We start from the raw sequence: 72,089 nt of genomic DNA on the forward strand, positions 1-72,089 counted from the left end.
AATCCAGCAATTCCACTCTGGTGTATACACCCAAAGGAATGGAAATCATCATGTCAAAGGGATACCTGTACCCTCATGTTTATCACAGCTCTATTTATAATAGCCAAGAGTTAGAGCCAACCTAAATGTCCATCATTGGACTACTGGATAAGGAAAATAATGTGGTATATATATACAATAAAATACTACTCTGCCATGAAAAAGGATGAAATACTGCCATTTGTGGCAACATGGACAAACTAAGAGAAAATCATGTTAAGTGAAATAAGCCAGTCACAGAAAGAGAAATAACACATCCTCACTCATAAGTGGGAGCTAAAAAATAAACAAATTAAATAAAAAAGAATGAAAGAAAGATATAGCAATCACAATAATATACTGCACTTTCAAAAGGACAGAATAAACTGAGGTTACCAGAGGTGGAAAAGAGGAAGGGAGGGTAAGGAAGGAATTGGTAAAGGGACATGAAAAATGATTACGTCATACAATATTGAATATATTAATTATCCTAGTTTGAGCATCACATATTGCACACAGATATTGATATCCAACTCTATAACCCACAAGTATGTACAATCAACTACATTACAATTAAAAAAAAACCCTAGAAAAATAATATACCCAAAGCAAGTAGAAGGAAGAAAAAGATAGTAGAAATTCAGAGTATAAATTCCAAAACTTGACTGCCTGATCTTGATTGTTCCCAGATCCACTATCTATAATCTCTAAGAACTTGGACAGACTGCTGTGATTTCAATGTTTTTGTCCCCTCCAAAATTTATTTTGATAGTTAATCCCCAATGCAATAGTATAGTATTGAGAAGTGTGACCTTTAGGAGGTGATTGAGTCATAAGGGCACCAAGGAATTAAGTGCCCATATAAAAGGGCTTGATGGGGATTGGGGGTGGAGAGTTAGCCTTTTCACCCTTTCCTTCTCTTCTGCTTGTGGGGACAAAATGTTCCTTTCCTCTGGGGGATGCAGCCATAAGTCACCCTCTTGGAAACAGAGAGCAGCCCTCACCAGACACCAATCCTGCCAGCTCCTTGATCTAGGATTTCCCAGCCTCCAGAACTGTGAAAAAATAAATATCTGTTTATAAACTACCCAGTCTCAGGGATTTTGTTATAGCAGCACTAACTAAGATACCTTCCATGTATTAAATACACAAAATATAAAAAAAAAATCTGCAAAATAGAGTAACTAGTAGTGCCTACCTCACAGGGTTGTTAGGAGAATTAAGTGAAAAGTTCTTAGAAACATAAAAAACCTAGCAAATAAATGAAAAGGGCTGAGAACAGTGGCTGGTGCTTGATAAGTTGGATCAAAATAGGGTGATCATATATTCCAGTTTTTCCAAGACAGTTCCAGCTTAGAGTGTATTGTGATTTTTTTTTTCAAGTAAGCTGAAGTGGCCTCACCTGCAAGTCTAAAAGACTTGTAGTGAATAGAACTTTGCTTTTACATATGCAGGAATACCAATGATACATCTCTTGTTTCATCTTTAGTGAAAAGTAGCTAGTATCTTTTCTTTGAAGACAAAATATGGTATGCTCTGCGATAAAACAAGGTATTCAATAATGCTACATTTGCCAGCCACTTGGTATAATGGTGAGGTACGCCATGGACCATAAAAAACATTGTAAAATATAGTAAACTGCTAGACTGCAAGTTGGAGGGATCAGTGCTAACATTAAAATTATAGGTTAGGTATAATAAAATATGTGTGAGAAATAAAGGCTAGGCCATCCCATCTTAAACCATGTAAAATATAGTATAAAGCCTCTTGCTGGCACAATATTATCGTGAACATAGATTGAAAATTTCTTGGTATTAGTAACATTAATAATATTATAATAATATTATTATAAATGCAAACATTATATAAAGGATAATAAAATTATGTTCAAGGCTTAAAAATTAGGTTTAACATATCAGTTAGTCATTGTCTTAATGATGGTGGAAAATATTTATCAATATTCAACCAATCATAATAAAATGAATTATCAATCTAGTAATAGAAGGAAATTCCTTAGTGTTATAAAAGTATTTACGAAAATATATATAGCTCACATATTTATAACATAAAAGCACTGAAAGCATTTAGACAAAGCTGTTGGATCTCATCATTATGTTCAACATTATACTAGATGTCTAAGCCAGCTTAATAAAGGCAAAAAAATAAAAGCAAACAGAACTAAAATAAAATATTGTAATTATGGGAAGTTATGATTATCTATGCAAGAAAACAAAATAAACTACAGATAAATTATTAAAAGTAATTAAAAAATTTTAGCAAAATTTTCACAGCTGTAGGATATAAAATTATAGAACAAAAATCAACTGCATCTATGTACTCCTGCCTCAATCAAGTGGAAAACATAATTGTGAAAATTATACATAACAAGATAATGAGTGTAGCTCTCATTTCTACCCTAAGTTATTTATTGATCCAAATGATTTCCAATTAAAGTCTCCACAGAATTATTTTTCTTTCTCTCTTTTTCTCTGCTCTTTTTTGTGAGTGAAATTTGTGATGAATCTAAATTGATATGGAAGAGCAGCCAAACACTCCTAAGGAAGAATAACATGGGAATGGGAGGTGAAATTTGCCCTGCTAGTTATCAAGAATTATTATAATATTATAATTAATAACACAATATGGTATTGATACAGAAAGAAAAATTGAACACGGGACAAAACTACACATAAATTGACACTTGATTTATAAAAGTTTCACTCAAGATCAGTTAAAAAGAGTAGACTTTCAACACATTCTGCTGATACGATTGGTTCTCTATATGAAAAAAATATGAAGTTAGTCCCCCGACTCACTATATTCATATTTATGTCTGAAAGTTAGAAATAGCAATGGTAGATGACAAGTTAATATAAAAGTTTTGAGTTTAATGAATCCATTAAACCCAATATCACTGATGATTTTAACTAAAGTAGAAACCACTGTAGAATGAAAAGAAAAGCTATAAACTAGGAGAAAATATATGCAACACATGGAGGTGATCAGTGTAAGTTTGCAGAATTTTACATGACACACCTGTTAAAAATAAGAAAATGTATATAGAGCACTTCACATGATAGGAAACCCAAATATTCAATAAGCACGTGAGAAGATGTCCAATTTGACTTGTAATAAGGAACATGCAAATTCATCGTGGGATATGCCATTTTGTGCGTACTAAACTGGCAAACACAAAGAGTCTGGTGAGGATATGGAATAAAGAGAGCACAGGCACATGGCTGTTGGAAGATCTGTGAAACACTTTGAAAACACTTGGCATTATACAGTACATTTGAAGATGCTCTTACTCTATGATCCGAGAATCCCACTCCTTGTACATGTCTACCAGGAGACGAGTGGAATAATCTTCCCAGCAGCATGCATAATAGCAAACATTTACAAATAATCAAAGTTCTCATCAACGTTAGAATAAAAAATATTCTATGACAAAATAATAAATTAGAAAAATAGATATACATGCGTGCAGGGTTGTAGATGAATATTGCAAACACAAGGATTAAGGAAAAAAGCAAATTGTGGCAGAATATATACTGTATAATTTCTTTCATTGCAGTTTAAAACAAAGTGGCATTTTGCTTAGAATCACAAATTTTTGTGGTAAAAGCATGCAAAACAAGAGAAGGATATGGTAAATGTAACAGTTGGGTTACTGGGTAAGCGAAGGGACAAGGGTGGTAAGGGCGCACAGGAACTACAGGGCCGAGGCTTATCACTTTTTTCTTCTTTTACCTCACTACCATTTTACATAGATGTTCACTCTATCATTATTCTTTATACCTGACAACGCATAGTTTATAAATATTACTTTGAATCTACTCACTATTTAACACATTTTAAAAATATTTATTCTTCAAAATCTATTTTAAGCATTAAAAGAAAATAAAATGCCTTTCCATGGTCTTCCATAGAGAGATGAAAGCTCTTGCAATTTTTAGTCTGTTCAAGTTTCTTGGATGTGTGAATCCCATTTGACTTTTGCATACCCTTGATGGAGCTCAGAGCATATCCAAGGCATTGTGTTTACTTTAGCAATGTCAAACAATTAAAAAATCTTCACAGATAAAGTTGTTATTTTATTTAGCAATTTATTAAACTGTCAAGTATGTACTATTTTTAAGTCCCTTCTGTATGCTAAGCATGAAGAAGGTAATTGCCCTCTCTGTGTTTACAATTTTAGTAGCAGTGATAAGACTAGTCCAAAGACAGCTCTTTTGCAAGGCAGTCTGAGAGGAGTGCTGCCTGAGGAGCAAAAACGCAGGGACTTTAACAGTTGAAAGGTAGAGGAATGATTGCTAGAGCAATCATACAGCTGTTTCAATACTATAGCTGCTTGGAGAATTTTACATGCAAATATCTAGGGGTGGGATCAAGAACTTGGAAGGAAGTCTCAGGAAGGAAATTGGAATGTCATAATAAGGAAATGAGTGCAAGTGAGGTTTCTTTTAAACAACAGCTGCCAGATGCCTTCTGGTGAAGCAAAATGCTGCCTGAGACAGACAGGGTGATGTCCATCATCTCATCTGTGAGTTTAATTTAGATTAACATTCTGACCCCATCTAATTATGCAGTCTTTGGTAATGTGTCATAAGTTCAAGCATGCAACATGCCACATATTGTACTAACAGAAATAAGGTGGTGAAATAGTGCATACTTGTGTGTGTGTGCACGTGTGTTTGCGTGCACCTGCATGTATGTGTGCATGTGCACGTTTGTGTGGTGAGCAAAGGTATGGAAGTAGGTAGGAGTATGGAATGGAATGGGGCTCTCTCTACAGGAAGCTCTTAGTAAATAAAGAAATGAACCAAATACACTGAGCTAATCAATATTCTATTGGTCTAGTCATTTTTGGTGGGAAGGTCAAGAACTACCCCATCTTCAAGAATCATGTCTAATAATTGGTTTCCTGGTATAGTGTTCAAACCCTAAGTATTTGCCTGACCTCTAGATCTTCATTTCTAATTTTCTTCTGGATGATATGTCCACTTGGTTTGCCAATAGGCATTTCACACTCAACATGTTCTAAAAGAAATTTCTTACCTGTCCTTTTATTCGACTCTACCCACCTTTTTAAAATTAATGCTAATGTCACTAATTTAAAACTGTCTTTAAATGCCAGTGTTATTAATTTTCTCAGCTGCTCATCCTTAAAACCTACAGGGACATTTGCAGCAACTTTTGCTTTACTCACCACGTAGGGCAAGTTGCCAAATTATGCTGTTTGCTTCTGTAATGTCATTTTTATTTATCTCGTCCTTGGCATTTTCATTGACATTGAATGGGGTTATGTTCTCATGGCTTTTCTTGTTTTATATATAGTTTCCTATTTTCCTATCTCTCTGTCTTCCCATCTAATCTCCTTTATATTTCCCCAAGATATTTTGTGTAAAAGGTAAAACCCAACTATATTTTGCTCCTGCAGAAAATCCCTCAATGAAATCAATTGTTCTCAAATTGAATGCCCTGCCCTTCCCCTCACACTCAAGGCCATCGAGTAGAGTCCACTCCAAGTTTCTTTGTCAGGTTTTCTATTCTGTATCCAACTGCTCAATCTAGTAATACACAGAATAGTTCATATGTTGCCTTTTCTGATTTTGTTCCTGTTCCTGAAATCACTCATTCCATACTTACCTGTCAAAATCCCATCCAGACCTCAACCCTTCTTTTTCTAAAGGCTTCTCAGCTCTCTGAGCTGTAAATTTTCTATCTCTTTAAAATGATTTTTGTAGGTCTTGTTAGTCACTTAGCAATTCTCAACCTCTACCTATACACAGCAGAAAATGAGACAGAGATTGAAAAGACAGAGAATCTCATGCATATACATACGTCTTCAGTATTGTATGTATTACCTCAGTATAGAGTCTTAGATGTTATACGTATACATCAATCATTTGATTATTTTGCATTTATAGTGGTATCAGTGAGGCTGTGATACTTTTAGTCTAGAAAGTTAAAGTTTCTTTAACTTTCTCCAAAGAATATTCCAATATTTTGATTTATATTTAACCTCTCTCGTTCTCTGTCTCTTTGTCTTTGTCTCTTTCTCTGCCTCTCTGTATGCCTCTCTCTCTCATACACACACCTGTTCAGGTTCTTCATTATTATTAGATATGGTGCCTAATTTTACATATGTAGCAAAGCTTCATTAATAGGTAATTTATTAAAGCTTCATTCCTGAAAGCTTCATTAATAGGTAATTTATTTGTGCTATTTAAAGAGATAAAATCATCTAGCAAAAGATACTGAATTAAATGGACAGTACCCAGAAGAAATTCTTTATTTACCATTTCTAGAGTAGGATGTAGTTTCTGTGTTTTGAAGTTTTATAATGCATGTGGCAAAGGGAATGAAAGCCATGAGAAAAGAGGACTCAACTTCCTTCCTGCTCTGGTCTAGACAAAGCAGTTTATTATGGCATCTCAGAAGGGCTGGGGAACACATGAGTTTTCCACTGACTTCATGCCCTGGAGCAGGTTTCCATCACAAGTGAGGGCATATATCTCTTATCTTGGTTTGTTCATCTCTTAGTTTCAGTAACACATATGACTTGCTTGCTGAACTTCTACTGATACCACTTGTCCTACCAACTGGGTTTCCTTAAACCTCTTGCAAAGGAAGAAAGTATTATTCACTCTGTTTTTCTCTGATATTCTTGAAATGAATATACACATGTGTTAAAAATGTTTATGATCTTTTATTGCTACTAATTATTAAAATAAAAAGGAGACAGCAGGTAACAAAAAATATCAAACTCTTGTCTACATTAAAAGCAAACATTTTAGAATATTCCCAGTGATTTTTCAATTTAATTAGTCTATGGACCCTTTCCAGATTGAAAAAAATCCAAAGCCAAAAACTCCTTACTTAGAAGTATTATTAATTTTCATACTACCTAAATATATACAAACAAAACTAGGTATAAACATATTTTACTTGTAGCTCTGAAACTTTATTAAACTACATTTTTAAATAAAATATTAAACTTCTCATCACCCAATAAAATTCAAGTTAGCAGCATTAATTTAATATAAAGTAGCTTTTAGGTTTTTTTTTTTTAAAGTCATAATTACCGGGCCGGCCCGTGGCTCACTCGGGAGAGTGTGGTGCTGATAACACCAAGGCCACGGGTTCGGATCCCATATAGGGATGACCGGTTTGCTCACTGGGTGAGTGTGGTGCTGACACCACCAAGTCAAGGGTTAAGATCCCCTTACCGGTCATCTTTAAAAAAAAAAAGTCATAATTACCGGGCCGGCCCGTGGCTCACTCGGGAGAGTGTGGTGCTGATAACACCAAGGCCACGGGTTCGGATCCCATATAGGGATGACCTGTTTGCTCACTGGGTGAGTGTGGTGCTGACACCACCAAGTCAAGGGTTAAGATCCCCTTACCGGTCATCTTTAAAAAAAAAAAGTCATAATTACCAAGAATTTCGAAGTATAAAGTGGTACTCTTTCACTTTCATCACTCTTATTTTGATTATTGTGGGTTTTTTTACCTTTAAAAAAATGTAATAATTTATCCACCAGGGAATTATTCCACAGATCCAATCAATTCAATCATATTCTTAAAATACAATAAAAATAATTTAGAACATGAAGTCCTTCATTATATATTTAGCATCATAATGATTTGACAAAAATTAAATCTACACAACACATCTGCTAGTGAAATAATTATGATATTGACTGCTACAGTAAAGGTTCTGTTGAGTTCTGCAGAGTTCAAAGACCATGTGTTATTTGATGACTTAATTTCCCCACTACTCTGCCTTATGTAAATGGCTGTAAAAGCTTTATTTGTACAGCTTGCCATGAGGTAATTTGTCCTTTACATGGGGCCAATGCAAATGCAAACTCCAGAACTGCAATAAAGCAGCAGAACATGGTTATAAATTGGTCATGCACACACACTACAATATGCTTATGTATATATTTTAAGATTACCAAAATAAAAATAGAAAATTCAATAAGGCCATTAAAACTAACAAGTAAGACTCTTGGAATAGTAAGAATGATAATTCTTTTTTTTTTTAATATCCACTCCTTGGCACTTTCTCATTTTCTAGTCCTATTAAGATTTTTTTTTTAAAGTATAAAATGCTAAGTCATTGAAGATTTCTCCAGATTTGAATGTCATTTATGGCTCAAAGTGATCCAAATAAAAATGAGAGCTTTACTGTTTTACACAGGAAATATCTACTTAGGTCATTTCCTAACAGTTACACAATCCAAAGTAAATTGAATATATCTTAAATATTTTAAAGAAAGATTGGTTTGGGGAAGAAAAATGAAGCATAAGACTTGTAGAAGACCCGATTTATATGTTAATTAACAAACAATTCATTTTCCCATGAAAATTTACTAGAATACTTATATGAGATGCAATGGGACAATTTTATCACTGTGTAATTCTATCTACTTTCATTTCAGCTTCCAGAAGTATTACCACAAAAAATGAGCAAATGGAGTTAGATTAAACCTAAGCTCTTTTTAAAACTCTATATTATATAATGCTATTATGTTGTATTTGAATTGTTTTCCCCCTCTTCTCAAGAAAATGTAAAGTATTTGAATCTTATAAGCACATATATGTATACATGAGTGTATATGTGTGTATACATCTATACATACAATCACAACCATAAGAAGTCTAAAACAGATAAGTTCTATAAATTCTAGATTAAACTATGAGTGACATTCACTTTATGATTACCCAATTAATATTTTGTTAATAAAAGTGTATTAATGATAGACCATGGGCTTTCCAATCAAAATTAATGCAGAGAAAAATGTTTCATTTTTATTTTACTTATAATCCCATTTGAACTTAGATTCCCTATTGGCTAAAAAGATATAATAGTTGTCCATCATAGTAATCCAATGGATTATGGAAAAGATTACTTGAACAAAAAGAAAAGTACTTAGTTTTTTTCTGAAGAACTTTTACATTCGTTTTGTCATATACCATATATAAGGCTACATGACTACGCCAATTGTCAGGTTATAGCAATAGCTACACTAAAGCCAAAATGTTTCATTATTTTAGTTATACTAAGTTTTCATTTGTATTGTCAGGGCTAGTGCTCAGACCCTTCAAACCCATCGTACAGACTGGGTCACAGACCCGTCACGTGCAGGTCCATGCTAGGTAATTGGGAAAGATCCCGGGAGCCGTTGGCGGATGACATGATCTTAGTCCTCAGCCTCTTCAGCAGCAGCAGCAGCAGCAGCTTACAGCAGATCCAGCAGCAGTGGTGGCAGCCTCTCGGAGGGTCTCTGGGACCCTGGCAGCAACAGCCTCCAGCAGCAGTGGGGGCCTCCCCGTGGACCCCTGGAGCATCTTGGGGGTGAGGCGCTCTATAGATCAGAGCTGCTCTTCTTTTATACTTAAGTACATAATGCAGGACACCTGGGCGCACATATGCAATTACATTAGTCAATAGCCAAAGAACACCTGGGCGCACGTGCATATTTACTTCAAATACTCAGATTCTGAACATCTGAGGGGCCCTGACCATTTTCCTATATTTTCCCAACACCATAGCATGTACAACCATCCTTTGTTATATCAACATTTATTTAACAAATCAGAGATCTGATTATCATCTACTACCTTTGTTTTCAAAATTATTCATTTCTGCTCAAACTATATCATATATCAAGCTATAATTCTTATTGTTGCCAAAAAGTGGTTCAATATGGTATTTTTTTAATGTTTTAACATTTTTATTTTTATTTATACATATTTATGGGGTACAGAGTTGACTATCAGTATTTGTGTACAGTATGTGATGATCAGATCAACATTATTATCATGTTTATCATTACAAATCATAATTATTTTTTGTGTCCCTTGTCTAATTACTCCCTATTGCCCTCCGCCTCCTTTCCCACCTCTAGTAGTTACTAGGTCTATTTTCTCCTTCTGAAAGTTCATATTTTATTGTGGTCTTCATTTCCTTCTTTTTTTCTTAGCTTCCACTTATGACTGAGGACATGTAGTATTTCTCTTTTTGTACCAGGCTTATTTCACTTAACATAATTCTCTCCAAGCTCATCCACATTGAGGTGAGTGGCAGAATTTCATTCTTTTTTTATGGATGAGTAATATTCCTTTGTGTATATAGACCATATTTCCCTTACCCAGTCATCCAGCAATGGACATTTTCACAATGTTAATTCTTCCAATCTATGAAGAAGGAGTATTTTTGCATCTTTTGGTGTCCTCTTTGATTTCTTTCAGCAGAATTTCATACTCTACACATTTCCTAGGAAGAATGAGAGGTAATGCATTATCAAACATTACAGAAATTCTTAAGGTCTGAAGCTACACATGAAGATGTGTGTGAAATAGGCAACAATCCCAGAATTCAGTACAAGGTAAAAGAACAGAAATTGGTAACGTTAATAGGAAAGTAAATTCTTATTGCTGTTATTCCTATTGCATAATTCTTGCAAGCAAGACTTTTTTTAACTAACATTGGAAAGGATGACCACAATTCATATTATTCTCTCCCGATCTTCTTTAATTCAGGCTGTTTAAAGTCTTCTGTTTCGGGAAAATGAGCTTCTGATTTAAAAATCTGGCAAAAAAGAAGAAACAGTATTCACTGTATTATTATTTTATCTCCACCTTTATAAAGCAAAAGGCACTAAAAGTACGATTTTACTAGGATATGTCAACATTTAGCAAAAACATGAAAGCAAGATATTTATTTAATTCAAAACCAGAATCAACTGTGAGATGATAAGAGTAAATTTATTCTTGGAAACCAAATAATTTAGGCTGCTTATGTAGCCTACTTTAGTTTAGCTGTATGTTGGTTTTTTGTTTTGTTTTTACCTATTAAAATGATGTGAAAAAGAAAACACATAATTGGTGTTTATAAACTTGGTTGCTGACAAAGGATTTACTATAAGGTATAGATTAAGTTCTTTAGCAAATGGCTTCTTAAAAGCAAGGTATTATTTTAACATTATTTTGAAAGTCTATCTTTGGCAAAGGAGGTGAGAGAAAGGACATAGCTTAGTAATAAGACCAGGTGAGTTTAATTCTTAATGCTTTATTACAACCACTTTACACCTTGCTGTTCTCTCCCACAGCTTTTTAAAGGTTAGGTCATTATCTTAAAATTTGCTTGCCACCCTTCCTCAGGCATTTGTCATTTTTACTACATTGGCCTACTGAAACTAGTTCTGAGAATTAAATATGGCCAGTAAACTTTGCTGGGCATATGAAAATTCATTTGCTCTGTAAAGATAGAGGTGAAATATATTTTCACTGGTTATATGAAATTTTTAAAAATATCTTTAAGTCATAATTTAATAATCTTTAATGGAAATTGGATCTATTCTTTCCCCATTGCTCCAAAACAACTTTACTTCAAGGAAATAACTTGATGTTCAGACATTTGTCAGATTTACGCACTGTTTGACATAGTCAATAGTATTTCCCTCCTCCTTAAATGGACACTACTCATGCCTCTAAGAAATAATATCGAGATAGTCTTATAATAGTTGTAGTTACAGAAGTAAAGGACAATTTAAAAATGTCCAGATTAATTTGGTCAAGTAGTGAAATCAAACATTATAAGTCATGCCAATATCTGCTTTATCTCAGATTGAGTTTTTTATTTGTCTATATGCCTAAAATTATACAGATAGTGACAAACTCTGGTCTTTTTCATGCTGCAAAAACCATAGTCCAAATGAAGTTAATCAATACAATTAACTTTAAAGTAAGGTTTGTTGTTGTGTAGATGATCAGCATTCAGGGCATAGATACATTACTGACAAACTTCAATGCATCATAAGAATTTTCATTTTCCTGTTGCTAGTTCAAAAGCAACAAGTTTTGTCCTCAGTAGCAATCATGTTATTAATAATTTGCAGACCAATTTGTTACTAAAACTGCAAATATAGTTGATCACATTATTTTTTACCCAAAACAAGTTCACTTTACTCTTAGCCAGAATATTTGAATAAGCTAATTGTGTTTCCTCTTTAGCAATGATGAATTTTGTGTACATAATACCCAAATCACCTGATTTTTATACAGATCATTGCTTTCAAAAGATCAAACGAGTATTAAATGCAATTTGAGTAAAGTTTGTAAAACCACTAAACTTTGTAGTAACCTTTTATATTCTAGTTTGAAGGATAGGAAATGCCTCTCTAATGAGCATAACTTAATCACCTCTTACTTTGTTTAGTTAACTTTTTAGCACTCTGCATTACCCTGTGTAAATATGAAATCTGGGATATTTTTTTGAGAAAAATAAAATAATATAAATACAATTCAATTTTTTTAATGTTATTGAAAGCCACTCCAGGGACCTTTATGAGTCCAGGATGCAGATGTTGCGAGCTGCTGCTGCCTGCAGTTTCAGGTCTTGGGGCAATCTCATCTCTGGCTCGTAAGAGACGCTGAAAGAGGATGAGCAGTTGGAGGGAAAAACCACTTCTCTGTCAAAATAATGTTATGCATTTCTATTTTAAAATATGTCTCCTGTCCCTTTCAGAATGATGAGTCTTTTTTTCCTCCTATCCTTGAAATTAATTTCCAAAAAAGCAACACTTCGGGGAACAGTTGTATGAAAATCATCAATAAGACAAATTTCTTTCATCATAAGTTGAACAACTAAGGAAAATGAGAAACATGTCACTTCTAAAATTTGATTGCAAATAACTGACTGTTTTATTAATTTGATCATTTTAACTTTAAGACATTCTATTCTTTGAAAAGTCAGATGAATATTCAAATTTGTTTTACATTTTAATTATATAGTATGGAATCAGATTCTAGCTCCGTTAGTTACCAGCTGTGTAACTATGGTTAAGTTATGTAATTGCAGTCTCAGTTTTATGATTTGTAAGCTTGGAGGTCAAAATACTTCTTAGTTCGTAAGGATGTTGTAGGAATGAAATGCAACTATATGAGAAAATGTTAGCAGAGTAGCTGGCACCTAGTCAATGCCAGGTAAATTGTAGGATATTATTACTAACGGAACACATATTTGCTAGGCTATTTCACAGTTTAGAAATTTAGTCATCTCAAATACCATTTATTATATAGATTTTTTTAAATGAATTTAATCTTGGTGAAAAGTGTTGGGAACTACTGTGCAAATGTGACTTTTATTTAACCCATGTGTTGAAATCATAGAGGAAGCTATCTTTAAAGTACATTTTATTTGCCGTTTAATAAAAGTAGAAAAGTAAATGTCACCACTAGGCTGGGGGCATCAAAAAGGGGAAGAGAGAGAGAGAGCAAGCAAGGGAGTCAAACAGGTGTATAGGTCCCTGCCCTTCCAATATGCTTTGCTCTGTGCTGGTGGCCACTTGGAAGCTTGAACCCCAACACTTTATTCTAAAAAGAGTTTTTTAAATGTGCCTAACCAATAGATTGTTTAAGCACTTCAATTTGCTGCACAATCCACTTAACAAAAGCCTGAAGAGAAACTAGTTAGAAGTAGTCTTTTATTAAAACTAAAAATAGCAACTAATGAAATATAAACGGGAACAAATCTATATGAAATGCAAACAATACTCTTTCAGTCACACAGTCAGCTTTCCATGAAAAAGGAAATTGAACAGAAAAGGAAAATTCATGAAAATCAACAGTAGTTACTCGTGAGACTCTTTATATCAATATTTTTTAAATTAAAAGGTTTTTTCTTTTCCAAAGTGTAAATTTATGACATATTGAGTTCATGTATGCAGTTTAGCAACAAATTAAAAGCCAAATATTTTATGAAGTTATCTTCCTTACTTTTAAAGACAATTAAATATTGGAATTTGAGTATTTTTAAAGTTTTTATTCCTTAATGTAGATGGATAGATGATATATAAAGTAAAAGTTGGTCTCTCTTTTACTCCTCTTATGAATGAGGCCTTTTATCTAGGTCATCTTCAGTCCCCCTACCCCAGAAATCAACTATTTTAACCACATTTTATAGCTGAGTAATCTGAGGCTCATAGAGATTAGGAAATTTGCCTCAGAATATTTTAATGAATACAATATATAGTATTAGAACATACTATTTGTATCATTGAAATGTATATTAATTCATGAAAAAATGCTCAACATCACTCAGCATCCGGGAAATGCAAATCATAACTACACTGAGATACCATCTCACCCCAGTTAGGATGGCTAAAATCCAAGACTCTGAACAATAAAAGCTGGCGAGGTTGCAGAGAAAAAGGAACTCTCGTACATTGTTGGTGGGACTGCAAAATGGTGCAGCCTCTATGGAAAATGATATGGAGTTTCCTCAAACAATTGCAGATAGATCTACCATATGACGCAGCTATCCCACTACTGGGAATATACCCAGAGGAATGGAAATCATCAAGTCGAAGGTACACCGGTTCCCCAATGTTCATAGCAGCACTCTTTACAATAGCCCAGAGTTGGAACCAGCCCCAAATGTCAATCATCAGATGAGTGGATATGGAAAATGTAGTATATCTACACAATGGAATACTACTCAGCTACAAAAAAGAATGAAATACTGCCATTTGCAATGACATGGATGGACCTAGAGAAAATTATATTAAGTGAAATGAGTCAGGCACAGAAAGAGAAATATCAGATGTTCTCACTTATTTGTGGGAGCTAAAAATAAATAAACAGAAAGGACATTTTTGGCAGGGAGGGAGGAGAGGGAGGAGGGAGGGAGGTTTTGGGAATGGGCCACAATAATCAACCACATTGTATATTGACTAAATAAAATTTTTAAAAAATGAAATGTATATTAATTCTAATATGTACTGCTGTTTTTACTAAAGAGTTATAAAGTTATCTTATTTGCTTTTGCCCATTACTCAACATAAAAACAAATTAAAAATTTTTGTAAATCCTTGATGGTGATATTGAGTAATTATCCCACATCATTGTAAAAGAAAGATGAAATCAGTTTCTTGATATTTTCACTGAATGTTTCTCTTTTCTATTACTTTATAAAAATCTCACGATATCTTATTCATATAATAACACTCATCACAGATTACACAACGACCAAAAAGGAGAAAATAATGACCCTAAATTAATCAACCAGTCACGGTGTCTATTTTCTGTATGAAAAACAGGTATTAAAATGTTTTGGAATCTATCTTTAAAACCTAACAATATATCATAATTCAATTCATTATTTTATGATACTAACTTTTGATTTAAAATGGATATGCATTATTATATTAGAGCTTTATTTTTTACTAACTGCATACTAAGGATTTATTGGGACCTACTACGGTAACTAAAATAATTTTCTTCTTTGATCTATGTATATGATGCTAAACTTCCATAACATTAAGTCATAATGGAAACCCTGAAACAAATTGCATTGGTTCATTGGGTATTATTCTTTAACATATTGCTGGAATCAACTTGACACTAATTTATCTAAGATCATTGAATTCTTATTCATATATATAATACTGAGCTCTGATATATTCTTGTGCTGTGGTTTTTGGCTTTGGCAGTGTTGTGCAAACCTTGTAAAATAAATTGGAGAGATTTCCACTTTTGACCATGATGAGGTAACTGGTACTATATTTTTCCTCCCAGTGTATCCAAGCAGAAAAAAAACAAAACCAAATGACAAATAAGCAAGCATTTTCCCACATTGAACTACAGGCAGTGAAGAATTGTAATCCAGGAGAGGAGGGAAAAAGCCTGACATTTGTCTGGGGAAACTTTCTGTACCTTTACACATGAAGGGGAAGCTCATATGTAACTCCCTAAAGTTTTTCTTTAATCATTACACCAACATCAAAAGCTTTGTCTGCCAACAGGACACAGTATAGGCCTGTGATCTCTATGTGATTATTTATATCTTCATATTACTAATTTTATTACATAATCTAACCATTTTCATAAACAGGCCACCATAAAGTGTTCCTCGAATTGATGGTGAGTCAAGGATGATGCCAAATGTCACTGGAAAGGTATTTTCTCTAATTTTTTCTTCAAAGCAACAACTTTAATTTGTTACTTTCATGATATTTGTTACTAATAGCCTCCATAACATAAAATGCTAGCTAAAATTTATGTTTATTTCACCATAATTTTTTTCTGATTCTATCTCATATATAATGAAGGTTGTTTATTCTTTTCTGAGAAAATCACTTACTTTAGATTACAAAATATATAAATAAATAAATAAAGCTTTAGAGAAGAAGCATGAATATTCATAATCTCAAACATTTAAAGAAGAACCAATACTAATCCTTCTCAAAATCTTCCAAAACTTAACCAGGAGGTAGAATTACCAAGCTCTTTTTAAGAGGCTGGCATTACCCGAATACCAAAACCAGACAAAGACACACAATAAAAGAAAATTGCAGGTCAATATCTGATGGAGTTTGGATGTGTTGTCCCCTCCAAAACGCATGTGGAAATTTGATCCCCAGTGTGGCAGTGTTGGAAACTGATTGAGTCATGGGGGCTGATCCCTCATTAATGGATTAATGCTCTCGCTGGGACAGGGGGGATTAATGAGTGAGTTCTTGATCTATTAGTTCTCACGAGAGCTGGTGTTTAATAGACTCTGGCACCTTGCCTCTCTCTCTCTGTTGCTTCCTCTTGCCATGTGATCTGCTTGAACCTGCTGGCTGCCTGCTGCTTTCTGCCACTTTCTGTGATGAATAGAAGCAGCCTGAGGCCTTCACCAGATGCAGCTGTCCCAGAATCGTAAGCCAAATAAACCTCTGTTCTTTATAAATTACCCAGTCTCAGGTATTTCTGTTATAGCAACACAAAACGAACTAACACAATATCCTTGAACATAGATGCAATAATCTTCAACAAATACCAGCAAACTGAATTCAATAGCACATTAAAAGAATCACCATGATCAGGTAGAGTTTATCACTGGTATGCAAGGATGGTTCAACATACAAAAATCGATAAATTTGATGCATCACATTAACAGAACGGACAAAAACTATATAATCATCTCATTAGATGCAGCAAAATCACTTGCCAAAATTTAATATCCTTTCAACATAAAAACTCATCACAAATTAGGTATAGAAGGAATGTACCTCAACACATCAAAGTCATGTATGATAAACCCACAGCTAACACACTCAATGGAGAAAAGTTGAAAGATTTTTCTCTAAGATCAGGAACAAGATGAGGATGCACACTTTAGCCACTTCTATTCAACATAATAGTGGAAGTCCTTGCCAGAGCGATTAGGCAAGAGGGAGAAATAAAAAGCATCAAAATAAGAAAGGAAATGAAATTGTTGCTGTTTGCTGATGACATAATCTTATATATAGAAAACCCCAAAGACTCCACCAAAAAGCTGTTAGAACTAATCAACAAATACAGTACAGTTACAGGATACAAAATCAACACAGAAAAATTAGTAGCATTTCTATACACAAACAATGATCTATCCAAAATAAAAATAAAAAAAGCAAGGTCATGTATAACATATATAAAAACATAGGAATAAATTTAATCAAGGAAGTGAAAGATCTGTATACTGAAAATTACAAAACATTGATGAAATCTTGGTTATTTTTAAATGAATGAATAATACAGTAAAGATGGTTACAATTGGGCAGGCAACATTGTCCTGTAAAAAGTTACAATGGGGCAGTGGACAGGTAGTGGCAGACAGGTAGTGTTCCATTAGAAAAAAAATTATAAACAAAGACTAACATAAGGAAAGCAGCTTGCTTGAGTGTCTATATGATTTTATATATACATATATATGACACAAACATGTTCCCCTTATACAGCTTATTCAGTTAAGCATTTTAAAAAAGGTCAGTGATAGAAGGATATATTTAAGCCAGAATGAGAGGAGAAACAGAAGAGAAGATTTAAAGCAAATACAGAGAGAAAAGACCTGGACTTTTCCTTAGGGATGACCTCGTATTAATTCCCTTCTATGACACAGGTTCCTTATACCTTTTATAAGGTTTTTAGATGAAGTAATCTGATGGAGTTTGGATGTGTTGTCCCCTCCAAAACTAATGTGGAAATTTGCTCTCCAATGTGGCAGTGTTGGAAACTGATTGAGTCATGGGGGCAGATCCCTCATGAAAGGATTAATGCTCTCCCTGGGGGAGGAGGGGAGTAATGAGTGAGTTCTCGCTCTATTAGTTCCCATGAGAGCTTGTTGTTTAAAAAGACCCTGGCACTTTCTCTCTCTCTCTCTCACCATTCTCTCTCTTGCTTCCTCTTGCCATGTGATCTGCTTATACCCTCCAGCTGCCTGCTGCTTTTCCACCATGAGTAGAAGCAGCCTGAGGCCCACACCAGATGCAGCTGTCCCAGAATTGTAAGCCAAATAAACCTCTTTTCCTTAAAAATTACCCAGTCTCAAGTAATTCTGTTATAGCAACACAAAATGGACTAAAACAGAAAATTGGTACTGAGGAGTGGGGTGTTGCAAACCAGATACCTGAAAATGTGGATGCAGCTTTGGAACTGGGTAATGGGCAAAGGTTGGAGGAGTTTGGAGGACTTAGAAGAATAGAAAAAGATGAGGGAAAGTTTGGAATGTCTTAGAGACTTATGTGGTATTGAGCAGAATGCTGATAGAGATGTGGACAGTAAAGACCATGCGGATGATGAGGTCTCAGATAGATTGGAAATTGGACAAAAGATCACCCTTGCTACAACCATAGCAAGGAACCTGGCTGCATTGTGCCCTTGGACTTTGTAGGAACTTAACAGTTGTGAACCAGAGCATTTGGCCAAAGAAATTTCTAAGCAGCAAAGCGTTAAGGACGCTGCATGGCTACTTCTAGCAGCCTACTCTGAGTTATGGCAGCAAAGGCATGATGTAAAGCCAGAATTTAAAATGGAAGCAGAGCATAAAGATTTGGAAACTTTGCAGCCTGGCCATGTGGTAAAGAAGCATAGAAGTGCAGAACAATGCAAGGGTGAAGCAGATAAACTGGTTGCTAAAGACATTATCTTGGTGGTGAGGCAGCCAGATGCTAATAACCAGGACAATGGAAAAAATGCCCTAAAGGCATTTGAGAAGTCTGGAAGGGTGCCCCACCCATCACAGACCCTGAAGCCTGGGAGGACTGCGTTATCCTTGAGGACAGACCTGGGGCGCAGCTGCCCTCAGGATCCTGTTCCCTACATCCCAGCTCCTCCAGCTGGAGCGGACCCAAGTGTGGTTCATGCAGCAGCCCTAGAGAGTAGAGGCCCGAAACCTCGGTGGTGTCTACTTTGTGTTAAGTCTGCAGGCCGGCAGGATGGGAGAGGAGTGGAGGAGTGGCAGCCTCCACCCAGATTCCAGAGAATGTATGGAAAAGTCTCAGGGTCCAGGCAGAGATCTGTCGCAGGGGTGGAGTCACTGCAGGCAACCTTCGTGAGAACAATGCTGAGCAGAGATGTGGGGTCAGAGTTGCATCAGAGAAACCCCAATAGTACCATGCCTAGTGGAGCCATGAGAGCGGGACTGCCATGGAGACTCCAGACCTGTGGAGCTACCAGAGTGGAACTCCAGCCTGGGAGAGCTGAAGTGTGGTCTGAGACCAGGAAAGCCGTAGGAGAGGAGCTGCCCAAGGACTTGGGGACCCAACCCCCACACCAGTGTGCAGAAGTAGTTGAACATGGAATCAAGGTACCTGATTCTCCAGCCTTGAGATTTAATGCCTGCCCTTCTGGGTTTCAGACTTGTTTGGGACCTGTTTTTCCTTTCTTCTGGCCTATTCCTTCCTTTTGGAATGGGAATGTATATCCAATGTCTGTTCCACCATTGTATCTTGGCAGTAGATAAATCTGGTTTTGTTTTTCAGGAAGGACTTTTGCTTTTGGTCTCAGATGAGACTTTGGACTTCGGACTTTTAAATTGGTGCTGGAGTAAGCTAAGACTTTTGGGATTGTTGGGATAGAACAATTGTATTTTGTATGTGAGAGTGACATGAGTTTTGGGGGGCCAGGGGCGAAATACTGGAGTTTGGATGTGTTTTCCCCTCCAAAACTCATGTGGAGATTTGATCTCCAATGTGGCGGTGTTGGAAACTTAGTGAGTCATGGCGGTGGATCCCTCATGAATGGATTAATGCTCTCCCTGGGGGAGGGGGGATTAATGAGTGAGTTCTCGCTCTATTGGTTCCCGTGAGAGCTCGTTGCTTAAAAAGACCTTGGCACCTTGTCTCTCTCTCTCCCCCCCCTCCCTCTCCCCCTCTCCCTCTCCCTCTCCCTTGCTTCCTCTTGAACACAGAATGGACTAAAACAGCATCAGAAAGGAATAAGATATTGTAGCAACTCTGAGTACTACCCTCTTTTTCTCCCTCCAGACCCTTAATGGTTATTTTTATTTATTTATTTATATAGCGTCTGGTTAGATTACTACAGTAAAGTCTATTTCTCTCTTTCATTATTAAGCCTTTGATGTTGCTCCTAAGGGGTATCCAGAGCCACCTTTGGTTGGCAATCGTTTTTACAGGGCTTTCTTTTACTGTCTCTTTCCCTGACCACACCCCACTATTGAGATCCACTAATCGCTGGCTGATTGTTTCATTCTTTCCAACAATACCATGGAACATAATCTGTTCTGTACATTAATCCAGTCAAATTTGTTTCTTTGAAGAAATAGTTATGGTGATTAGTATTTGAGAGTTGGTTTGACTCTGGAAAGGCTTCTCCTCACTATCTCTTTCTTTTCTCTGAAAAATAGTCCAGCCAACAGTTCAGCCTTTAACAAATCCGTGAATTTCCTAACAATTTTTATTCATCACACCTCCACTGTTTCTGAAAGCACACTTTGGCTTCAATTTCTCCATATACAATTGTAAATGTAGTTAATTACTTTTAAAAGAGATCATGACCTATTTATTACTTTCTTCTCTCTTCCACCCTCTAATCCCCTGCCCCCAGGAAAATTTTTGATCCATGCCTCTGGAGCTGGGGTAGGAGCAATGGTGCATTTCTCTCTGAGTAACGTCCCTGCTCTAGAAACTGAGCACTCAGTGTGACAGTGGTGAATGGGGGTTCAGGGGAGTAGCATCAGACCTTCTCAGCTTGCCTCTGCAGAATGAAACCACCACCTATGAGCCTGGGAGATGGTGATTAGGGCTCCAGTACTATCAGCAATACCACACTCAAGATAGAGCTTCCTCCCACCAGTAGGAGCTAGACAGGAGAAGGGAGCCATACTTCTTGCCCAGAACTAGGACTCAGGTACGTGTAGGGCAGAATGGGAAATGCTGAGAAATGCTGACATTCTGGCCCTCCTGGGAAGGAGCCCTCCAACTGAAATGTGGGAGTAGAGGGAGCCCCAAGTTCTTGGCTGCACCTGTCTGTAGTGGAGTTTCAGACTGGCTGAGCTGGGAGTGGGTAGGGAAGAAGCAATCTTGGTTCAAATATCACAGACTCTTACTGTTATTAGTGAATGTTAGTAGATTTTCTTGAACAGATATTTCTTCATTGGCTAAATGGCCTTAGCACCATTTGTAAAGACTATGAATGGTTGAGCTTTTCGTTGTTTATAATAATTTCCATCTCTTTCACTGGGAAGTAGATCCAAAGAGCTTCTTATGCTGCCATACCAGAGACTCTTTAATAGATGAATTTTCCTCTCTTCCTTTTACTTTTTTTGAATAATTTCACTTTTTGAGAAATTGCCTCAAATGTCTCTTTAACTTGGCCTTTTACGAAATGTGGCTCAAGTTATTCATCATTGCTTATACAGACTAAGTAATTAATTCCATCTACTTTATTTATTTTGAATAATACATTAAATGAGTATATGAATTAAGAGAATCAAATAGCTTTATAAGCACAAACAAATTAATGTCAGCATTATCACTAAGAAATAAATGGTTAAAATGTAGTAATATCTTTGTTTTAGAGGTTCATAGTGGCAAATATGTTTCTAATAAATGTTTAACGGTCTTCATTAAGCTTTCTTAGCACATTAAAATAATCTAATATTGCTATGATAATTAGTCCTCTAAACAGCAGAGTGAGCACAAGTAGAATTGATCGCTTGCCCAGATTTAACAATGCTGCCCCCAACATTTTGATGACGTTCACTAAAAACAGAAGGCACCATCATGAATCCTGTGTGTTGAGAACAATAATGTCAAGGGAATATAAATTTTTGTATACTCTCATTATTTCAGACAATCATATCAAGCATTAGATGAAATATTTCAGCCCTAGTTCACATAGAGAATCAACACACTACCAAAAATATATGTGTGTTTCTTTTCTGTAGCTAACCTAGCATGAAAAGCACAGAAATAAAATAACAATCTGAGCTGGCATTGTTTGTGCTTCAGTCACTTGGATGATTATGGGCTTTTGAAAGATGGACATATTTTGATCATTTCAATCATAGAAGATACGGTCAATTGACTTGTAGAAGGGATAGAAATGGAGTTTCAGATTTCACCGTTCCATTTTTACCAAACTATAGGACAACAAAGCCATTTATGTCTCATCTTCACGGTTTTGAGATTATGTTATGAGCATTTGAGTTTCAAATAGTCCATTATCGTGGAACTTGACTGAGACTACTTTTGCAAAAATGGTTTAGAATTTCACATAAAAAAGAGATAAAGTTGCAATCAAAATAAATTTCTTAATATTGGTCACCTATTTCCTAAAGCAAAATGAATTTTAAAATCTCTCCTTGCTTAAACTGAACCAATGCCAATTAGTCCCAGTGGTTATAATGTAAGTTCCTATTAGCTCCAAAGCTGAGGTAATTTAGAAGAAACATCAAAAGTCCAGTGGATGCTGATAATATTCCTTCCCTAATGACTTAGATGTGCACCAATGACTCTCAGGGAAATGATGCAGAGCAGTTTTCTGAGTCTACAATATATCATACAGAATATTCTTCAGTATCACCCAACCTTATTTTCTATTGGTTTTTTCCTGAGTCTTTGCATTTTTTTTTTTTTTGTATATTAAAATTTTATTCATCTGAAAAAAAACTTAGCATACTTTCTACAAGATGTTTGAGTCCTTTTCAGAAATGTTTTGTTATTCATAGCATCTTACAACCTTAAAAGATTGGAATAATTATCTTGAGAAATTATTCTCTTTAGTGGCTAAAAGTACTAGATTTTACCCCCTATTATGCACAAATTAACCATCTCTTTGAAAACCAGGTAATGATTTTTTAAATGTGCAATTTAAAATTTCAAACCATATTACCATTTTCCTCCCAGAAGCTTCACTGTCAGTGACTTAGTAAAACCATCATTAATCACAAGATAAGCTACAGTCATGTGGTGATTGTAATTTGGTCCCACGGAACCAAAGACAAATGATATGGAATACTATTAGCAATGATAGCTTTAATGTAGACATTTATCATGAACTCAGGTTCACTTGATGTGACTTTAGGATAAAAACAGGAGTAAATTGCCTAGCTGTTGAAAATTCTATTACTATTAAATCATAATTTTGGCAAAATTGTACAAAATAAGAGTGATAGGTTTTATGTTTCCCATTTTTTGCTTTTTAAAGACAAAATTGCAGGGGGCTTTGAAGAACCCAGATGCAGTGCAATTAGAATAGTGAATGCTGATTAGTTGTTATCTATCTAATTACTGTTAATAGAATCTGGAGGTTTTGGCAACCTATTTTTAAGAGTTGCAAGGCTGCTCCAACTCATCCGAATAGGTAGACTGCTAACAGAGACTGAGAAAGGAGGTGCACACACACAGACACAAACATACAGATTCTTTTTTCAGTGACATATTTTATTGGTCATAAACTTCTTTAATATACTGCATTATAATTTCCTAAAGCAACAGAATATAATTTTTAGGAAGAAATCTTGTTATCTTACTTAAGTACTATTCAGTGGTCACATTAAAGAAGTTATTTGGATTTGCAAGGACCTAAACAATTATTAAATGCTTCTCCTATAGTAAATCCCTGATGTGAGCTGAATGCAGCATCGAAAGTATGATTGCAATTCACACCTGGAAATAAGTATTGACCATGGCCTGCAGCTTTCTCCTCAAGAATATATGAGTTGGGCTTTAATTCTTCATGTGGAAAAAAAAAAAAAAAAAAATCAGATCTACTGCTTTAGAAACAAACTCAGACAATGCCACTGTGTACTTTCTTACGGTATTTTATTTCATTTATGTCGAATGCTTCTTCCCTTGACCCTACCTCCACAGCTTCTGCAACTACACCTGGCTCTGCCCCTATAAATTAATTTTTTTCCCCAGTGTTCTTTAGTTGAGTTATTCCACCACACTCTGTACTCCTGAAATTAAATGTAATCCTGTGGCCCATATGGAGTAGATCTGTTTTTGAACCATGAAAGATATCTGTAATATCTGCAGAATCACATTTGAGATCTGGCCCACCAAATCTTCTGGTCTTTGAGATGTGTACTCAGTGAGAGGAATGAAAATGATGCTAAAACTTTATTTACTTGAATATTTTAAAATATGTATATTTTTATGATTCAGAAGGTGTCTCAACATTTCATCTATATTGATGCTCCATGTATATATGCATATATAAAATATCTCTTTAATTTTCTGTGGATCTATTTATATTGCATTTAATTTAATTTTATCTATATTTTGCCTGCTGATTTATTTGGTTGGAGAGAATATACTTTAACTTCTTGGGAGTCCTGAAGAATAAGTGCTACATTTGCTTCAACATATGTCTTGGAATTGGCTCTATCATCAAATTCTCAACATCATAAAAAGGTTGTTTGAAACATCTAGATACAAGAAACATGTCTTCTATAAATTGTTGAAAATTCCTATAGCAAAAAATAATTTGGAATTGAATCTACCTAATTTAGAATTATCTTAAAGAATCTGTCTGTCACAGTAACATAAAAGATTAGCTCCTATAAGCCGGAAGTTTCTCTCGATAAGGACACCAGCTTGGAGTCTGACTGCAGACTGATTACAGACGTGCTAGATTTCAGATTTTGTAAATTTGGACAAAATATTTACTTTGTACAACAGATATTTGTGAGCACTGTATTAGTTTTATAGGACTGTCATAACAAAATACCACAGATTGAGTGGCTTAAACAACAGAAATTATTTCTCACTGTCCTGGAGGATAAAACTCTGAAATCAAGGTGTAGACAGGGATGGTTTATTCTGAGGGTCTCTCTCCTAGGCTTGCAGATGGCTGCCTTCTCTCTGCATCCTCCATGTTATTTCCTCTTTGTGTACATCCTGGTGGCTCCCTCTGTGCACGTACATCCTTGGGTCCGTGTGTCCAAATTTCCTCTTCTCATAAGGATAACAGTCACTTTGAATTAAGGTCCACCCTAATGGCCTTCTTTCAACCTAATCACCCCTTTAAAGGCCCTATCTCCAAAAACAGTCATATTCTGAGGAACTGGGGGATAGGGCTTCAACATATGAATATATAAATATTTAAAATATTCAAAAATATGTATTTTGGGGGAACACGATTCAGCCCATAACAGCCACCTAACAATGTACCAGTGGGAATTTAGCACTCAGTGAAATAGATGAAATTCCTGCTATCCTGGAGTTTACATCCTTCTACTTAATGTATCTAAATCCTCAATTTCCTCCTCTGTACAACAGCTCACAGATCTTTGCTGAGATGATGTTTGATAATGTGGAGAGCAATTAAGAGAGTTACTGGCCCATAACAAGGATCAACAAATCATGATGAGAATAGTAACAATAAAACATGCTGATAAGCAGGGACAGGTGAGAGTTGGGAAATATTCACATACTCTCTCCCTGAATTTGAAATGAGTCAGTTGCCTTCAGACTATAACGAGATTGCTCCCCAAGTGCTTTCCTCACAGGGCGTTATACATGGTTTCACAAAGATTTCCTACATTATTTGCCTTCAACACTATGACAATTATAGATGGCACTGCATTTCTATAAATGATCTGAGGATATGTCATCTGATTAGATGCTTAAATTCTTCCCAGTTTGCTTTTAAAGAGAGGGGTGTAACTTTCTAGTTGTTTATGTGTAGTTCTTTTTGTTTGGGTCCAGGGTAAAATGAAGCAGACCTCTTCTAGTTAGCTCTATTACACATTCCTGGGAAATATATTTTTAATATTGCTCAGTTGAAAAAATTCTTTATACATTGATACCTTTTGTGACAAACAACTTTTTTTCTTAAGAGGCTTTCCTCTGCCTCCTTGTGTATATCCATTTATTTAACACATATATATTTGTTCGTACTAAGTACAGGCGACGTTCTCAGTGCTGGAGATACAGAAGTTAACAAAACAGACAAAAATTTCTAACTTCATATAGATCTCATTTAAGTGTTGATTAGTAGAAGTTTTTCTGTGAAAGATACACCGTTCATACCCACCTCTCCAATTCTAGGCAACATCAACTCTCCTTGTAATTTAGAAGGTATTGTGGTCTCAAGTGCAAAAAAGTCTAACAGCATATTTACACTTTTTGTAGAACTTTGTTCTTTGAATCATAATCTAAAAATAAGCATTATTGCATATATACCTTTTTACAGAATTATCTTGCTTTAAACATTTGAACGTGATAAAATTCCTTGAATTTACTATTAGGTAATTATCAGGTCACTTTATGCTAAATCTCACTAAGTGCATCTTTTAAATATCGCTGAATTCCTAATGCTGTTTAGAGTATTCCCGGCCATTATCTTAGTTCAGTTAATTGTCATCTTGCATATGCATTACTGAAAGTTTTCAGTCCTGATCTGTTACAATAGATTCTATACACTAGAGAAAAAATATCTTTCTGTTTCAAAATTGTCAATTGACTTTTTCTACTCAAAACCCCCTATATTACACTACAGTTTTCAACAAGACGAAACTTTTCTCTTCCTCAAACATGAAAATCTGCAACGCCAATACTCAACTTTGTTTCAAACAGAAGATCCCATTGGTATCCACTGGTGGATTCTTTTTTTTTTTTTTTTTTTTTTTTTTTTTTTTTTTTTTTTTTTTTTTTTTCCTATTGTTTGTTGGTGCAGGAGAGTGGTTTCTGGCTGTCTCACTAGACTCACTCAAGAGTCATCTAATAGAGGCAGGGATTGTGTTGTGTTCATCTTCATATGCCCAGTTTCTAGCATTGTTTCTTCCTCCTCTCCCTTGTTTTATTTAAATAACTTCATTGAGTTATGTCTTGCAAACCGTATATTGTACACTTTTCTCAAGTGTACAATTCAATGAACTTTTCTCAAGTGTACAATTCAATGATTTTTAGTAAATGTATCAAATTATGAAATCATCACAACAAATCCACTTTAGAATATTATATCACCCCAGTATAATCCCTTATGCACATGAGCTATTTATTCTTCTTCCCTGCCCCAACTCTGTGCAAACTTTAATCTACTTGCTATTTTTACAGCTTTGTCTTTTGCAGACATTTTATAAAAAATGAATCATACATATGTGGTGTCTTTCGTTTGGGTTGTTTCACTGAACATGTTTAGAGTCCATGAAATATTTTTGAAGTCCATTCTTGGCATAGCACGTATTAATTGTTCTTTTTTTCACCAAATAATGTTGCATCATATATAGTGGAATATATATGTATATATTCACTTCTCTCAGTCTCTCCTTATCTGGGAATGACTTAATTTCTCCTTTACTTATGAAGGGGAGTTTCACAGGATATTGAATTCTTGGTTGACAGACTTCTTTCAGAACTTTGAATATATTTTCCCACTGCCTCCTGGCCTTCATGGTTTGGTTTCAGATGAGTCAGCTGTTGATCTTACTGGTGTATTAGTCCATTTCTGTTGCTTATAACAAAAAACACAGGACTGGGTAATTTGTAAGAAAAGAAATTTATTGCTTACAGTTTCAGAGGCTAGGAGGTCCAAAGTCTCGGGAACATATCTGACGAGTGTCTTGGTGGTGGTGATAGTGACACAGGGGTCTCAAACTGCAAGGTGGTGGAGGCACAGAGAGAGACTAACCTCCTTGTTCACTCTCCTTTTAAAGCCCTCCAAATCATGCCCATGACCACCAATTTTAATCCATTCACTACAGCATGGTCCTACAACCTAATCACTTCTTCAAGGTCCTGCCTTTCAATAGCCATAGATTCCCCACCCTCTTAACACTGTCGGAGTGAGGGTCAAGTTTTGGGGGAACACTCAATCCAAGGCACAGGGGATCCTTGTACATGACAAGTCATTTTTTTCTTGATGCCTTCAAGCTTCTCTCTTCATCTTCAACTTTTATCAGGTTAAGATGTATCCAAACAGGGATTTCTTGGAAGTTATTCTACTTGGCTTTTTTTTTTTTAACTTTTTAAATGTGTAAATTAAAATTAATCATTAAATTTGGGGGCATTTCAGCCATTATTTCTTCATATGCTTGGCTTCATGATTTCTGTCTTAATCTGTATTGTACCACTGTAATGGAATATCGGAGACTGGGTAATTTCTAATCAACAGAAACTAATTGACTCAGTTCTGGAGGCTGGGAAATTCAGATCAATGTGTTGTCATCTGATGTGGGCCTTCTTGCTGCATCATAACATGGTAGAAGGCATCACATGGCTGAAGGCAAAAACAGAGAGAGAGAAGGGGGCTGAATTCACCCTTTTCTAATGAACCCACTCCTATGATAAAGGCATTAATCCATTCATGAGGGCAGAGCCCTCATGGCCTAATCACCTTTTAAAAGTCCCATCTCTTAATACTGTTACAATGGCAATTAAATTTCAACATGAGTTTGAGAGGGGACAAACATTCAAGTATACTGTAAGTGGAAGAAAGGAAATAATAAAAATTAGAGCTGAAGTTAGTGAATTCAAAATAAGAAAACAATAGAGAAAACCAACAAAATCAAAAGCTGGTTATTTGGAAAGATCAATAAAATTGGTAAACATGTAGAAGACACAAATTATCAACAACAAAAATGAAAAAGGGGTCATTCTAACTGATCACATACAAGTGAGATTTATTCTATGATCTATTACACAACCAAGTGAGATTTATTTCATATATGTAAAGCTGTCTCAACATTCAAAAAACTCAATAAATATAATCTACTACATACACAAACTAAAGGAGAAATATAATTACTTCAATTAACGTACAAAAAACCCACTTTTGACAAAAATCCAATTCTCATTTAAGAAAAGAATTTTCAGCAAACTAGTAATAGAGTGAATCTCTGACCTAATTAAAAAAATCTATAAACATCCGGTCAAGATGGCAGAATGGATGGTCCCCAGCATCACTCTTTCCCACTAATTTACAACTAATAAAAAGCAATGACAGCCAAGCTGGGGATACTAGAGCTCAAGGGAAGAGGAGGAGAGACCTGGAGTTCATGAAGGCAGGAGAAGCCACGATGAGAGAAAGAAAGGATCAATCCCACCATTTTGGGCCCCAGCCACTTCAAGGCTTGAGCTGAGGAGCACACTGAGCAGGAGCTGGCAAAAGCTGCAGCCGTGCCCTTCCTATGAAGTTGCTTGAAGGCGGCAGGGGAGAAGAGGGCCTTGGTGGACCCCAGGCCAGCAAGACTATTAGCAGGGTTCCCATGGACCCACACAGGAGTGACGAGCCACAACAACTGAAAAAAAGGAGCCACTCAAAAGCTCGTGGGTCATCTCAAGGGAACAGCACATGGCCCATCCCATGGGAGGTGTTTGGAGTGTGGGCAGTGGGTGAGACAGGCTCATTGGGCAACATTGAGGTATAGCAAGGACAGCTGATCTGCCCCCCAATCAGTACAGGACCACTCAGTGGAAACTGGTCAGGAATACAGAACTTCATGGGTGTAGTTTGCTGAAAATACTTAGGCCCGGACCAGAGTTTCCATACAATTTAGATGTACCAGAACTCAACCCACGTGTACCAGACCTGGAATTATATACAAGGTCAAGAATTAAAATCTGAGCTGCACAAAAAGCCTTCCCCAGAGAATTAGCAGCAAAGCCAGCTATTAAGCTCAGCCACAGGGCTCCAGTTGTGGTCCCCACAGGAAGTTCCCCCATTCTAGAAGTAAGCAAAGGACAACAAATTAGTTCCATTGCAGAGTTTAAGTGGTAGATATAGCAAAGAATCTAACATGGAACTGAAAGTAAAAACCAAATACCCACACACTACAGACAAAGTTTGATATTAACTAGTAAAGCTCTCACATCAGTAGAGAACACCTATGAAATGTAGAAGGACCAGAAGGTCCCTGGGATCCCAACCCAGGAAGGGAGAGGACTGGGGGCTTCAGCCATGCCCTCCAGCACCCACAATCAGCTCAGCGATGACTACCAAGCCACTGCAGGAAGTACCCCAGGCTCCCGAGCTGGGTTGGCAGAGGGCCTTGGGCCTCAGCCATGCCTTCCCCAACACCTGCAACAAGCCCAGCAATGACCACTGAGCCTCCACAGAAAGTGCTCCAGGCTCCCGAGCCAAGGTGTTAGATGGCTGAGGGCTTTGGCCACACACCCCCGACATTGGCAACCAGTCCAGTGACAACCACTAAACCACTGTTGAGGACCCCTTGTCTCCCAAGCTTGGGCATTGGGGGCCAAACACTTCATCTACACCCCCCTGACATTTGTTCCCAGACCAGCAATGACTAAGCCACCACCACATGCCCCGTGGTCTCCCGTAAAAGAATGAGGGGGGTGCAAGCAGGCCTCAACCACACCCCTCTTCCTTCCTCCTTCTCCCACCCTACTTTCTTCCCCCTTTCCCTTTTCCCCTTCCTCCCCAAATACTCCACAACACCTTAGAATGTAAAAAATAATATTAATAAATAAACAAAATCTCTGTAAACAAGTACAGCTAACATTATATTTAATGGCGTGAGACTAGACACTTTCCTTCTAAAATCAGAAACAAGTCAAGGATGTCCTCTTATCACTACAATTTAACATCATACTACAAGTCTTAGCTAGTGCAATAAGAACATGAAATTAAATTTACATAGGTTGGTGATATTGTCTGAATATTTGTGTTTTCCCAAAATTCGTATGTTGAAGTCATCACTCTCAAGGTGATGGTATTTGAAGGTGAGACCTTTGGGGGGTCATGGGGCCAGAGCCCTCATTAGTGCCCTCATTAATTCCCTTATGAAAGAGGCCTCTAGGGAGACTTCTTGCCTTTTTGTCATGTGAGGCTAGAGTTAGCAAAGGCTGTCTATGAGGACACAAGCACTCATCAGATATGAAATATACTGGTGCTTTGATCTTCGACTTCCCACCATCCAACTGTGAGAAGTACACTTCCTTTGTTTATAAGTCACCCAGCCTGTGATATTTTGTTGTAGTGGTTCAAACAAACTAAGACATTGGAAAGGAAGAAATTAAACTGTCGTTATAGACAGATGACATGATTGTCTATGAAAACAACACCAAGTAGTCTACATAAAACCTCCTAGAACTAATCGGCAAATTTGTGAAGTTTGCAGGATACAAAGACAATTTTTAAAGACCAAAAATTTTCCTGTATCTGATAGTTATCAGTAAACTATCAGAATTTTTAATTAAAAAAAATACTTATAATAGCATCCTCAAAAAGGAAGTATTTAGGTATAAGTTTAATAAGTTATTGTCAAAGGTCTCTATGCACCAGACTACAAAACTGATAAAACAAATCAAAGATGTAAATAAGTAGAGCAATGCTCTGTTTATAATCAGTATCATTAAAATGTTGATTCTTCCCAAATTGATATATGAACTTGATACACTCTATTAAAATCCCAGCAACCCACTTCATTAATATTGATAAATTAATTCTAAAAGTTATATAGAGAGGCACAGGACCCATCATAATACTGAAGAAGAATAAAGTTGAAGGACTCACACTGCCCTATGTCAAGATTTACTACAAAGCTATGGTAATTAAGACAGCATTGTATTAGTAAAAAACAGACACATAGATCAATGAACAGAACAGAGAGCCCAGAAATAGACCCACGAAAATGTAGTCAACTGATTTTTTGATGAAAGTATGAAAGCAATTCAAAGCAGAAAGTTTTTTTGCTAATGGTGCTGGAACAATTAAATGTCCACATCCAAAAATATAAACCTAAGCCGAAACCTGTAATAGTCTGTTTCTGTTATGTATAACAAAATACTTGGAACTGAATACTTTGTAAGAAAAAAAAATTATTGTTTACAGTTTCTGAGGCTGGGAAGTTCAAAGTCCAGAGTATACAACTGATGAAGGCCTTCCCTGGTGGTGGCTTCAGCAACACAGGGTATCACACTGAGAGATGGTCGAAGCAGAGAGAGAGACTCTCATATGCTCTCCTTCTAAAGCCCTCAGAACCGTACCCTTTAATCCTATTATTAATCCACTCATTAGGGCCTGGTCCTCAGAATCTAATCACTTCTTCAAGGCCCCGCCTCTCAATTGCCATAATTGGATTTCCCACCCTCAACAGTTGCAGTGGGGATTAAGCTTCTAATACTTAAAACTTGAGGAACATAATTCAATCAATACCTTACATGTTACACAAATATATTTTAAGTCAAAATGGATTACAGACTTAAATAAAATGCAAAGATATAAAAATTCTAGAAGAAAAATAGAAAAAAAAAAAAAAACTACATGATTTTTTTGGTAAAGAGTTTTCAAATAAAATACTGTAATCAGGATCCTTGAAAAAATAGTCAAGTTGCACTTTACTAAAATTAAAAAGCTACTCTTAAGAGAATGAGGAGTTGAAAATATTTTCCAAATTCATACCTAATGAAGATATGAAGAAATCTTAAAACCTTTCAATTAGACAATAAATAACCTGTGCTAGTTTCCTATTTCTGATCGCATTTATTTATTGTTTTAAGTCACTGTAAATTTAGAGACTTAAAACAATAAAAATGTATTATCTTACAGTCATGGAGGTCACAGTTTAAAAATGATCAGCAGGTATGCAATCCTTCTGGAAGCTCTAGACGAGAATCTATTTTCTTGCCTTTTCCAGTTTCTATAGGCACCTGCTGGTCCTGCATCACTCAAACCTTAGTTTCAATTATAGCATCTCCTTCTCTGACTCTGGTTTACTTAGCTCCTCTATTAAGGTAGCTTGTGTTTTCATTGGGCCAACCCAGATAATCTAGGTCAATCTACCTATCCTGAAATACTCAATTATATTTACATAGTTATTTAATGCACCATAGTCATATGTCCTATGGATTCAGGAGTCAACATATTTGGAGGGCCTTTATTCTGTTTAAATAACCCAACTGAGAATGGCAAAGGATCTGAAAAGATGCTTAACGTAATTTGTCATTAGGGAAATGCAAATAAAAACAACAATAAAATACTACTATAGACCCATTAGAATGACTGAGATTCAAAAAGGAAAAAGAAAGAAGAAAAATGACAATAACTGCTGGTGAGGTTGTGTAGCAACAGGATGTGGGGATATAGCATTCATTGATGGTGGGGTGCAAAATGGTACAGCTATTTTGAAGACAGTTTGGCAGTTTCTTAGAAGGCTAAACTTAGTCTTACCATAGCAATCATACTCTTACATGTTTACCCAACTGATCTGAAAATACATTTTCATATAAACCTGCACGTGAGTGTTTACAGAAGCTTTATTCATAATTGCTAAACCTCGAAGCACCCAAGACATTCTTCAATAGAATTAAAACAAACTGAGGCAAGCCAGACAATGGAATACTATCCAGCAACAAAAACGAATGAGTTATCAAGACATACAAAGGCATGGACGAATCTTAATTGCATATTGCTAAGTGAAAGAAGCCAGTTTAGAAGGGCTACATAGTGTATAATTCATTCCATTCATATGACATTCTGAGAAAGACAAAAACCATAGAAGATAAACAATTCCGTGTTTTCTTGTCTATTTTGGGCTAGGCTCTTGCCTGCCTCAACAGTATTTGCAGTCTTAGGCTGTTGTGATGTTATTAGCAAATTGCTATTGTTTTCAGTAGTGTCCTGAGGATAGGGTTCTTACTAGTTTGTTTTGCAGGGCTTAACCCCAAGTTAAATCAAACAACTTCTAAGCCCTGGAAATGGAGATTTTTTCAGAAAACTTTTAGTTTTGTTTTATTATAGGCTGTGCTCTGGGAATGGAGTTTTCAACAGAGCTCTAAAAGAGATCAGTAGTCTCTGTTGGATGGAAGCCTGCTAGCTTTCATGCCCACCACCTCACTGAGGTGGGGAGTAAGGGAGGATGGAAAAAGCCCCAAGTTAAAATGTCACACACCATGCTGTTCCAACTAAAGTTCAGAAGAATTTCTTGAATAGATGCTTTCTGTTTATTTTGTGAATTGGGTTAATGCCTTAGTCTGTTTTATGCTGCTATACCAAAATACCTGAGACTGGGTAATTTATAAAGAACATAGATTTATTTCTTATGGTTCTGGAGGCTGGGAAATCCAAGGTTGAGGGGCCTGCATCTGGTGAGGGTCTTATTGCTGCATCATCCCATGGTAACAGGTGGAAGAATGAGAGAGAGAGAGACAAAGGGAGTGTACTCATCTTTTTATCAGGAACCCAATCCTGAGATAACTAGCTTACTCCTATGATAAGGGCATTAGTCCATTCAAAAGGACAGAGCCCTCATGACCTAATTACCCTTTAAAGTTCTCACCTTACAACACTGTTTGCATTGGGGATTAAGTTTCTAACACACGAACTTTGGAAGCCATATTAGATAATTTCCAGAATTTCGAAATATTTTATTATTATTATTATTATTATCTTGTCATTATCTTCATTGTTTTTTGAGGAGAACAGGTTTACTGAGGTACTCATTTCCCCATTCCAGAAGGCAATCTCTCACAAATGTAGATCTTGATCTCAGTATGTAAATATTCCAGCTGGAGCAGAACAATAAATGCAGCTGGAGAGTAGTGGAACAGTAAACTGAAGTCCAAATTTGGGGAGGGGAAGGTTAAGTGTCACTATTCAATGTTTAGATTTTGTCCCATAAGTAAAGAAAAATCTCTTAATATTTTGAATTGATGAATAACCTGTAAAAATAAGATTTATGAAAATGTATTCTGGGAATTATAGATGAATTATTGAGAAATATTTTGGTAAGGAAAAGCAAGTTGTAAGGCTTTAAAAATTACCCAGATGAAACTGAAAAGTCATAAAATAATGTGGTCAATAGAAAAGTAAAAAATTGCAAGAAACTTTTTTTTTAAGGAAAATTATGGAATTTTGAAATTTGTGTACATGAGAGGCACATAAAAGGCTAAAATCAGACATCTTTTAAATTTTTAAGTTTGAGTGACTGTAAAAATTAATCCATTGATGGAAACCAGAAATTGGTGTTAGGAGGATAAAAATTAATTTAATTGTTTAAATTTAAATATCAATAGAAAATGCAAGTTGAAATCCCCCCCCCCCCCCGAAATTGGAAATATATGGCTGGAATTCAGTTTAGAGGTTAGAGCTTGCTAATATAGATTAGCAAATAAATAGTAAATGTAAGGTGAAAGCAGTTTTACCAAAGAAATATGGTTTTTATAGAGAAGAACCTTGTAACATACCGAAAATACAGTTTGGAAGATGGAAATAGAATCTGTGAAGACACAAATTGTTGGTAATTTGCTGAGCACTATCAAAGGCATGAAGATTTATCGGGAGAATTTTATTTTAGAATGTTTAATGTAGTTGGATCCCAAAGTAGTGAATGGGCAACATGGGAGAAGGAAGTAGAAGTGGGATATTTTAAAATATATGCAGTTTTAAAAACACCTTAGTGTTACCTTGTATTCTGGAACAGAAAAAAGAACATTAATAGCAAAAGTCACGAAATCCAAATAATGTCCTAAGTTTAGTTAATAGTAATACTACTAATAAGGAAAATAACCTTAATGTTACATCTGTCTAGTAAATAATCACCTGCCTGCTACAGAGAATGGGAGCGTAAGCAGAACCAAGACGGTGTTGATGTGTCAATGAACTATTCAGGTGTTAAGAAATTCTAGAAATTCACAGAATTTCATTTGAATTTTCATATTGTTTTCTTTTTTTGTATGTAGAGATGTGACATACAGCAAAGGAAGAACTGAAATTCCTTCAAGTCTGTGGAATCAGTGCCAAAATGTTTATTTCATAGAGCATGCTAAAATTTTTCGATAGGCCTCTAGAGAATGGAGTAGTCACTTTATAAGTATTTATTTTATATTTTATGATAGTAACACTGCATATATATTTATGACTTTTAATTATGGAGCACGAGTTAATTTTACTAGCGAAATAGTGTTTTCGATGTTGCTGTTAGGTTTACAGCTAGAATCAAAACATATAGTCATAAATATACTTCATTTGATTCTTTTTTTCATCAGGGTAATAAACTATCAAATATTTTTTATTCACATTCCACTTGCTGTCAGTTGAATCTATTCATATTTTTCATTAAAATATGTTTTCTACAGTTTATCACCTTATTATAGATAAGACTTTTTTTTACATGCAATGTAACATATGTTAATATTACTGAAAAAGCAAGCTATTCCCAAGTTCTGACTAATGAAACTCAATATAAAATCTCAGTTCCATTACATCATCACCATGATATCTTATCTTTTTAGGTAACAACATTATTAATAATATTGAAATCAACTTTATTATCCAAAGATTTACCTTGTAAAGGTCATAATCTTTAAGCATGTTATTCATTCTCCCCAAATAAGCAAATAATGAACAATGCTGGTTTCATCTCATTGATTATATTTTTAGTTTACTTTCCTCTCTACTTCCCTTTATTTATTTATTTTTTAAAGATGACCGGTAAGGGGATCTCAACCCTTGACTTGGTGTTGTCAGCACCACGCTCAGCCAGTGAGCAAACCGGCCATCCCTATATAGGATCCGAACCCGTGGCCTTGGTGTTATCAGCACCGCACTCTACCGAGTGAGCCATGGGCTGGCCTTCGACTTCCCTTTAAAATAAAGCTTTGCAAATGGTTGACTTTAAAAGGAATTATAATAATGTCATTGCTGAATTTTTTATTACTTAACAGTAATAAAAAGAACTAAACAGGTTCTTAGTGCATATCTTTTTGTTTTTTAATTCTTGAGATGCAATTTCTGGAATTTGTATTCTTACAATGTGCTATGTGTATAGTATAAAAATAGCCTGCTTCTGTGCAGAAAACCTCTGCCAAGGACTTTTTGTTCTATCTTTATGATGAATGCAGATTTTCCTTTAAAAAGCAAATTTTTAAATTTTAAATGTTGAGTAAGATGATACTTAAAATAATTCAGTTGGCTAAAATTAGACGCTAAAAAAGGAAAAAGACATACAGTAGATTATTTTTTGGTTTTATACCAGTTTCATTTGATTATAAAATATAGTTAATCATGTAACATATAAAAAGCCAAATGAGTCTTGACTTTCATGTCCTGAGTAATGCTTCTTTCTTCACAAATGCAAAGTGTTAAACACATTTTTGATAACATTGTTACATATTAAATTAAGCCAGCCTTACTTTTAGTTAATGAAAAGATAATTAGCAGTATGACTTAATGTTCTTCCCACTACAACTTAAGCATTGCCTTATTTTGGTACACATATAGCTTGTCGTGAAAGATGTCCGTTGTAACCTCAGAATTTAATTCTGTTAAAAAAAGATAGTATATGTTTTCTAAATATGTGTGTTAGACTGAACCACATTACATTATGTACCTAGCTCTTTTACTCAAGGTTTTTTAGTATTCCACTAATTGAAGGGAAATTTTCCATACAACCCAATGCATAACTTCCAGCTGCAATTGTTGATTTCTTTGAAAATACTTATTGTGGATGTGAGCATTACATATTGCACACAAATATCGACGTTCTACTCTGTACCCCATAGGTATGTACACTCAACTTTGTTACTATAAAAATAAGTAATTAAATAAATAAATAATAAGAAAAAACACTTATTGTGTACCTAACACAGGCTATTCATTAATTAAGAACCTAGTGATAGGATTGTTTAATGAATAGAAAATACATTTTTAGCTTCAAACCAGTTGGGTACTTTGGTGGCCTGAATGTTTGTGTTACCCTAAAATTCATATGTTGAAATCCCAATTCCCGATGTGATGGTATTAAAAGGTGGGCTTTTACAAGGTGAGTAGGTCATGAGGGCAGAGCTTTTATGAATGAGATTAATCCCTTCATAGAAGAGGTTTGAGAGAGATCTTGGACCCCTTTTAACACATGGGAGTACAGTTCGAGGGTACAATTTATGAACCAGAGAGTGAACACTCACCAGACCCAATTCCCCCTTAATTTTCAACTTCTCAGCCTCCAGAAGAGTGAGAAATAAATGTTGTTTATAAGGCACCCAGTTTATAATATTTTGTTATAGTAGCTCCAACAATCCATAGACAGATAATATGATGGTTAATTGTTAGTTCAGTGTTTTTCAAAGTATGATGTAGAGATGGGCTTCTTTTAGGATCACCTAAAGGGGTTTGTTATAAATGATTGCTGTGGCCTGTACTGGGCTTCATAAATCTGAGTGCCTAAATTTAAAACAACTACCAAGCAGGCTGTTAAATTCAGGAAGTTGTGAGAAGCAGTGGGTTAGAGGGCACGGTAGATAGTAGATGTGCTGTGTTTAAGCTATTTTTCTCATCATAAGCATTTATGATTGATTTGATAATAGTCTTCTTAAATGAAACTACATAGAAGATTAGTTGTGCTACATTTAGATAACTCTCCAAACTCCATTCACATTCAGTACTTAATTCCTCGTACTAATCCTATTTCATTAAAATATTCTCAACACAATTCGTTTTCATATTACTATTGAAAATGCTCTCAAAATAGTTCTATTAAACTATTTTCCTGGGTGACCACAAACCCCAAGGTGCCAGCATGCCCATTCAGGTAGGCCCCATCCACCGCCACCGCCAGACCCTGTCCCCTGCCTCCGCAAGTGCAAGTGTGTGCTGACCAGAGAGGTGCCCTCCCAGAGAGACCCAAGACCCGTGGCAACCATGTGCCCTAATGTGCCAGCACAACCATGCAGACAGTGAGGCAGCCATGCCAAATTGGCAGTCCCAGCAGGATCCTAGCCAGACAACAGTGTCAAACCACTGGTTCATGAAATCCCTTGCCACAATGACTAAGCACCTAAGGAACGATACCAGAAATATGAAAAATCAAGAAAGTACATCACTAAAGGGTAATAATTCTCAAGCTCTAAGTCCTTTAGAACAAGAAGCCCTTGAAATGTCTGACAAAAAAGTTCAAGTGATAATTCTAAGAAAACTAAATGAGATACAAGAAAACTCAGCTAGACAACATGATGAAATAAGGAAAAGCATACAGGACCTGAAAGAAGAAATGTACAAGGAAATCAATGCCCTGAAAAAGTATGTAGAAAAGCTTGCTGAGCTGAAAAATTCATTCAATGAAATAAAAAACACAACAGAGTTTAACCAGCAGGCTTGCAGAAGCAGAAGAGAGAACTTCTGACCTTGAAGATGGGCTGTTTGAAGTAGCACAGGTAGACAAAAAAAAAAAAAAGAAAGAAAAGAAAACTAATTAAAAACATTGAAGAAGATCTAAAAGGATATCAGACAACATTAAGCACTCAAATATCCAAGTCATGGGTATTCCAGAAGGGGAGGAAAAAGGAGATGGCATTGAAAACATATTCAACAAAAATATAGTGGCAGAAATTCCCAGGTATAGGAAAAGACACATATCTTCAGATTCAGGAAGCTCAAAGATCCCCAAATGTATTCAACCAAATAGGTCTTCTCCATGACATGTTATAGTCAAATTGGCAAAACTCAAAGACAAAGAGAGAATCTTTTTTTGTCCTTTTTGAGACCGGCCGCACCACGCTCAGCCAGTGAGCGCCATGAGCGCACCGGTCATCCCTATATAGGATCCGAACCCACGGCGGGAGCGCTGCTGCGCTCCCAGCACCGCACTCTCCCGAGTGCACCACGGGCTCGGCCCAAAGAGAATCTTAAAAGCTGCAAGGGAGAAGTGTGAAGTCACTTATAAGCTAGTCCCAATCATACTAACATCAGTCTTTTCATTAAAAACCCTAAAAGCCAGAAAGGAATTGGATGATATATTCAAAATACTAAAAGACAGAGATTGCCAGCCAAGAATACTTCACCCCACAAGCTATCCTTCTGAAATGAAGGGCAAATAGTATATTTCTCAGACAAACAAAAACTGCAGGAGTTCACTACCACATGACCACCCTTACAAGAAATTCTCAAGGAAGTACTGGGTTTGGTACCTGAAAAATAACTACCACTGCCATAAAAAATCTCAAGAAAAATCAAAACCCACTAGTAAAATAAAAATGCTAACAATGAAGAGAAAAAAAAAGTTTTTCTGCAACCCAAGAAACCAAAAAATACAGAAGACAAACAGTAAATCAGAAAGAAAGGAACAAAAGACACTTAAGACATCCAAACAAAAATCAATAAAATGCTAGTAGTAAATCAACACTTTTGAATAACAACTCTTAATGTAAAAGGGTTAAATTCCCCAATCATAAGACACAGACTGACTGGGTCGGCCCGGTGGCACACCGCTACAGTGCGCCGCTTGGGAGTGCAGCGGCGTTCCCGCCAAGGGTTCGGATCCCACATGCAGACCAGTTCCCGCTTGCTGGCTGAGCGGGGTGCAGGCGCGACACCGAGGGTTGCGATCCCGTTGCCGGTCCCGGTCCGGTGCGGGCGCGACACTGAGGGTTGTGATCCGTTGCCGGTCACGAAAAAAGACAAAAAGGAAAAAAAAAAAAAGACACAGACTGACTGGCTAGATTAAAAAGGAGGTCCCATCTATATGCTGCCTTCCAGAAACTCACCTCACCTATAAAGGTAAACATAGTCTCAGAGTGAAAATTTGTCAAAAGAAATACCATGCAAATAGAAATGAAAAACAAGCTAGAGTAGCTATTCCTATGTCTGATAAAATAGACTTTAAACTAAAAACTATAAAAAGAGATAAAGAGGGCCACCAAATAATGATAAAAGGATTCATGCATCAAGAAGACATAACAGCCATAAATATATATGTACCCTGTTTTGGAGAAGGCAGATTTATAAAACAAACTCTATTAGACCTAAAAGAAGGAAATAGACACTAATACCATAATAGCAGTGGACCTGAAGACCCCACTCTCAATATTGGAGAGATCATCTAGGCAAAGACACAGCAGAGAAACACAACACCTAAACGACACTCTAAACCAATTGACTTGGCAGATATCTACAGAAAATTCCATCCAACAACCTCAGAATATTCATTCTTCTCATCAGCACATGGATCATTCTTCAGGATAGATCACATGTTAGGACACAAATCAAGTCTCAACAAATTTAAAAATATTGGTATTATCTCATGCATTTTTTCAGATCACAATGGGGTTAAAATTAGAAATCAGTAACAAATGAAATTCTGGAAACTATACAAACACATGGAAAGTAAACAGCACTCTACTTAGTGACATATGGGTCCAAGAAGAAATCAAACAGGAAATCAAAAGATTTATTGAAACAAATGAAAACCATGCTACGTCATACCAAAACCTGTGGGATACTGCAGGAGCATTACTAAGGGGGTAAATTATCACACTAAATGCTTACTTTAGAAGAAGGGAAAGATGGCAAGTAAACAATCTAATATTTCACCTTGTAGAATTGGAAAAACAAGAACAATCCAAACCCAGAGTTAGCAGATGGACAGAAATCATTAAGAACAGAGCAGAACTTAATGAAATTGAAACCCCCCAAAATGATACAAAAGATCAATGAATCAAAAAGTTGTTTTTTTGAAAAGATAAATAAAATTGACAAACCTTTAGCACAGCACAAAAAAAAAGAAGAGAGAAGACCCAAATAATAGAAATTAGAAATGAAACAGATGATATTACAACTGATACCTCAGAAATACAAGGAATCATTAGAGACTTCTATAAACAACTATATGCCACCAAATTTGAAAATCTGGAGGAAATGGATAAATTTTTGGACATGCACAAACTACCAAAACTGAGCTAAGATGATGTAGACAATCTGAACAGACCAATAACTATAAAAGAGATTGAAGATGTTATCAGAAGGCTCCCAACAAAGAAAAGCCTAGGACCAGATGGGTTCACAGCAGAATTCTATGAAACATTCAAAGAGGAATTGACACCAATTCTCTAGAAACTATTCCAAAAGATTGAAACTGAGGCAATTCTTACAAACTCATTCTATGAAGCAAACATCACCCTGATACCAAAACCAGGTAAAGATACAACTAAAAAAGAAAACTACAATCTGATATCCTTGATGAATGTAGATGCAGAAATCCTCAATAAAATACTAGCTAACAGAATACAGCGACACATATGCAAAATTATACACCAAGATCAAGTGGGATTCATCCCAGTGATGCAAGGTTGGTTCAACATATGCAAATCAATAAATGTGATACACCATATCAATAAAATCAAACACAAGGACCATATGATCATCCCTATAGATGCTGAAAAAGCATTTTACAAAATTCAACACTAGAAAGAGAAATCAAGAAAGTGTGCCCATTTACAATAGCCACCAAAAAAATAAAGTACTTAGGAAAGAGTTAGCCAAGGATGTGAAAAATCTCTATAATGAGAACTACAAACCACTGCTGACAGAAAATAAAGAGAACACAAGAATGTGGAAAGATATACCATGCTCTTGGATTGGAAAAACCAACATTGTGAAAATGTCCATACTACCCAAAGTGATATACAAATTCAATGCAATCCCCATTAAAATTCCAATGACATTTTCCTCAGAAATGGAAATAACTATCCAGACATTTATATGGAATAAGAAAAGACCATGCATAGCCAAAGCAATCCTGAGCAAAAACAACAACAAAAAATAAAGCTGGAGGCATAACACTACCTGACTTTAAAGTATACTACAAAGCTATAATAACCAAAACAGCATGGTACTGGCATAAAAACAGACACATTGATCAATGGAATAGAATAGAGAGTCCAGAAATCAAACCACACACCTACAGCCATCTGATCTTTGACAAAGGCACCAAGCCTATACACTGGGGAAGAGACTGCCTCTTCAGAAAATGATGCTGGAATAAATGGATATCCATACACAGGAGAATGAAACTAGACCCGTACCTCTCACCATATACCAAGACCAACTCAAAATGGATTAAAGAATTAAATCTACACACTGAAACAATCAAACCTCTTAAAGAAAACATAGGAGAAACACTCCAGGAACTGGGACTGGGCACAGACTTCACATATATGACAAAAAAGCATGGGCAACCAAAGGAAAAATAAACAAATGGGATTATATCAAACTAAAAAGCTTCTGCACAGCAAAAGAAACAATTAACAGAATTTAAAGAAAACCAACAGAGTGGGAGAAAATATTTGCAAAATATACATTTGCAAAAGATTAATATCCAGAATATACAAGGAACTGAGGCAACTTTACAACAAAGAAACAAGTAGCCCAATTAAAAATGGGCAAACGAGCTAAATAGGTATTTCTCAAAGGAAGAGATACAAATGGCCAACAGACATATGAAAAAAATGCTCAACCTCACTCAGCATTCAGGAAAATCATATGAAAACCACAGTGAGATACCATCTCTCCCCAGTTAGGATGGCTGATATCCAAAAGACTGTGAATGATAAATGCTAGCGAGGTTGTGGAGAAAAAGGAATTCTCATACATTGTTGGTGGGACTGCAAAATGGTGCAGCCTCTATGGAAAATGGTATGGAGGTTCCTCAAACAATGGCAGATAGATCTACCATATGACCCAGCTATCCCACTGCTGGGAATATACCCAGAGGAATGGAAATCATCAAGTGGAAGGTATACCTGTTCTCCAATATTCATTGCAGCACTATTGACAATAGCTAAGTGTTGTAACCAGCCCAAATGTACATAATCAGATGAGTGGACATGGAAAATGTGTTACATCTACACAGTGGAATACTACTCTGCTATAAATAAGAATGAAATACTGCCATTTGCAACAACATGGATGGACCTAGAGAGAATTATATTAAGTGAAATGAGTCTGGCACAGAAAGAGAAATATCAGATGTTCTCACTTATTTGTGGGAGTTAAAAATAAACAAATAAATACACAAACTGGGGGGAAGGAAGAAAACACAACAATCACAATTCCTTGAAGTTGTTATGACAAACAAATGGATATGAGGTTGTTGGGAGGGAGGGGGAGAGGGAGGGGGAAGGGAAGTTCCGGTATTGGGCCACTATAATGTCACATTATATAATGATTAAATGAACTAAAATTTTAAAAAATTAAAAAAAATTTTAAAAATTTTAAAAATGGGAAACGCAAAAATAAATAAATAAATAAATAAAATTATTTTCCTTTTTTAAAAATATTTTTTCAAAGAGCAATACCATATTTTTATCAGCATACTAACTATCAAGACTTGTTTTAAACAACCAAGAATTTGTTCGTTTGCTTTTAAAAATACATTTGTCTATCTTCACCCAAATCCATCATTCAGGATCATGCACTTAATGTGCAAGGCCTAGTGCAAAATATATATTTGGGACTGCTTTGTTCAGAAGTTATTATCCATTTCAAAGTGAAGGCAACAGAGTATGAAAACAGCCATGGACCCCTATAAGACTGCACAGGTTGCATATCCATGAAGCTGTCTTTGCAATAGAATATTCATGTGATTCCTACTAGTTAATAACTGAAACGCTGAGTGAAATAAGGGAAAAAAAGAAAATAAAGTCTTTTTGTTTAAGACTGAGCTGTTTATATATTTATTATTTATGGCTATTTAACATCTGAAAATTTTAAACATAAGTAAGTGTGAAATTATATAATGCCATCCTTAAATTGTACTAATTTTAAAGGACAGTTTCTTGAAGAAAGTCACTTATGACACATGATTTCTTCAATTCCTTATTTTCAAATGAATTCCCCATCTTTCAACAACTTTTTACTTATCTCCAAACCTATTCTGACCAAATTAATCTAGACTTTTAGAATACTGCTCCCATAAAATAAATATTAACCTTGGCAGAAAATAGAAATAATAGAAGATGTTCAGGTGGGTCTTTGGCCTTCCATTAAGATAGAACTAAATATCTCAAGCCTAAGGTTCAATCTGTTAATGAAAGTAAAGTAAAAATTTGTAAAACACGAATGCTAATGCAATACAACCAACCGAAGTGGAATTTAACAGTTTCCTGCTTTTTTCTTCTTTTGCCACTATAAACACATTTTTAAAATTCCAGTGTTTCTAAATACACACTCTCATATGTTCCACATGGAGACATTTAAATAACTATGTTGTATGGTAGAATAGAATAACCTTTAAGATCCCTGCCAGCTGGCACTGAAATGAACCTTCTAAATCATTGTTTTCCCTTTTCTGAAGGACTCCCTGAGGATTACATTGAAAACAATTCTGTCTCGCTGTCTAACACAGTTCATGCATCGACTCCAACCTATAGTGACACAGAAGAATTCCTGTGGTGTGTTACCCTGAGTGACACACAACATACACTCAGAAGACAACTTCAGCATTCATGTTGTACATATACAACATGTATATTGGAATCTAGGCCTTACTGATGTTTACCCACATTCACTATAGTGGAAACAAGTTTAGGAAAATATATCTGGTGGACCTGGCTAAATATTTGATGACGTAATAAAATTCCAACTCCTTAGTAGTTCAAGCACTTGAATCAAAAACTTACACTGGCACTTACTTTGCCACATTTGCCTGCTTTTAGAGAGAAAATGGACAACATATTGTGACATTTACATTATTGTACACAAAACACTTGTTCTCTTTTGCCCTCTATTCTCGACTTGACATATTCCTTCTCATTATGTCTTTACAGTCATATTTTTATCGGATAATATCTCATAGATTAGCCCTTACTCTTCAGATAAGTAACTTTGTGTTACCTATAAAATTAGTTTTAAATTTATTTTATGTATTTTATTCTTTATTTTTTATTATACATACACGTGGGGTACAACGTTGATTTTTAGTAATTGCGTAAAATGTGTGGGGATTAGATCAGTATAGTTAGCTTATTCATCATTGCAATATGAAATCACTCTTTGTGTCTGTTGATCAATTCTTCATCAGCCCCCCTCCCTCTCCCCCTCCCCTCCCCTTTCCCACCTCTAGTTTTCTAAAAGTTCGCTGTATTACTGTGATTGTTGTCCTTTCTTTCTGTCTCTCTTTATTGCTCATTTGTTTATTTATGGATTCAGCTCCCAGTTATGAGTGAGAACATGCTGTATTTCTCTTTCTGTATATGGGTTTTTTCACTTAGGATCATTTTCTCCAGGCTCATGCATGTCGTTGCAAATAGTAGAATTTCATTCTTTTTTTTATGGCTGAGTAGTATTCCATATTATACTTCTTTGAGCATTTTTCAGGAAAAATCTGAAACAGATGCAAAAATGAAATTTTCAGCATATTGAAAATATTGCAATTTCCAAATAAAACTGTTGCATCATGTTTCAAAATGCCAAAATATTTTGTTACCTATTATCATCTATTTTTGCAAATACATGAATGAGCTCTTTTTCAGTAGTCAGTGTATTTACCATGTACCTTCTCTTATTATTTTTTCACTTACATTCCCCCCACATGATTTATCCAAATATACTACATCATTTCATTTAAAATATATCATTGATTACACAGTATGTAATCTCTAAGTATAATTTTAAAAATATTAATTTCCCATGACTATAAGTCTTTAATGGTTAAAATGTTTGCTCTTGATTGATTATCATTACAATTAGAATTAATGCATAATTCATCAAAGTATCATTAGTATATTACAATTGCTGGTAGTAGTGTTTTTGCTGCACTATCGTTCAAATAGTTACAGTAATAGTAAAATACTGTTTTAGTTGTGACTCATTCATGAATTCATTGATGAGGTTTACTTAGTTTAAATAAGGAATGGGTCAATATTATTTTGATAACAATTTTTAAAATTTTATGGGCATAAGCACTGAGAAATCTATATATACATAATTGTTATATAAATATATAACAATTACAAATATAATTTTTACACCAATGTCACTGCTCACTACTATGACCTCCTTCTGGACTGTGTATTTTAATTCTATAATAATACCCTTGAAGTTGTTACTTTCTAAAATACAGCTATTTATTCAGCATTAAAATCTACCATATTTATTCTTGATTATATGCTGCTAAATTGAGACATAAGGATCTGAATTTTGGAGATAAGTTGTTTGTAATGGCTTTTGATGTTAATTGAAAAGCAACATAACAAATTTATTGGACAGTAGCATGTTGCTATGATTAAGATAATAGGTTCTGAGGTCAAACAGATTTTCTGCCACTGACTATCTGAGTAAGCTTGGCAAAGTTACTTCATCTCCCTATGTTTCAGTTTCTTCATCAATCAACTAGCAACAATAACAGCATCCACTACATCAAGTTGTTCTAAATATTAAAGGAAATAATAAAAATGAAGCCATTAGCTTGTGTCTGCCTGACATATTATAAACCTTTAGTAAATGTCTCAGTCAGCTTGGGCTGCCATAACAAAATACCACAGACTGGGTGGCTTAAACAACAGATGTTTATTTCTCACAGTTCTGGAGGCTGGGAAGTTCGAGGTCAAGGGATCTGCAGATTTGGTTCCTGGTGAGGACCCTCTTCCTGGCTTGCATCCTTGCTTCCTTCCCACCATGTCCTCACATGGTGGAGGGAGAGAGCGCTTGCTCTTCTTATAATGACATTGATCACCTCATGGAGGCCCTCCCCTCATGACTTCATCTATACCTAATCAACTCCCAAGAGCTTCACCTCCAAATACCATCGTATTGGGGGTTAGGGCTCTAGCATATGAATTTGGAAAGAACATAAACACCCAGTTTATAACAGTAAATATTACTTGTTATGCTTTTATTACTTTTACTATTATCACCACCAAAACCACCATAACTAGTAGAATGTACAATTGTCCCTTGGCATCTGTGGAAGATTGATTCCAGTACTCCCTCCGATACCAAAATTTGTGAATGCTCAAATCCCTGATATAATATCGCACAGTATTTGCATATAACCTTCTCACATTCTCTGGTATACTTTAAATCATCTCTAGGTTACTTATACTACTTGATATAACATAAATACTGTATAAATAAGTGTTATGCGATATTATTTTTATTTGTTTATTTTTTATTGTTGTATTGTTATTTTTATAGTTCTTTATTTTTTTTAATATTATCCACTTGAAGTTAGTTGAACCTGCAGACGCAGAACCGTTAATATGGAGGGCCGATTGTACTTCATTTTACCAAAAGTGTGTGGTCAATCTTTTAAGCACAGAACAAACCCAGCAGAAGATATGTAATTGGGGGCTAGAGAGGGAAAAGGAAACATAATAATAAAATTCCACATTTTTGCTTTCTGTTTTTGCATTTGTTTTGTTTTAGTAAATATGACTTAGCAAGGCAGATTCATGGAGCTGGATCTAGGATGTGTGTGTGTGTGTGTGTGTGTGTGTGTGTATGGGTAGCTAATAGGGTGTAACATCATGAGCACATAAGTGTCAGTTCCATTCTCTAACTACTTATTTGTGATATATCACTTGTTTACTGCAGAAAAATAGAGCTCGAAAATGCTGAAAGATGTGTGACTTCTATGAAATCTCCTTTTGAGCAGGAAATTCGTTTTGTCCCCAGCTGTAGCCTCAGAACCTGAAAGAATGGCTGGAACATGTGAAACACTCAATAAATATCGGTTGAATTAATAAGTACATAATGTTTTCTTTGTGCATTTTACGTGTATCATGCCAGGCCTTTGAACTATCTAATTTATGAGATAAAGAGCTGTGTCTAGGACTTAGCAAGAAAATGTCACTAAATAATCAATTCATTCATTGATTTACTCATTCTCATTCATTTATTATTAAGCACCTACAATGATAATGTCACAGCGTTTAAGAATAATTACCATATTTTTAAGTTCTTCACTAAAAATAATGTATTTTTATTACATGATTAAAATGGTCTATAACAAACTAAATTATATTAGGTAAATTGCAACATGCAAAGGAAAATCATTTAATTTTAAATATTCAATCTTTCTCCATTATTTTTATTTATTCTCCATACACTCTAAATCAAATTGGCTGGCAATAACATTATCGCTGAATATACATTTCTTTTTTCAACGAGCATCCTTTATATGCCAATTGAGGCCTGGAAGATATTTATTTTTATACATTTATTTTCCTGATTTAAAAACAGCCTAGGTCCTTCTAAGAATGTCACAAATTCAAGTGTAAGTAATAAAATATCCCTTTACTTTAAAGTTCTAGGTCAATTATTTAAAGAACCATTTATATAGTTTGGATGTAAAGTGGTACTTTTGCTTCACGTTGTTTTGAGATCAAGTTTAAGAATCAAAACATTCTTACACATTAGAGGAATAAGCATGTCTTGTTTTTTAAAATTTTATGAGGAATAATATAAATACAGTAAAGCATGCACATTTTGTTGACACCCAGACTAACTTTTATGAGATATAGAACAACCTCCAAAACTCCAAAGGTCCCCTCCTAGTCAATAATACCTCAAAGTAACCTCTATTCTCATATCTACTATGTATGGGTTTTGCCTGCTTTTCAACTTCATGTTAGTGAAATCATACACTATTATTTTGTGTCTAGTTTCTTTCATTTAACATTGTATGTTATATTGATCCATGCTGTGCATAGAATTACTTTGTCATTTTTGTATTGCTCCTTATTATTCCATTGTATAAATATACCACAATTTGTATATCCATTTTACTATTGATAGATGTTTACAATAGTTTAAGTTTGGGCTGTTATGAATATAGCTTTTGTTTTGTTTTGTTTTTATACACATGCACTAATTTATCTCTATATATTCCCAGGCTTTTAATGACAGGCTCATAAAACAGGAGTGTATTTAACTGTAGAAACTACTGACCAACAGTTTTCCAAAGTGGTGTACCATCAATTTACTGATCACCTGGTATCCTACATACCAAAGTTAACTGAGTAACTTTGGATTTAAAAGGAAACAGATCAAAGTGAAATTTGAGGGACAGTGTGAACCAAACTCAGAAAAATCAGTGAAGATATAGGAACAAAACAAAGGGTATAAACAGTATCTGGAATAAACACAGGTTGATGGGATACTGGTTCACTGTTAACAGACACTTGAAGTTATTTTTCCATTATTATGATAAAACCCGTGATTGGGCCGGCCTGTGGCCACTCGGGAGAGTGTGGGGCTGATAACACCAAGGCCACGGGTTCAGATCCCATATAGGGATGACCGGTTTGCTCACTGGGTGAGCGTGGTGCTGACACCACCAAGTCAAGGGTTAAGATCCCCTTACCGGTCATCTTTTAAAAACAAACAAACAAACAAAAAAAAAAACCTGTGATTGACATTGGCAGAAGGGTCACTTGGGGCATATAGGGATTCCCATCAAAATATAAAGTATGAAAGGTGTTCATTATTCCACTGGTATATTTTGAGTAGTGACATCTTAACCCAACTGCTAGATGTGATGTTTCCTTATGTGAACTCCTGGTTGAAGTATTGAACTAGCTGTTTACCAAAAGCTGATGTTTTGATACTAACAGAAAATAAGGAAGAAAAGTCCTACTTAACTAGAATAATTTCTGCATGATTAAGGCCCTAGTGATTCCTGAAAATATTATTGGTGCACATTTTTTCTCTTGCAGCTTTGTCATGGTTCACGGCCTCAAAGTTAATGCTTTCATTTTTGGTGATCAATGTTGATTTTATTGCATTTTCTTAAGATTTATGTTACTGTCTTACATGGAACTAAAACACTAGTGTAGTTTACATAAAAACTCCGTTTTCTTATTCTGGGAATCTCATTGAGGGAATTTTATAGTCCTATGGGCAGATAATTTTCCTTATACTGAAAAGGATTAACTTTTTTTCATTTACTTTAATGTAGCTGGGTTGTTAATTTGTAACACATTGGTGGAAAAAACCACAGCAGGAAGATTTTGGCTCTTACTGAGATATGTAAATTACAGTAATAATCTTTGCATTAAAAGTGATAAAATAAACTTAATGAATCAACCTCACAGTTCTTATTCTGAAATCTCTCCCCACAAAAAGAACTTTATGAATAAAACTGGAAATGTTTAACTAAATTGAACAGGGCTATTTCCATAGATTATTTTCCTTCAGTTATTCTTAGAACTCTGCTATGAAAACACAATGGAAACATTCAAAATAACCTGGCCTGTTCCTGACCTGAGGTTTGTCACACCATTAATAGGAGTTTTAACTCAATAAATATCATATGCATATGAATGTATAATAAACTACAAGTCTGTTTCTCCTTTATGAAAAAAAAGTGTCAGTGGCTATTTCTTCCTCTTACAGCTTGCCACCCTATCTGAAATTCTCAGTACCCACAAGGTGTTTCTTAAATAAGGTTCCCACTACATCACCCTAAGATCCCTGTTAAAACATAAACGCGTTGGGGAAAAAGGGAAACAGGAATATTTTAAGTCATTATTGTTCACGAAAGAATTTTAAACGATATATTCCTCAGTTACGAGCAGAGTCTTGCAAGAAGGATGGATGCATATTACTGATGCATGGAGAAGAGAAGAAAGGGAGACATGGCGTGTGAACTGTTGCCCAGGTGTGGGCTGCGACAGGGGCAAGTGTGTGGCAGTACACAGGCCAGGAAAGGGAGTTTGACTAATGTCATGAGATACCCGTCCCCTGCTGTACAGTTTCATCTCGAGCTTGCTTGTTCATGACTGTGGCATCAATAACAAAAATGCAAACAACAATATTCATAACAGTAATGGAATTTTAGAATACTTTTGTATGGGGCCGGCTCCGCAGCGCACTCGGGAGAGTGCGGCGCTGTGAGCGCGGTGACGCTCCCGCTGTGGGTTTGGATCCTACATAGGACTGGCTGGTGGGCTCACTGGCTGAGCGCGGTGCGGGCAACCCCACACCAAGGGTTGTGATCCCATACTGGTCAAGACAAAAAAATAAAAATAAAAAAAAAGAATACTTTTGTATGTTTCAAAATGGTTTGAAGGTCTTCATTCGAATTATCTCAATTTCCAGGAACAGGTGAAGATTTAAGAGGGAAATTACAGAACTACTAGGAGGAAGCTAAAGTTTCCCCAAAATGGCATTCTTTTACTCTAACTAAGTTTCCTAGCCAAATGATCATATTCTGTAGAAGACTAGTACTATTAAAGTTTTTACATGCACTATTTTTACATGCTCTATTAAATTTTTACATTCTCAAGAAGTACCGTGCCTAACAATTTTTCCAGTCCCAGTTTCATTTCTGTCACAATAATGGCCCTTCAAAGATTACTGTGCTTGAAGAAAAATAAAATAAGGGGAAACAATTCAGGGTGAATTTTCTTCCCTTTAAGTTGAGAAAGGTATATTTTGAAGCCTTGCCCTGGTGCTTGAAAGGTGAACGGTTTCTACCCTTAATGAGAATGCCAGCACAGCCAGAGCTGATTCCAGCAAGCTTGCGGTGAGGCTTGTTTATGGCTGCTGTCTGTTCTGAATGGGTGGCGCTGGGTTCTGATTGGTTGGCGCTTATTACACCAGTTGTTATATATGGTATTTTGAATAGCACCCCAGAGAACAACTGACAGAAAACTTGGAAGTAATTGTCACCTCATCCAAAAATCCAATTATGTAGGAGCTTGTATCATGGTTGTGGGGAAGCTGTTATATGTATCCAATATGAGTAGCAGCTGCCCACTCCGCTGTTGCTCTCTAGAGAAATAATACCTCGAGGATGTCCAAACTCTTAGGAAAATGAATCAAAATACTTATCAAGCTTCCCATCCTTGGTATTTGCTTATTCTAGTCATGTTTTGATACATTGGGGTATATGTGAATATTTTATAGATATTTTGTAGTTTTTGTATTTTCTAGATAAGAACCTCATCTCTCCATCTTGTTTACATCAGTCTAGCATTTATTGAACATCTATTAATATGCAAATGTATATGATAGATGCTATGAACGGTTAAAAAGAAGACAACAAAACAAATTGTTGTTCTATAACATCTTTCAGCATGTGAACAAGTTGTGTGCAATGTCTCCTGACTTAATTATACATCTCCTTAAGGGGCAGTTTACAGGTAAAGCATTTACATTTTTCAAAGAAAATCTTAGGCAAACCATTAGGAAACAACTGATGACTATGAGAATAATAAAACTGAAATGCATTTATAGAATAAATGCTTACTGAATATAATATAATAAATAGACAAAACATCTACTTTGAAACAGAAATAAGTCTGATGGAACCTCAGACATAGCAGATACATTGAGCTCAGAGTGCCATGCTATGGAATTCTCAGAGGAAGGAGCCTCTAGCAGGGGTGAGGGTGGGAAGTGTAAGCCTCGAGAAATGAGGCTGGAGAGGAGAGCACGGTTGAGATGAGAAAGAAACTTGTCTGGATGTAACGAAGCTAGAACTTTATCTTGTATGTGAAAACACCAACAAATTTGGCGTATGGAGGTGACTTGGCTAGATTTTGTTTTTAGATAATAGCTGGTACTCGTATGAACTATGGATCTGAGAGTAGCAGCCTTGTAGGGGGCGTACTAGAGAGGTTATTCCTGTAGTTCTGTCATAGGTGGTGCAAATTTAATTGAGACCAGTTTTAGTTAGGAATATTTTATCAATATTTTATCATATTTACTAAGACTAATCAGCTTGGGTATGCAAATAGGGTTGAATTAGTTTTATTAAACCTAATTGCAATGGCTCTTTCAGTGGAGATCTGTATAACACAAGGTTTTCTCTCAGAGGCTCATGTGTTTATGACTGGCAGGTACCTGGTACATGACTTTGATGATCAGTTCTCTTCTCAGCACTTCTCTGAACATTCATTGAGTCTGATTTCTTTGCAGGTCTTGTCTCACCACTGTCATGACAGGAGGTCCAATGTGAGGAGTCTGGTGTCTATGCCAACCAGCTCTCTTCCAATGTGGATTGGATTTTTCATGATAGCCACCAGCAAGTCAGCATCAACTGTGCAGAGAAAAGTGAGTTTTAAAAGAACATAGAATATTCTTTGGTGTTTTGAAACGGCAACATGTAATTGTAAGTAGCCAGCTTTGTTCATTATTATTATTTCTTTTAGTCATCTAGAATAGAAAAGGAGTTACCAAAATATTTTGGTGGTTGCTGTATTGTTTGAATAAGCAGAAAGCTTCCAAATTTATTACTACAATAACTATCATTTGCTGAGAACTGACCATGTGCTGTCCATTGTCCTAACTACTTTATACATGTATTGTCTCGTTTAATCCCCCAACATCTCCAAGGGTTAGGTGATATTTTTATGCTAATTTTACAAAGAATAGAACTGAGATTTAGAGATGTAAGTCACAGAAGTCTCCCACCAAGCATGCCTCCTACCCTTCTGAGGTGTTTATTCGAAAATGGGACTTTTTACTACCTTTGGACTCCAGAGTTGAGTCAAATTTCTTCCTTGAAATTATTCATGCATTGCAAGATTGACCCAGGAGTAAAAGCTAATGTAGAGTACTTAAAAAATACAATGAAATGGTAAACTAAAAAAGAATAAGAATTAATTAATTAATCACAGGAAGGCAGTCACAGCTGTTTTGGATCATGCTGGATTTATTTACCAGAACTAGCACAATTATTTAGAACAGAAAGCAGAAGCAGAGACATTGATTGAAACTGCAGGGGGAATTTGGGTAGGCAGAATATAATTGCTCATTATTTTTATTTGTATCTTCTCATTTCCTTGTTTCCCTTTCCCTTTGTTCTTTGATAATACTCAAGACATTGCATAAAAACACACTGTTTTCATTGCTTATATATTTAGCCTGGTCCTGCAGCTTGTCTCATTTGGAAGTCATAATCAGTTTTTAATATCATTATAATTTCCACGGTAACCAGTTGGGGTATCATAATCATAACAACACGACTTTAGTAAAGACAGATGAACTAAGAAATAAAACACTTTTATGCAAATATTTTGAACAACGAACTAAAAGAAAAATATATACAAAAAGATAACCCTGTTGCTATTGTGAGCTTTTAAACTAAAATCTTCCACAGCTATTCAACTGCTCTATAAAGTTTGTATTGAAATTTGGTTTCATTGGTGCACACAACAGTATTGTTTTAAAAACCAATATTTGTCCGTATGCATTTTATCTGTAATGTAAATAAACCTAAAAATTTAGGGATCTTCAATATGAATATTTTTGTTCATACTTGGAAGATTTCTTGAACATTAAAGGATTTTTTTTTTCTTTCCGGTCAATTTAAAAATGAAACAAGAGATAATTATGTAAAGTTATTTTGTCACCTAATAAATATCTGAAATACATTACCAACATGGCAACAGGCTGTTGATGTAGTTCTCAATGCTGCATGTTTCATGACAACTCTGCTTTTTTACCCAAAACAGTAGAAACATAAAATTGTTTTACCAAATACCATTTGACAAACATATGGAGTAGTCATCTGCTCTATTGTACTTCATTTTAAAGAAATACATGAGTGCATATCCATTACCTTTTCTAAAATCATTGAATTCAATACCAGATATTGTTTAGATTAGGAGTCAGCACAATTTTTTTTTTTTCTGAAAAGGGTCAGATTGTAAATATTTTCAGCTTTGCAGCCATGTGGTCTCTGCAGCAGCTATTTGCTGTGTTGTTGTAGCATGAAAGCTGCATAGACAATACAGAAATGAATTTGTGAGGTGGTTTTCCCATAAAACTTATTTACAAAAACAAGTGGTGAGGTGAATTTGGCCTGAGGGTGCTAATGTGCCACTGGTTTAAGAATGTTCTAAACAAGAGAAACTCTACAAAATAAAACTTTGTTAATATTTACCTTAAGCCCTGTATTAGGGCTCTCCAGAGAGACAGAATCAATAGGATATGTTATAAATATATGAAAGGGGATTTATCAGGGGAATTGACTCATGCAATTGTGAAGAAAAGTCCCATGATAGGCTGCTATAAACTGGATGCTGGTAGCGTGGCTCAGTCCAGTTCTAAAGGCCTCAAAACCAGGCAATCAGATGGTGTCCTTGGTGTAAGTCCTGGAACCCAAAAGCTGAAGAGTCTCAATCTCTGATGTCCACGAACAGGAGAGAAGAGTGTATCCCAGCTCCAGCGGATAGAGAAAAAGAGCTTCGCCTTTTCCTTCTGTCTTTTTTTCTCTCCAGACCCCCAGTGGATTGGATGGTTCCCACCCACATTGAGAGTGAGTCTTTCCTACCCAGTCCACACAGACTCTCATACTAATCTCTGCTGGAAACACCCTCACAGACACACCTAAAAAGACAGCTTTACCAACTAATCTCTGCTGGAAACACCCTCACAGACACACCTAAAAAGACAGCTTTACCAGGTTTCTCAGCATTCCTTCATCTAACCAAGTTGACACCTAGAATTAACCTTCACAAGTCCACCCCTTGGTGTCCATACTATCTCCTTAAATCATATGTAATCTTCAAATGGTAAAGCAGCATTATGGTTTCACCTAACATGATACACTATCCTGCATACAACCGGAAATGCATTAATCCCTTTCCAAGAAGTAAAGTCCTTAGATGATATTTACTTTCCAAAGGTAAAGTCCTTAGATGATATTTACTCGTCTCCCAATATCCTATGATTTAAAATTGCAAATACTATGAGATAAGTGATGGATCTTGGACCTGACCAGTGCCATTGTGCACACAATAAGCACAAAATAGCTGCTGGTCTTGTCTTCCACTCCAGCACCAAACCCTTCCTTGCTTCCCTTTATGAGAAGCCTCTTGACTTCTGCAAAACAGAAACCCTTTTGCTTCTGCAAGGGTGCAGTTCTCCACCCAGGTTGCATAGCTTCTGCATTAGCATAATGCCCCTCCTTGATTGTACCAGCCAGCCCTTGGCACCCTATATAAGTTCTCTCATCCCCACACGTGGTGCTGTCCTCCATCTTGAGGGCAGCCCTGAGCTGCCCTCCACTTTGAGCACAGCTCAGTAGATTCTTTTCCTTTAATAAAGCCAGATCGGTACTCGGTGTCTCAGCTCACTTTCTTTCATTATGGTGCTGAAACCTGGGAAGGGTTATGGCCAATATTGTTGGACAATCCCCTCACTTGGATTGATTGGCCCTCAGCCACCCTTCCCAGACCTGCTGAACTGGGTGCCTCCAGGATTCCACTTTTGCCATTCAGACCAATGCATTCAACATTGGCCTCAATTTAGGGTGAGTCAGTGGGTCTGTCCTGCTCCTACAAGTTCCCCTGACTACTCTCTATAACTATAGTCTCTACAAAGCCCAGGTGCCTGGCCAAGGGAACTCTTCTCATGCCCCCCAGCTATTAGAGGATGCTCTATTAGCCAGTCAGTGGCTTTTTGCTTGAAAAGAAGATGCACACCAAAGAGGATGCTCCTTGGGGGCATTCTTCTTCTACCAGGACTGCCCATTTCCTTTCTCACCCTTCACATGGGATCCTCACAATCCAAAACTCCATGTCCTACACCCTCGGGCTGTCTCCTGGCCAATTTACCCCTTAGCCTCCAGGGAGATATTAAACCTAAACATCTCATTTTCTACTGTACTCCACGCTCTATGCCTCCAGGCTGTCTCCTGGACAACCTCTTGGCCTCCAGGGAGAAATTAAAACTTGAACACCTCATTACAATGGATCTCAGTGACCACAAGATGGAACTCTCAATTTAGATACTCACTGAAATGGCAAAAGCTGGAGAGATTTCTTATGTTCAAGCCTTTTTTCTATTTCCAACTACAGTCCTTCTCTCTGTCAAAACTGTCCTATGTCTTGGGCCGGCCCATGGCTCACTCGGGAGAGTGTGGTGCTGATGACACCAAGGCCATGGGTTCGGATCCCATATAGGGATGGCCAGTTGGCTCACCACCGCTTGGGAGAGCGTGGTGCTGACAACACCAAGTGAAGGGATAAAATCCCCTTACCAGTCATCTTAAAAAAAAAACAACAAAAAACAAACAAAAAAAACAAACAAAAAAACTGTCCTATGTCTCATATTCCCCTAGCTCATGCCTGACCTCCCTTTCTGGACACAGATCAATCTTTTGATCTGTCAGACTACTCTGCTCTCCATTCGGGCCACCTGACTATCTGCTTACACTCCAGATCCTTCACCAACCCCTCCACCTTTTCCCTTTCTTCATCCTCAGCCACCCAACCCCTCTCTCCTTCTCCCCCTTCATCAGGTGACAACCCTGCCTCAGCTCCAGTTCCTTTATATCCCCTCCATGAAGTGGCTGGGACAGAGGGAACTATCCAGGTACATATCCCCTTTTCTCTTTCCAATCTCTCCCAAATCAAAAAATGACTGGGATCTTTCCAGTCTGACCCAAACACATATCTTAAGGAATTCAGATATCTCACCCAGTCTTATGACCTCACCTGGCATGATATTTTTATGATTCTCACTATTACTTTGTCCCCCGAAGATAGGGAGCAGGTCTGGGTAGTGGCCCAACAACAGGCAGGTGAGGTACATGCTCAAAATAGCAGGCGGCCTGTGGGAGCTGTAGCCATTCCTCTCACGGACCCAAATTGAGACTACCAGGCTGGCCATGGGGATCAGGATCTCTGGGATAACATGATCACACGATTGATTTACGGCCTCCAAAAGTCTACTAATTCCTAACCTGCCTCTCTGAGGCTTTACATAAATACACACGTATAGATCCAAACTCCCCTGCAGGCATGGTCATTTTACACTATCTCCTCAATGCAGCTTTCAAGGTTTTTAACAATAGAAAAAAAAAAAAAAATTGAAAGATCATTACAAAAGAGATCAGGCCAAATACCTGCTCCTGGCTAATGCCATCTGAAGCTCACACACTCCAAAGCTGGCTGCCTCTAGGGGCAAGTCACCCAGGGAGCTGCTTCAAATATAGTCAACTAGGCCACTGGCCATTGGCCCATTCTAACCCCAGGCCTCTTCCTGTGCCCTGTCCTCACTGCAAACAGCCAGGTCACTGCGGGGATTGACTGTTCCACTTGCCGGAGAGGGAATGGCCCAGTCCCCAACCCACGGTCTTTGGCTTCATGGCCATCCCTACCGGAGCTTCTTGGCTTTGTCCAGGAGGAGGACAGCTGATGCCCAGGGCCTGAGGCCCACATGGAGATCACCATGTATGAGCCCAGGGTAACTCATCTTGTAGAAGGTAGGCTGATCTCTTTTGTCATCGATACAGGGGCCACTTACTCTACCTCTTCTGAATATGAAGGACCAACAACTCCATCCTCTATCACAATAGTAGGGGTCACAGAATCAGAATACTGCCCACAGAACACTTAACCCCTTTCCTGCACCCTACGTCACACTCAGTTCACACACAAATTTTAATAATGCCTCAATGCCCAGCTCCCTTACTGGGATGGGCCACTCTTTCAAATTCAAAGCTACTCTTACCCTAAACACTTTAACTCCAGCTACAATGCTCCCATTATAGGCTGCCCCAGGCCTGGCCCCTGAGGCTTCCACCTTCCCCTCCTTCTCAGACAAAGTTAATCCCTAATATGGGACACTTCTTCTCCCTCCATTTCTACACACCATTCCCCTATCCTTGTTTGGAAACCCTCTTTGTTTCCTAATGTCCCATAATACTCCATCGCTAACAAACACCTAATGGGTTTAAAACCCATCATACACAAACTCCTTTCTTCTCATCTCTTACAGCCTACCCACTTGCTTTTCAATACACCCATCCTTCCAGTTATAAAGCCTAACAGCTTATACCATTTAGTACAGGACTAATCCTTACATGCACTGTCCCCAACAACTTATTTGGACAGTTTTGCCCCAGGGATTATGGGACAGCTCCCACTTTTTTGGCCAGGCCTTAGCTCGAGACTTATCTGAACTTCCTCCAACCTATAGCACGTTAATACAATATGTGGATGACCTCCTGCTTTGAAGCCCCTCCTATGAGGATTCATAGGCCTGTACTGTTCTCTTTAATTTCTTGGCTTCCAGGGGATATCAAGTGTCCCCCAACAAGGCCCAAATTTCTTCCCCTTCAGTCACCTACTTGGAAGTCCACCTCAACCCCAACACTAGAGAAATAACAATGGACTGCAAAAGTTTAATTTCTGAACTACCAACTCCCACCACAAAGAGTGAAATTCTCTCTTTCCTGGGGCTTGCAGGTATCTCTGTGTGTGGATCCCCAACTTTGTCGTGCTAGCAAAACCACTTTATGAGGCAGCCAAAGGAAATCCTCCCATTCCCTTAGATCCCACAAAGTCCATTCATTCTCCCTTCCAGCAATTAAAAGCCACTCTCCTCGCAGTCACAGCTCTATCCGTCCCAAACCTATCTCATCCTTTTATCCTATACATCACTGAAACCCAAGGATTGGCAGTCGAGGTTTTGGGAAAAGAGGCAGGAGATATTTTCTCCCAGTTGCATACCTCTCTAAACAACTAGACACCACAGCCTGGGGATGGGCCCTCTGTTTATGGGCCTTGGTGGTAGCTGCCCTTCTAGCACAAGAAAGCTCTAAACTAACTTTTAGACAACAAATAGTCAAGACCTTCTCAGCCATAAGGCCAAGTCAATTCTTTCCCCTTCTTACCTACAATTTGTTCATCTTACTTTCATTGGAAATTTCCAGTTCTCCTTTAAAACTTGCCCTCCCTTAAATCCAGCCACTTTCATCTCAAAACACTCACGACCCTTAGAACACAATTGCATGGAGGCTTTAGAACTCTTTCTCGATCTTTTTCCACACATCTCCCCTCATCCTATTATGTGGTCTCAACATACGTGGTTCATAGATGGGAGCGCCACCTCTATGCCCACCCCCTGGGTGGGTTATACTACAGTAAATCTAACACTAACTATTGAGGTTCCCCCCTCCCCCCTAACACCACTTCCCAACAGGCAGAACTCATTGCCCTCACCCATGCTCTCACTCTGGCAAGTAACAAACAAGTCAATATATACACTGACTCTAAGTATGCTTACCACATCCTATACTCCTGCATGGCAATATAGAAGGAGAGAGGATACATGACCACTCAGGGAGGGCCCACAAAAAATAGACATCTTATCAAGATACCTCTTGAGGCTGCACAACTCCCAAAGGAGGTTGGGGTTATACACTGCAGAGGTTAGTTTTATACACCAAGCATCCAATGATCCCATAGCTCAGGGAAACAGACTGGCAGATTTAACTGTAAAACAGACACCAGGCCCCCACTCTTCCTCTCCTGCTCAAGTCCTTTTCATAGCCCCTATGCCCTTACCCCAATACACACCTGAAGAAATACAACATCTCCAATAGTTGGGAGCACAGAGGAAGGACAACTGGTATACTCTCTCCGGTTGCTATGTCCTCCCTACCACACAAGCTGAGCAAATCCTTTTAGATCTCCACAATTCAGTTCATATAGGCTATGAACCCCTGTTATGCCTTCTTCAGCCCTTATATTACTGTTGTTACATAAATGAGTCCGGGGTGATCCAAGACAACTTAAACTATTTAAAGGCAAGTATTGATCGCTGACACAAAGGCTTACAAAACACAAACACACCTTGGGGGTGGCCCTAGTCACTGAACCCTGGGATACTCTGGCTTATGCCCCTACTAGGACCCCTAACTGTGCTGGGACTCATCCTACTCTTTGGTCCCTGTCTCTTTTGGTGTTTCTCTAACTTTTTGCAGGAGCTATGCAGGTTTTCACCAACCAAAATGTCACCAAATTGTTACTGTGAGGAAGATATCAGCCCCTCAGAACCAGCGACCATTCCCTGGAAGAATACAGCCTCCCCACATGAAAGCAATACCCCATCACCTAATTGTTTTACCCACCAACATAAATCTTTTATTTTTTCCATATCATCACCCATCTCCAGCAGGAAATAGCTTCAGAAGAAACGACCTTCAGCCCTATTCCCTTCTCCCTATACTTAAAAGGCAGGAATGATGGATCTTGGATGTGACCAGTGCCATTGTGCACACAATAAGCACAAAATAGCTGCTGGCCTTGTCTTCCACTCCAGCACCAAAACCCTCCCCCTTCCCTTTAGGAGAAGCCTCATGACTCTGCAAAACAGAAACCCTTTTGTGTCTGCAAGGGCACAGTTCTCCACCCTGTTCACATAGCTTTCACATTGGCTTAATGCCCCTCCTAGATTGTATCAGCCAGCCCTTGGTGCTCTATATAAGCTCTCTCACCCCAAACGTGGTGCTGTCCTCCATCTTGAGGGCAGCTCCGGACTGCCCTCCACTTTGAGTGCAGTGCAGTAGATTCTTTTCCTTTAATAAAGCTTGATCGGTACCCAGCATCCCAGCTCACTTTCTTTCAGTAAGGTTAACAATATTTAAATGTTGATATAAAGTTAGTAAGTCTCATGGTAACTGATAAAGGACAAGAGGAACAAAATCACATATAATTGCTTAATATGTGTATAGTATATATATACATAGAGACATACTCTTAACACCGTAGGGAGAAGAATCACGATCCTCATTTCTGTAACTGGTCACATGGTCAAAGGTGGTATTTATAACTATGTTCTTCTACTACCCATTCTGTATTCTGTTTACCTTCAGTGAGCACCTCAGCTGGTCATGGTTCTTTACCAGATGGAGTGACCCAAACCTTCATCCCTGAAGGGCCTGGGCCATTTGTAGTCTTGCTTGGATTTGGCTGTTGTAATTTTCCATTGATCTTAATCACAGTTCATGGTAGTGCTAAGAGATGTCCTAAGAGATCTCCTGTATTCCAGATATAATCTTCCTTTCCTACATTGTAAAGTAGTAGCCCAACTTCCCCTTGGTAGTCTGGGTCAATCAACCCAGCCATAACCATAACTCCTTTCTTAGCCTGATGATTTAGAGGCATGAGGAGCCCAAATTGGCCAGGTGGCAGCCTCAACTTCCAGTTCAATGGAATCACTTTTGTGTCTCCTGATGGAAGCATTCCTCCCTCTGGAACCAAGACCTCTAGACCAGCAGAGCATAAAGTTGCAGGGACAGGAAGCAAAAATTTTGCCAGTGGGTCCCTGAGGGTGGTAATGAGTGGTGCCACTTCTGTTTCTACCCCTTGATTCCTGGACCCATGAATCCTGGCAATGGGAGAAACAGTACCATATATTGGGCACTGATTTAGAGCATATACAGCCTTCTGGAGAACTTTACCCCAGCCCTGCAATGAATCGTCAGCTACTGGTGCTGTAACTGTGACTTCAAAAGGCCATTCCACCATTCTATCAGACCAGCTGCTTCAGGATGCTGGAGAACATGGTAAGACCAGTGAATTCCATGGGCACGAGCCCATTGCTGCACTTATTTGGCTGTGAAGTAAGTTCCCTGGTCAGAAGCAATGCTGTGTAGAATGCCATGATGGTGAATAGAGCATTCCATGAGTCCACAGATGGTAGTTTTAGCCAAAGCATTTTGTGCTGGGGAGGCAAATCCATATCCAGAGTAAGTGTCTATTCCAGTAAGGAGAAAACACTGCCCCTCCATGATGGAAGTGGCCCAATGCAATCAACTTGCTACCAGCTGGGTGGCTGATCACCCCAGAAAATGGTGCCATATCTTGGGCTCAGTGTTGGCCTCTGCTGCCGGCAGATTGGGCCCTCAGCAGTTGCTGTACCCAGATTAGCCTTGGAGAGTGGAAGTCCATGTTGCTGAGCCTATGCATAACCTCCATCCCTGCCACCACGACCACTTTGCTCATGAGCCCACTGGCTGAAGACAGTGGTGGCTGGAGAGAGGCTGACTAGTATCTACAGAATGGGTCATCCTGTCCACCTCATTATTAATGTCTTCCTCTGTGGAGGTCACCTTTTGATGGGCATTCACATGGGAAACAAATATCTTCACATCCTTTGCCCACTCACAGAGGTCTATCCACTTGCTTGGGACCCCTTTCTTTTGGCCTAATTCTCACTTTTGGAATGGGAATATGTACCCTGTGTTTGTCCCAACATTGTATCTTAGAAATAGATAACTTATATTGATTTCACAGATGAGACTTTGGACTTTGGACTTGAAACAAGTTAAGACTTTGGAGATGAAATGAATGTATTTGCATGTGAAAAGACATGAGTTTTGAGGGGCCAGGGGTAGAATGTAGTGGATTGAATTATGTCCTCCCAGAACTTGTTGGAGCTTGAACTGTGTTCCCCAAGTTTTATGTATTAGAAACTTAGCCCCCACTGTGACTGTTAAAAGTGTGGGAAATCCTATTATGGTAATTGAAAGGTGGAGCCTTGAAGAAGTGATTGGATTGTAGGACCATGCTGTAGTGAATGGATTAAAAATGGTGGTCAGGGGAGTGGTTCTGAGGGCTTTAAAAGAAGAGGAGAGTCTTTCTTGCTCTCTCTGCTTCCACCATCTTACAACGTGAGACCCCTGGATCACTGCCACCACCACCAGATGGACTTTGGACTTCCTAGCCTCAGAAACTGTAAGCAATAAATTCCATTTTCTTTATAAATCATCCAGTTTCAAGTATTCTGTTATAGCAGCACAAAACAGACTAATACAAGCACTTACTATTGATTTCTTTTTTTAAGTATTAAATGAGTTTTGGTTCTGATATAAATTAATAAAAACAGGAACATTTTATTAGTTAAACTTGTGAATTTTTGGTACACTCCCATTAGAAAAATCTGACTAAAATGTACATTTGTTTTCTAGTAGGAATTGGGGTCTGATTCACAGTTCATGATGTTGGTTGATGGCATGAAAGATGAAAAGCAGCAGCTATGTTCTCTCCCAATTCTTCCTAGCTCAGAAACCTTGGGCTTTTCTGGTCAGAAAATTGAGCTGCTCATACTTTTTGAGGTGGTAAAATAATTTTCCTTATACCTTTTCTTGTAAAAAGTTTTGGAAAACTAAAACTCCATTGACCTGTCAAAAGAGTCTTAGAAGATCTCATGATAGTGCAATCCAGTTTCAGAAATAAAACATGGTACACCTGGACTAAAGATAGGAAGAGTCCTGGTATTGACAGGGAGTGTGTTGTACAGTTTTAGAGGTCATAATTCATGCTATATTTTCTATTGCTCAACAAGAACAACAACAACAAAAGAACAGACCTGCAGAGATGACTGAATGACTGAGCTGAAAAGATATAGGGGAAAATTTCCCAAGTGAGGTTGTGGAAGGAAATTTTAGAAGCTCAGACTGCTATAACAAAGTACCACAGACTGGGTGGCTTCAACAACAGAACTTTATTTCTCACAGTTCTGGAGTCTAGAAGTCTAAGACAAAGGTGCCCATGGATTCTGAATCTAAGGACAGCCCACTTCCTGATTTATTGACAGCCACTTTCTTGCTGTGTCCTCACATGGTCTTTTCTCAATGAGAGAGACAGAGAAAGACAGAGAAAGAAAGAGAGAAAAAGAGAGAGATCTCATGTCTCTTTCTATTCTTATAAGCACACTGATTTTCATAAAATCACCACCCTCATGACCTCATCTAAACTTCCCAGAGACCCTACTTCCAAATAGCATCACATTAGGGGTTAGAGCTTCAACATATGAATTTGGGTGGGGGAGGGGGGTCACAAACATTAAGTCCATAACATCCAGATTGCCACATATCCAGTTTTTATTTAGAAGGCTTAATATTTGAGCTTTCCATCCAAAAACAGGTAGTTATCATCTAGGAGAATACCTTGATTTATTCTCATCAATACAGTGAGAATGTGACAAATGCAACTCATTTTATAATATCCTAAAAAAAACTCATTATTCTTTGATAGCTCTCTGTTACTTCTGACCACAATGATGACTAAATGTTAAGAATAATGAGTATTATTGAGTAGCAAGAGAGTTTCCATAGGCTATCAGAATTGAATTAACCTATAACTCAACAGATTGATTGAATCTTATACTATTTAAACACTTTAGCAAGAATCATAATGTAGCTTTCTATACACTTGTTTTTCTTTTGTTTTTTTTGTTTGTTTGTTTGTTTTTTTATTTTTTTATTTTTTATTTTTTTTTGTCTTTTTCCGTGTCCGGCAACGGATCGCAACCCTCAGTGTTGCCCCCGTACCGGACCAGGACCGGCAACGGGATCGCAACCCTCAGTGTTGCCCCCGCTCCTCGCTCAGCCAGTGAGCGGGAACCGGTCTGTATGTGGGATCCGAACCCTCGGCACTTGTTTTTCTTTTGTACTCAACAAAAGAAACATCTGTTTCCTATAGATAACAAATATTTTTAGTTGTTTTTTTTATTTGGGAATATATAACAACGTATTTTTTTTCCTTAGCAAACTTATTGATTTGGGGGCCTTATTGAGAGACACTGTACTGAATTTTTTTTTATGGAACATTTTTCAACTTATTTCTGAGGCTTTTGTGTGCACATCCATTGTGTAAAATAATGGTCTTTTAATCTTCCTCCTCTCTATATATCTTATTTCTGTTCATTTTAAATATTGAAAAATATATTTCAAAAATAATCTTAAAAAGAATGATAGAATTTTAATAGATATCACTATTTCATCATTTATTACAATTTCCTTTGTTAAAAGTAAATTTATTTCTGAAAGAAAATGATCTGTCTTAATTTTTCTTTTAACATCTTTGAATGGGAATCTATGTTATATTTTAACCAATAAAGTTGGTCAAACTGCTTGAGGATAAATGTTCTTATTTAACCTACTGATATAGTAAATTATTTTAGTAGTTTCCTTATATTGAATGTCTTTATACTTCTTTTTTGAAAACTGTTATACTAATAATTGTTAAATCATGCTTCTACTTCTACATTAATTATTTCTGGATTTCATATCTTCTTTTTGGTTTATGTTATGAGTTGTGTAGCTTCTTATCTCTTAGGACCTGAAAAAGTTTATAAAATGCCAATTAATTTGTTCTGTGAGAAAATGAAATAATTCATCAGTGACAATTAAAAAAACATTTTGTATAAGTTTCTCAATGTTATTGTCAGTTATAGAGTCATTGAATTCTCTGTGTAGTAGGTAAAATAATGTATTTATTTAGAAAATTATCCTTTTAGTTGTTTCAGCTTTAGCACAAAGTGATCATGGATACAATTTTGCAAAATGTATTATATTCATGATTATTTTTCTTTTCTCTGTGTTAACAGAGGTTAGTCTGGTGTATCTACTTTGCTAAATTTTTGTAGTGGCTAATCTTGGATGAATGCCACTATTTTTACGGTGAGGTCATAATGAAAATAAAGCAGTTGAGTAATGAATACAATATCTGAAAGAAGATGGAACTTAGAATTTGCACTCGTGAGGCAGTGTCACCCATTTCTGGTGTATTAGTTTTCTGTTGCTACTGTAACAAATCACTACAAACTTAGTGGCTAAAACAATACAAATTTATTTTCTTACAATTCTGTAGGTCAGGATTTTGACGTGAAGGTCAAAATTGAAGTTCTGAAACTAATGGGTTAAAATTAAGGTGTCGACATTTTTTCATTTCTTTCTGGAGGTTTTGAGGGAAACTCTGTTTCCTTGTCTTTTCCAGCTTCTAGAAGCCTCCCACATTCCTTTGCCTATGTCTGCCTTCTCCATCTTCAAAGCCAGCAACAGTGGGTCAAATTTTCTCACCTGAGATCCTTCTGACTCTCTTCTGCCTCCCTTTCCCACTTTGAAGGATCTGTGGTGATTAGATTGGGCCCACCCAGATAGTCCAGGTTGTTCAAGGTCCTTAACCTAATCACATCTGTAAAGTCACTTTTGACTTGTAAGGTAACATGTTCATAGACGACAGGTAGTGGATAAGGATGTGGACAACTTTCATGGGCCATTATTCTGCATACCACATCTGTTTTCCTTGTCATTCATGTTTTAGATTCGGATCAAATTGCACAACTTTGGTAAAATAAATTAATATAAGTGTATCTGATTTTTATCCATGACTTCTTTTCTTTAATCTTAGTCCAATTCATCTTTTAATTGTTTTCTAAGCATGTTCCAAAGACTTGTTATGCTTTCTATTGTTGGGCAGGGATCTATCTACATAAATTATTACATTTGGATACAATTTTCATTAAATTATGAATAGTCCCTGTGTTAATACAAAGATTGTATTGACAAAATTTGTTTGCCTGGGTTGACCATCAGTAATCAAACTAATTACTTATCAGCTCAGAAACAGTATTATATTTGGAAAACATTTTCCAATGCCACTTGTTACAAAAAAAATGGGCAGGACATCAGAGTATGAGTAAAACAAAATAAAATTTTATTATTGATTTGTGTATACTTTAGAAAAAATATGCTTAATACTGCTTCTTTTAAAAGTTTTACTTATGTTAGTCATTTAATAATTTTTTAAAAATAAGCTACTGGTATGATTTTCAGGAAAACATGCTTTCTGAAGTAAACAATGACATCTGTACAGACGCTGCATAAATCCAAATTTCTTAGAATTCTTAAAAAAATTATGTGGAGTGTTTCTGTGATTTAAGTACTATTCAAGAATCAATGCTTTTTTGGATTAAAAAAAATTTTTTTTATTTTGTACTTGACACTTGACACATAATTGATTACACATATTTATGGAATACAAAGTTGACTATCAGTATTTGTGTACAATATGTGATGATCAAATCAGTATTATTAGCATGTTCATCTTTACAAATCACAATCGTTATTTGTGTCCATTAACTAATTTCTCCCTAACCCACTTCCCCTTCCCCTTTCCCACTTGTATGACCATAGATCTGTTCTCTCCTTCTGAACATTTAAAGTATTATTGTGGGTCTTTCTTTCTTTCATTCATTCTTAGCTCCCACATATGAGGGAGGACATGTGGTATTTCTCTTTCTGTGCCTGGAAGCAGGCAAGGGAGCAAGCCCAGGGTCTTAGGCAAGGAGCCCAGGGAATACCCTTTGCCCAAAAGCAGGCAAGGGATAATGCTAGAAACATCACTTCCACATGGGTGGACCACCACAGCCACCACCACAGCCGTGGCTGCTGAAAAAGCAGCTTGATGCCACAGCAGCAGCCTTAGCCACCAGGCAGGGGGCCCACTGGCACCTGATTATTGACACAAGAAGACATCAGTGTAGAGGTACTAGAAATACGAAAACCCAAGAAAATATTACACCACTAAAAGAATACAGTAATTCTCAAATACCAGGCCTTAAAGAGCAGGAAACACGTGAAATGACTAAAAAGAAATTCCAAGAAACAATCTCAAGGAAACTCAGTGAGATACAAGAAGACTCAGACAACATAATGAAATGAGAAAAAAAGATCCAGGATGTGAAGGAGGACATTTACAAAGAGATTAATACCTTAAAAAAGAATGTAGCAGAACTCATAGAACTGAAAGATTCACTCAACAAAATTAAAAACACAACTGATATCTTGAGCAGCAGGCTAGAACAGGCAGATGAAAGAATTTCTGACTTTGAAGATAGTCTTTTTGAAATAACACAGGCAGACATAGAAAAGTAAAAAAGAATTAAAGAAAGAAGAAAATCTAAAAGAGTTAGCAATCAATCTTAAGCACACAAATATTCAAATCATGGGTGTTCCAGAAGGGGAGGAGAAAGGAAAAGGCATGAAAAACCTTATTCGATGAAATAATAACGGAGAACTTCCCAGGTATAGGGAGAGACAAAGAACTTCAGATCCAGGGGGCACAAAGGTCTCCAAACAGATTCAACCCAAAAAAGATCCTCTCCAAGACATATTATAGTCAAACTGTCAAAGCTCAAAGACAAAGAGAAAATTTTGAAAGAAGCAAGGGAAAAGCATCAAATCACCTATAAGGGTGCCCCTATCAGACTAATAACAGATTTGTCAACAGAAACTCTATAGGCCAGAAGAAAATGGGAAGATACATTCAAAATACTAAAAGAGAAAAACTTCCAGCCAAGAATATTATACCCAGCAAACCTGTCCTTCAGAATTGAAGAAGAAAAAGTGTATTTTCCAGACAAACAAAAGCTGCAGGAGTTCACTACCACATTACCAGCCCTATAAGAAATCCTAAAGGAAGTCCTGCATCTGAAATTCAAAAAATGATAATCCCTACCACAAATACACACGAAAGAACAAAACCCACCTGTGGAACAAAAATGGAAGCAAGAAAGAGAAAGAAACTAAATCTTACCACCACACAAAGCCAGAGTGACAGTGTAATAATGTCCCTGTTTTATTTTTGATTTTAGTAATTATGGTCTTCTTGCTTTTTTCTTGGTTGTAGAAAAAGGTTTGCAAATTTTGTTGATTTTTTTTAAAGAATCAACTTTTGGTTTTGTCGATTTTTCTCTATTGTTTTTTAATTCCCTATTTCATATGTTTCTGTTGTAATCTTTGTTATTTCTTACTTATATTTGCTTTTGGTTTAGTTTGCTCTTCTTTTTCTATTTTCTTAAGGTAGAAGTTTACATTACTGATTTGAGATTTTTCTTAATTTAATATGGATGTTTAGAAGTATAAATTTTCATCTAAGCACCACATGAGCCCTGCATCCTATAAATCTTGATATGTTGCACTTTGATCTTTATCTCAAAGTATTCTCGAATTTCCTTGTAATTTTTTTTTTACTCACTGTTTATTTAGGAGAGTGTTGTTTAATTTCCACACATTTGTGAGTTTTCTACATTTCCTTCTGTTATTGCAATGAGAGAACATATTTTCTATGCTCTTAGTCTTAAAAACAAAGTTTATGTAAAGATTTCCATTATCTTTCAATTCTATTTTTCCAAACTTTTTGAAGTGCCCTTATATTTATACTCTGTTTTATTTATTTTTTATAAAATTTATGTTGCTAAATAGCTCTCTAAATTTATGTGGCTAAATAGCTCTCTAAAGAGCTATTTCAAATAATTGTAGAGATTATAAAATGAAATATGTAAATCTTAAATTTTATATCTCCAGTGTTTTCAAAAAATTGAAGCCTTACTTTTTACAGAGTATTTTGTTATTTATCTCTTATTCAGTTTATGTATTTGTTATTTGAAGAAATAAATGTGCATATACTTGTTAAAAAAAATCACTGGTAATCTACAAAAATATTGGTTTGCTCTACTGTGTAAAGCAAGTTGATTCTCTTTGAATATATGTGTATATTGGTTCAAAACATATCATTCATGTTTTAAAAAAAATCTGCTGGGAATGAAAAATAGTTCAGCCACTGTGGAAATGAGTTTTGAGGTTCTTCAAATAGTTAGAGTAGGATCATCATATGATCCCTCAATTTCTGTCCTAGGTGTATATGCAAAAGCATTGAAAATGGGTATCCAATCAAGTACATATACACATATGTTCACAGCAGCACTATTCACAATAGTCAACAGGTAGAAACAGCCCAAATGTCTACCAATGAATGAATAAATAAACAAATCATAAAATATCCATAGAATGGAATATTTTTCCACCATAAAATGAAATAAAGTACTGGTACATATGATACAAACTACAACATGAATGAACTTCCAAAATATTATGCTAAGCAAACGAAGCCAGGAATAAAAGGTTACATACATACTTTATGGTTCCATGTATATGAAATAACCAGAATAGATGAAACCATATAGACAAAACACAAATTGGTGGTTGCCAGGGGCTGGGTGTTAGAGGGAAGGGGGAAAAACTGATTAGTAGGCACCAGGATTTACTTTGCAATGGTGGAAATGTTTTGGAACTAGATTTAAGGAGTGGTTGAACAACCTTGTGAATACTTTAAATGCCACTGAATTGTTCATGTTAAAATGTTTATTTTTTGGCACGTGAATTTCACCTTAATAAATTAGCTATTATTTTTTTTAAAAAATGGTCTATGTACAGCTAGATAGGAGGAATAAGATCCAGTGTGCTACAGCAGTATATAGTGACTATAATTAACAACAAGTTATTGTATAGTTTCAGTTAACTAGAAGAGAGGATTTTGAATGTTTCCAACACAATGAAATGATAAAAAAAAAAAAAAAAGAAAAAATGTCAGTGGTGGCCAGGGTTTCAGGAGATGAGTGAGGAAGGGAGGGATGAACAGGTGGAGCACAGAGGATTTTTAAAGCAGCAAAACTGTTCTGTATGATACTTTAATAGTGAATGCATGACGTTATGCACTAGAAAAAACCCATAGAAAATGTAC

The sequence above is a fragment of the Galeopterus variegatus genome, unplaced genomic scaffold, assembly GCF_000696425.1.
Source record: "Galeopterus variegatus unplaced genomic scaffold, G_variegatus-3.0.2 Scaffold49, whole genome shotgun sequence".
NCBI lineage: Eukaryota > Metazoa > Chordata > Mammalia > Dermoptera > Cynocephalidae > Galeopterus > Galeopterus variegatus.